This window comes from Lactuca sativa, chromosome 5, assembly GCF_002870075.4.
Source record: "Lactuca sativa cultivar Salinas chromosome 5, Lsat_Salinas_v11, whole genome shotgun sequence".
NCBI lineage: Eukaryota > Viridiplantae > Streptophyta > Magnoliopsida > Asterales > Asteraceae > Lactuca > Lactuca sativa.
This window is the reverse complement of record NC_056627.2, coordinates 190,934,819-191,006,907: the sequence shown is the minus strand read 5'-3', so window position 1 is coordinate 191,006,907 and position 72,089 is coordinate 190,934,819. Positions and strand designations below refer to the sequence as shown.

At 37.3% G+C, this 72,089-nt stretch overlaps 2 protein-coding genes across 6 annotated transcripts; one reads left to right on the top strand and one right to left on the bottom strand.

The window, feature by feature from the left end:
- The first annotated feature begins 16,804 nt into the window (after positions 1-16,804).
- LOC111900452 (nuclear transcription factor Y subunit C-3) lies at positions 16,805-20,884 on the top strand. The gene is made up of 4 exons (XM_023896341.3): positions 16,805-16,962; positions 17,043-17,124; positions 18,608-19,406; positions 20,665-20,884. Exon 3 carries the CDS (start codon positions 18,619-18,621, stop codon positions 19,393-19,395), a length of 777 nt encoding a protein of 258 aa, XP_023752109.1. The 5' UTR covers positions 16,805-16,962; positions 17,043-17,124; positions 18,608-18,618; the 3' UTR covers positions 19,396-19,406; positions 20,665-20,884.
- Positions 20,885-21,980: 1,096 nt separating this feature from the next.
- Positions 21,981-30,425, bottom strand: LOC111900451 (ATP-dependent (S)-NAD(P)H-hydrate dehydratase). Of its 5 annotated transcripts, XM_052764406.1 has the most exons (12): positions 30,203-30,425; positions 30,068-30,091; positions 25,240-25,343; positions 24,070-24,306; positions 23,904-23,980; positions 23,604-23,713; positions 23,406-23,520; positions 23,278-23,340; positions 22,723-22,886; positions 22,600-22,661; positions 22,436-22,502; positions 21,981-22,324 (listed from the first exon to the last, which is right to left on the bottom strand). In XM_052764406.1, the coding sequence occupies exons 4-12, from the start codon at positions 24,284-24,286 to the stop codon at positions 22,117-22,119; spliced, it is 1,083 nt and encodes a 360-aa protein (XP_052620366.1). In that variant the 5' UTR covers positions 24,287-24,306; positions 25,240-25,343; positions 30,068-30,091; positions 30,203-30,425; the 3' UTR covers positions 21,981-22,116. The 5 variants fall into 5 exon arrangements, with proteins under 5 accessions (XP_052620366.1, XP_023752107.1, XP_023752106.1 ...); XM_023896339.3 differs by lacking the exon at positions 25,240-25,343; XM_023896338.3 differs by lacking the exons at positions 25,240-25,343; positions 30,068-30,091; positions 30,203-30,425 and adding an exon at positions 24,916-25,072.
- Between the last annotated feature and the right edge of the window lie 41,664 nt (positions 30,426-72,089).

The following is a 72,089-nucleotide window of genomic DNA, read 5'->3' as shown; positions in this document are numbered from 1 at the left end:
CAACAATGCGAAAACTATTTATGATATCTTGCAGATTCAAGATTGGACGTCAAAAATGGAAGCCACGGTGCAACAAGCTCAAAATCTTCAAAGTGGTGCTGGTCCATCTCAGCCTCCCCCAACTGCTGAAGATCATGACTCCAATGATGATGTCACAACGATTGAGGTCAGCTCAAGTCCGATGTTTGGACTTAATGATATGGATGTTAATGAAGTTGAACATCCTACGCATTCAAATGAGTTCTTGATGATTTTTTATGAAGAAGAAGAATCAAGTAGATGCCCATCACTCCACTTCCAAGCCTAAGGAAAAGAAGAAGAAAAAAAAAGTTGGTAGTCACAAGAAAAGAATTTATGTCTTTACAATCCAAAGTCAACCAATATTGGCTGCAATCACCTCCAACCAAATTCAAAACACTAAGCTCCCTACCCTGCAGTCGTTAGTTGAAAGGTTTGAAAAGTGGGAAACCAAAGAAACGATGATTGTTGATCGAATATCCTTGAAAGTTGAAATGGGTATTCGAGCCCTAGATAACAGGCGCACTGTTGATCATAAGGAATTTAGGGCATCTGCTGAACGACTAATCCAAGTGGTCAACGCAATCAAATATGAGATCAAAACTACTCTTGCCCATCAAGAAGTTCATTCAAAAAAACTTGTTGATGAAACACATAATTCATATGAATATGCCCTTGTGGTTCTACAATCAAAAATCAATGGCCTAAGGCGTTTCCTCACGGAAAATTCAAGTGGTGATGAGATTCTACGCTTAACCAAAGAAATCTACAACCTATTGTTCAAGACCAAAATTCCCAACAATGTCCAAATCTCTGAGTTAATCAAGTCTCAGTTCGACAAGACTCTTTCAAAGATTGATGGCCTTAGAAAATGGTTTGAGGAACAACAAATTGTTTCTTCCTCAAAATGGGGAAGTCAACACTTTCATCAACATCAATCTCCCCCAAGAATCTCAACTTATGGTCCATCCCATCAAAATTTTAACTGTCTTCCAAGCAGACAACTTCGGTTCATTCTCCAAATCAACATCAATCTTCTCCACTGCAAGAACATTATCCAAGAACTTTACAAAGTAAGAAAATTCATGAACACTGACTTTGTTCAGTACACACTCACCAGGAGAGGAGATGATTATATCATAACACAAGTTGATTTTCCTTGTATGAATCCAGAAAAAGTGCTTTTGATTACAAGGTTTTTCCAACTTAAGGAAGAGAAGCACATGAAGATGAAAATTGTCGTTGATAAGGCATGCAGATTTCTTCAAGCCTTAGTCTGTGACTTTGGCAAAATTGATGCTGAAGTTTATCCTGTTCTTGTCCCGAAATTTAATTTCCCTGAGTTTGATTATGCACCAACCTTCACCGAAGGTTACCGGGAAATGTAACTTGGTGAAACAAACTATCTAGAATTAGGGGTTGTTTACAAAAGAGCCAACAACAATATCAAGTACTTCATTCCCATCACTGCAATGCACAGGCTAACTAGAAAGCAACTTGAAGTGACTTTAGCTTCGGTTCAAAGGTCTAAAAACACAACAGACGAAGTGAAGTATGAGATTACAAGAAGAATCACTTGGCTAGGAGAAGTGAGGAAGTTTTGTGGCTCCTTATCAAAATTTTAAAGCTTGATAATTGAAAAAAAAGTTGAAGAGGTCACTTAGGGGGAAAATGTTAGAACAAAAAAATAACCCTCTTAAACTTGGTGATCCGCAATCACTTTCTGTCTACCACAACTATCTCTCCGTTGTCGCAATCAACTCTCTCCCTACCGCAATGAAGTGTCTACCGTAGTTTCAAGAAGTGAACCACAATCTCTCTACCAACATGAAGATTTTGTTACGTCATCTGACTTAGTGTGATAGCCTTTCTTTATCCAATGGACCTTGCATGGCCATATTAGTCAGTAGGTTAATATTAGTTTATTCAGTATGTAACTTTTAGAAGCTCTATAAATAGAGTGCTCATTTTCTTGTATCAAACATCTCTTACCACTTCTTCACAACGATCTTTTGATCTTTCTTTCTAAAATATAAAGATCACTTTCTCATATATCTATCTTACTGATCATCATCGAAGTTCCTCTTCACTTTAAACTGACCTCACATATTAACACTTGTTTGAGTGCAAACCGTGTTACAAATCAGTTTGGTGTATACTTGATATAACTTGTCATTTACATTTCCTTTACTTTTTGGCACTTTGAATTCCGTAACTAACTATCTAACAAATCTAACTTCTTATTATTGTTGAGCTTTTATGATCCTTTAATATTAACTTATTCCGCAACCATAATCTTGTACTAACGTGTGCTCAGGTGTTTCTCCCAAAGTTTTTCTCTCAACAAGAATGGTTGACAAAGCGTTGTAACCAATTTCATAGGTACTTGCTAGAGAGCAAGTATTGGACTGACCTATTCAAGATTATTTCATGAATCGCTTTCATGAATGATACTTGATAAAGGTAATATTTGTATATCCTTAACACCCAAGACACGTGTAGGACTTTAGTGTGGAGAAGGTTATGCTTTGATGTAGTCAAATGTTGTTCTTTAAACGGGCAGTTATAAAACCTATTATCATGTATGATATGAACCATGCAAGAGGTGTATGTAGTCAAGATGGGATTTCTTCCTCTTATTCATTGAAGAGTTAGATATCTAAGGCCTGATCTAAAATTAACACTTATATGAGATTGATTGCGATATATATCTCATGTTCAACATGATGTATGCAACTAATGGAGAACTGATAAACCTACCTTACACACCAATTGTAGCCTTGGGCTTCTGGGAAATTGGACGTTGTTGGAATGGCACAAAGTCGTATGTTAATAGGGGCAGTGAAATATTGCTAGACATTCACCACTGTTTATATCAATTTAATATGAGTCCTGTGCAAGTGAGAGAATGAAAAATTTAGTATGCTCAAGAGTCATATTAAAATGATATTGCTAAATAACATATGATACTAAGGGTCACACTAGCAACAACTTGATACAATTGATTATTTATTAGAAATTGATTTTAATAAATATTCATAAACTCTTATAAGAAATTGAGAAAATATTTATTTCATGGAAATAATTATTTTACAATACATGTAACATATTGTTTCATAAGGTATGAATTAATAAGTCATGCACAACTTTTTGGACTAGTTGAAACCTTTTGACTTTTAGCAAAAGACAAAGTTTATATTTTATAAACTTAGGTCTTATAAAATATAAACTATCCATCCTTTATATATATATATATATATATATATATATATATATATATATATATATATATATATGGTCGAAAATCTTTTAGTTAAGAGAGTTATGGTCTTTTGACTTGTTTATTAAAAAGAAATGGGTAAGGTGAAAGCATGGGGAGACAAGTAGGATTAGGTGCATGGAGTGCTCAATGGGTTAAGGACTTATGGGTAAAACTTTTGCTTTATGAAGGCTTGCAAAGGCTTTCATTTAGCCTTAAGAAAACCGTAACATGCTCTTATTTTCTCTCTAGAATTGTTCTTGCAAAAGGATTAAGAGTTCTTACTTGTACTTATGCTCTCTTAGATAAAAAAAAAACTTAGGTATTTGATTCTAAGCTTAAGAGTTAAAAAGGAACTAACATTATTATCAAGTTGATCAATTGTTGGTGTCTTAAAGTTCATCCATTTTCTTCAACATCCAAGCCTACCCTAGAGGACCTAAAGTTCTTCAAATGTTTTTGCTTCTTCTTCCTTCTATGGTTGTACTTCAAATCTTTCTACTACTTGCAAGATGATCCTTGGTAGGTAATAAAATGTTTATGTTATTTATAAAACTCAAGTCTTCCGTTAGCCACTATTTGTAGTTTTGAAACTAGTTTTTTAAATAAAACCCAACAGTTCTCTGTAGGGAACGTCGATATTGTTCGTCAAGAAGAAGGATGGTTCGCACCGGATGTGCATTGATTATCGGGAGTTGAACAAGTTAATGGTGAAGAACTGTTATCCCCTCCTATGGATTGATGACCTATTTAATCAGTTGCAGAGTGTATCTTGATTCTCCAAGATAAATATGAGGTCTAGGTATTCGTGGTGATGCCATTTTGGGCTCACCAATGCGCCTTCTGTATTCATGGATTTGATGAATCAGGTGTGCAGGACGATGCTCGATTGATCTGTCATTGTATATATTTATGATAGCTTGGTGTATTCCAAGATCAGAGAGCAGCATGAGGAGCACCTTCGAGAGCTTTTGGGGGGTTTTGAGGTGAGAACGACTTTATTCTAAGTTCTTGAAGTGTGAGTTTTGGTTATGAGAGGTCCAGTTCCTGGGGCACCTCGTTAACCAGGATGGGATTTTGGTCGATCTGGCCAAGATCGAGGCTATCATGTTGTGGGAGGTTCCGAAATCTCCCTCCGATATCAGGATTTTCTTGGGTTTGGCAGGGTACTACCAAAGGTTCATTCCCGATTTCTCCAAGATTGTGGTACCCCTCACACGTCTGACGAGGAAAGGGGTGGATTTTCGATGGGGCCCTGAGCAGCAGTCAACGTCTGAGACTCTTCGGCAGAGGTTATATGAGGCCCCATTATTGACCCTCCCGAAGGGAGTTGAGGATTTTGTGGTATTCTATGATGCATCCATCACCGGTTTGAGGGCAGTCCTCATGCAGAGAGGGTGGGTGATTGCTTATGCATCGTGGCAGTTGAAGCCGCAAAGTCGTGATATCCCACTCATGACTTGGAGTTGGGGGCAGTGGTTTTTGCCCTCAAGATCTGGAGGCACTATCTATATGAGGTCTGTTGTACTATCTACATGGATCACAAGAGTTTAAGGCATATTATGGACCAACCGAACCTGAACATGAGGCAACGCATGTAGATGGACGTAATCAAGGATTATGACTGCAAGATCCTTTACCATCCGGGTAAAGCGATTGTGGTGGCGGATGCTTTAAGCCGCAAATCAGTTCGATCTTCGGATAGGGAGATGTGTACGAGGATATCAGTGGATCCTCGCTTTTAGGATTGATCAGGGAGGCTCTGGTCGAGGGAGTTCGGATGGAGAATTGGAAGCAAGAGAGGATCAGAGGTGAGATTGACAGATTTGTCACAGATAGTCGAGGGTTATTGACCTGGTGTGGTCAGGTTTAGGTTCCAGTTTCTGGTGAGATCATGTAGATTGTGTTGGAAGAGGCTCATAAATCTCGTTTTTCTATTCATCCAGAGGCCTCCAAGATACATCAGGATTTGATATTGAGCTATTGGTAAACGTGTATGAAGAGGGAAATAGTTTGGTATGTTGAGAGATACATGACTTGCAGGATGGTCAAGGTTGAGCATCAGAGGACGCATGGAAAGCTGCAACCTATGGAGGTTCCCATGTGCAAATGGGAGCATATTTCGATGGATTTTATCACCAAGTTGCCGAAATGGGAAAAGGGTTATGATGTTATATGGGTCATTGTGGATCGATTGAGCAAGAGTGCCCACTTTTTAACAATTCGGGAGAGTTCTTTGACTGAGAAGTTGGCCGATGTGTATGTTCGCAAGATTATTGTAATCCATGGGTTTCCGGTCTCTATTGTTTCAAACCGTGATGTTCGGTTTACCTCTCGATTCTAGGAGAACTTTCATGAGGAACTGGACACGAGGTTGCACTTCAACACTGCTTATCATCTGTAGAACGATGGCCAAAGTGAACGGACGATTCAGACCCTTAAGGATATGTTGTGGGTCTATGTCATTGATTTTGGTGGGAGTTGGGATTCTTACTTACCTCTTGTAGATTTGTCCAACAAAAATTGTTATCACTCCAACATCGGTGCTCTACCTTTTAAGCTCTTGTATGGTCGAAGACTTCGTACCCCGTTTTGTTGGGGGGAGGTTGGTCACATGGTTATGGGAAGGACCAAAGTAGTCCTTTAGACCATAGATCTTATTCAGCAGATCAAGCAGAGACTAGAAACTGTTCAGATTCAGTAGAAGAGTTATGTCAATCGGCGCTGATCTGAGTTTGAGTTTCAGGTCGGTGATATGGTATTACTGAATGTCTCACTCTGGAAAGATGTGATGCGCTTCAGGAAGAAGGGGAAGTCGGGTCCTTGTTATACTGGTCCTTTTCGGGTGATTGTCAGTGTTGGCAAGGTTGCATACAGGTTCGAACTACTTGAGGAGCTCAGTCAGATTCACAACACTTTCCATGTTTCGTAGTTGCGAAAGTGTGTATTGAATGAAAAGGCGGTGGTTTCCTTGGGCAATATTCAGGTTGATGAGCGTCTGAACTATGTTGAAAGACCAGTGGCTATTTTGGATAGGAAGATGAAAGTTATGCACAACAAGGAGATACCTTTGGTAAAGGTATAATGGTAGCATCAGAGGAGCTCCGAGTGGACTTGGGAGCCAGATGATGAGATGCGTGAGCATCATCCTGAGTTATTCACCACAACCGACTTCGAGGACAAAGTCTAGATCAAGTGGTAGAGAATTGTAACTGTCATTTTAGGTGAAGGATTGCTAAGTTTAAAAAATTCAAAATTTAACCCTTCTCACGATGTGAGTCTATGGATGTCATGTCGTGAGGAGGCTGGTGCAACTGCATTTCATTTTGGGCCTCACAACATGAGAATGTTTGGCTCACGATGTGAGGTTAGTCCGGGATGAAACCCTAAATTTGGGGCTTTTGCCCCGTATTTAAAGGAAGTAATGGTTAGGGTTAGCCCACCCTCAGCCCCCATTGCCTTTTTGCACCTCTTGTTGGAACCCTAGCACTCATATTTGACCTTGAGCTTATTTGGGGTGATTTTTAGCCAATGAGAAGAGAAATAAGAGCATCTAGCCTATCATTTCTTCATTCAAGTCTTCCCCATCAAGCATCCTTCCATGTTTTGGGCCTTTGTGATTTTCAAGTTCCTTGCTTTATGAGTTGTCACACCCCAAAACCAAGAATGGCGGAAACGTTCTGGGGCGGAGGACGTCATGTACAGTATCACAACAATGAAAAGTAGTAAACAAGCAACAACATCATCCATTGCATTAATAATATAATTATTATACAAGTGTGTTCTGTCAAATTTTGATAAACACTAAAACATAAATCAAAATGAAAGATGCGTCTTGATCGAGCATCATCTTCCCTGAACCTTGCATCGGTACCTGTCTATTGATGACCTGAGGATACAAGTTATTTTGAAAGAGAGTATCAGCTTTAAAGCTGGTGAGATCATAAGTATTTTAGTGTCTTAATTTGTATGTAAGAATTTGTATGTATATGAATTGTAAGTATAAAAATGTATATGAACTGTAGGTATAAAAATGTTTGTAAAACAATTGTAAACATTTGAAAACCCCTAGAAATCCCTATGATTCCTACTATTATATAAGGGTGTCTTCTACCAAGACCTAACTGTTCTCAATGTAGTCTTCTACCAAGACTTAACTGTTCTAAATGTTCGTTTCTTGTAAAAGTGTGTAATTTTCCCAAGCGTAACTATCATTAACAAAATATAGTTTGTACATTTAATGTTTAAGTGAAATGATCACTAAATATATGTAAAGGCGAAATTAATGTAGTACTATAGTGTTGTATTATAGGAACTACTGTTGTACTAACTACCTTAAACCGGATTTATATTAAGGTATCATGTGATTAATTGTACCATACTATCGACTGGTAACAACGACAAAGGTATGGTCGTAAAAAGAAATGACGTTTGGCACCCGCAAACCTGCAGGTCCGACTGTAGCTAGCAGCAAGGTGTAGGATAGTCAATCCAGTATAGATCTATACGCAAACTCACGCTCTCCCTTCAAGAGACTCTGGCTACAACTCGGGCCATGACATTGAAGTCATGCTCCGATACAGGATCACAATTGTGTCAACGTATTTATGTATATGTAATGTACTGAATTGTTCTACGTGTGCTAGCTGTAATGTGTGTTCTCTCTCTATCTAGCAAGTATAGTAATGTACTGTAATGTTCTAGCTGTAATGTATGTGCTCTCTATCTAGCAAGTATAGTAATGTACTGAAATGTTCTAGCGGTAATATATGTGCTCTCTATCTAGCAAGTATTGATTCATGAATGAACTGACTCATTGTATGACATCGCGTTCTAGTAATAGTTCTAGTATCTTCCTAAACTACCCATATGGTAGTTTACTAGTAATCTAACGGGTATGGATGGACATGAATGTATAACCTTGCTACCCAAGGGCATTGGATGAACTGGAAGGACCTTTATGATTATATATGTACACATGATATATAACTAATATTTAAACGACCTTTGGACGGGTACCCGATATCCCACCAGACCACATCCAAATCGAGGAAAAGGAAACAGGGTGGATAGCCTTCCTAAGTCCTTTCAACATTTCTTATATAACTATACATATATAGGCATGCAATTTATAATATAAAAGCATAAAATAAGTTTTGTAAAACCTTTGAACATAATTATTATCTAAGAAAAGATCGACTTGATGTCTCTATAATACGGTTTGGAAGCATGGGTTTGATAAAACAATTTAAGTATAAGGAAACATTTGTTTGAAAAACAATTGTAAATGAGTTTGAATGGAACATACAGAGTAAAATGTACAGTTTAATAAGGAGTTTTAAACATAATAAGTGTTTACGATAAACATTTGAAGGAAATTGTTTGGTAAAACGGCTAATGAGTAGCCAATCATTTGAATGTTGTTTATTAATCACAAGTGATTGATATAATAACTAGCATGATTCTACTTGTATCCCCCCCCCCATAAAACATTTAAAAATAGTTAAAACATTGATTAAGGGGTATGAACTCACTTGTGGTGAGTGGATTGGATTGAAGTGTCGGGTACGGTGCTAGGTGACAAATGAAGACTTGTACACACGCACAAGCCTAGTTATCATATAATGAACATATATATAACTTAATTAGCCAATTTGTAACTAATAAATTAAGTTGGAACACCCTAGAACATGAAAACACTTTGATTTAAGTGTTAAAGATCACAAGGGTTGCATCCAAGTGTTGGTAGGGCAAAACTAGTGTGTTTGGAGTCCAAGGGTAAAATCCCTTGGGGTATACGGTTTTGATGGTCATGACTCAAAGAGTTTACGGCATTAAACTCTAAAGTTTACGTTCGTAAACTCTAGTCCTAATGACTAGGTGTTGTTTTGTGGTTTAGCAAGCCTTTTGAACCAATTGTACTAAGTGGTTTGGCCTTTGGAAGGGACTAGGACCTCAAGAACACTCCTTGGAGGAGTTTACGGCCTCTTTGACTTTTTCCTTTGGGTTTACTACCATAAACCCTCATGGAGAAGGGTATTGTTATGTTTGCAAGCCCTTAACTCAATTAGGTAAGTGTATAAGCTAGTTTCTAAGCCTAAGGAAGGAAAATGACCCATTTAAATACTTTAGGGTGTTTACGGTTTTGGGAGATCCCTAAACCGTAAACACCTATAAATGTGGGTATTTGATGTTTTTCAAGGCTTAAACACAATAAAGGAAGGTTTAAACATGTCAAGGTAAGTTTTAAACATCAAACTAGGGTTAAACAAGGGACTTAGGCACACTTTGGTGCCATTTATGGTGTTTACGGCCCAAGAACATTCTTGGACCATGAACACCTCTAACCTTATGTTCTTGACATATTTTCTTGATGTTTAAATGTAATACTAGCTTAATAACACTCAAGGATGGAAGTACTTACTATTAGGAGGCTTGATTTACACTAATAGGCCAAGAACACTTAGTGTGTGTTCTTGGTGTTTTGGAAATCTAGAAAAAAAATACATAAATGATTGGATGAATAGATGTAAACACACTAGATTAAGTGTTTTACTAACTTGAAATGGTTAGAACACTTACAACTTTGAAGATTTGGAATTAAATCTAGGATGACACTTGAAAGAGTTCTTGGAGTTTACTCTTTTGTGAACTTGGGGAGTAAACACGAATAACTAACTTTTGGGGAGTAAACTCATACGTAGGTATGAGTTTACGGTTTTTGGGTGAATTTTCAACCCAAAAATAAAAGTTTGGTCATGAATTTCTAAGACGCGAGGTGTTTGCGGTTTCTAAAATTCAAAACCTGAGACGGCACTTTCTTTCACTCGTTTGTTTAAAAATAATATTAAAATAATCAAACGAACTTTAAATTTCTTAAAAATAAGAAATGATGACATTGACTTATGATACGAAGTGGTTGGCTTTTAGGGTTTGACCGAATGGAAATTTCGGGTTGTCACATGAGTCTACAAGCTTAGATCTAGGTTTTTATGCTTAAATCCTTCCTTCCCATGATGATATAGTGGTTGGAATCCATAAAGTTAGCAAATTAATGGACCTCTAGCGTCTCTTGAGCATTATAAGTTCTAGATCAGGATTTTGGTGGAGTTTTATGACTCTAGCATGAAGATTTGGTATTATTTTCCCATTTTGCACTTTTGTAGTGTTAGGGCATGCATTGGACATGCATGTCCAAAAATCCATGATTTTTATGAAGCTCTGGAGTGGTTAAGACCATAGGGAAGATTTGGTTACTTGGCAGTTGGCAAAAGGATTAAGAACTTCATTAAGAAATTATGTTCAGGGACGTCCTCACGACGTGAGTTCTTGGATGTCATGACGTGAGGATGGAAATCCTGACCTATTGGGGACTTATTGGGTCACGCCATGACCCTTAGAGGTCGCGACGTGACCAGTGAATCATGGACTTAACCAAGTTTGACCAAGTATGACCTTAAGGGTATTTTGTGTATTTTAGGATTTTAATTGAGATTGGTCATTTGGTTGGGATAGGTGTTGTTTAGAGCTGAGATTCGGAGACGAGACCTCATCAGCTTTTGTCCAGTTCGAGGTGATTTTTCCTCACTGTACTTGTGGGTCAAAGGCACCAATGTCGGCCCTTTGCATTCAATATCATGTTATGCATGTTATTGTACTATAGTGATCTGTTAGATCAGTATCTTGTTGTATAGGATGATGTTATGCTTAGTGATCTATAGATCTGTTTGACTAGTTGTAGACTGTTATATGAATACCTATTATATGTGCACATGTTTGGTCGGTGGTTGAGGCTTCACTGCTTTGTGCATAAGCCAACACTCCGAGGCATACCAACCCGATGGTTGAATGGGCCTGAGGGTATTCCATCTTGACGGTGATTGGGCCTATAGTGTATTGGCATTCTAACCCGATGGTTGAGGGGCCTGGGGTAATCCAACCCGATGGTTGATTGGACCCATAATATGTTGGCATTTCAACCCGATGGTTGATTGGACCCATAGTATGTTGACATTTCAACCCGATGGTTGAGGAGACTGGGGTATTCTAACCCGATAGTTAATTGGACCCATAGTATGCTGTTAATTGTATTTGTTATCTTTTTATGTATTGGTACTTTGGGGGATATCACTAAGCTTTGGGCTTACAGTTTTGGGTTATGTTTCAGGTACTCCAAATGGTCGTGGGAAGATGAATGCGTGACTGTACACATCCTCGTGTTTTGAATTATGATTTTGGGACTGATATTGAACATCTTTTGAAATCTATGTGTAAACAATTTATGATTTTGGGTTGGTTTTAAAAGTTTAAATTTTTCATGATTTTTTTATGGATGTTACATGGGTAGGAAATATTTGGTCGCTTAGAGAAGTGGAAACAACCATGGCATGTGAAAAATTGATACATTTGGAAATCACACCTGCTAGTTCCTGTCTCCCTCCTTTATATGGCACTTGGTTTAAATTATGGACAATTTTTAATAAAGCACGCTAAAAAATTGGATTTCAATATACCTATACTAACAACTCCTAACCATAGGTTCTTAGGAATTTTGGCTGGGGTGGCCGCCCAACTTTCTTTGGCCTATGGGTCGACCTGGCTACTTATTGGAAATGAGATTCGAGCTTAGAACTACAAAATGTTCAAAATGACATCATTTTGAGCATATCCTAGTTCTCTTGTCTTTTTCTTAGTAACCATGCGAAAGCTTTTGCTTACTGTCTATTTTGTGAGCCTTTACTTCCTCGTTCTGTAATCTACATTCTTTTGTTCATCAAGGGACCGAAAAATACTCAAAACAATGTCATTTTGAGCATTTATCGGTTTCTTTCACATTTCCTTGTGAAAAATTTTCGATGGCATGTGAATTGTGAAATATTAATTGAGAAAATAAAACAAAATACAGTAATAATTCATAACACCTAATTCTAATGTTGAAATTTATAAGAGAATCCACATTACTGAAATGAGTGTTAGACTTTATAGTTAATTTCTTTTGTTTTTTAAATAATTAAACTGTAAAAAATGGTCCATGTATTTAGCTGAAAATGATCACTTTGGTCCAAAAAGTTTTGGACTAGCATCATTGTTCCAAACTCAGTTGTTTATTGCGGTTTTGGTCCAAAATATTTTGAAAATGTATAAAATGGCAGGTTTTCCCTTGGTAAATTTTTTCTCATTTTTTTATTAATTTTTTAGTTTCTTGATTAAAAATTAAACAAAAAAAAAGAAAGAAAAAAAATATAACCCTACCCCACCTCACCCCATCTTCATGCTCCCCCTCTCTGTCTCTCTCTCTCTCTCTCTCTTTCTTTCTCTCTCTCTCTCTTTCTATCTATCTATCTTCAATATAATACCCACCATCGAAAAATATAAACACCACCACTATCGAAAAATATGAACACCACCACAACTAGAAAATACGAACTCCACCACCACAAGTTAACACCACCACCACCGCCATAGTTTAACACCACCACCACCACCTCCTGGAAAATCTCCGACAGGAAAACCCTAGTTTTTTCCAACGCTGACTTTGTTGGTGCCATCCATTTCTGTATCGCCTTAGAGATTTGTTGAGAATCGTTGGGGGTTTTCTTTAGCTCATAGCTCAACGTTGTCTTTAGAGAACGAGAAATATGAAGTCGACTTTGCAGCTCATTGTCGTTTTCCTGGAGATCTTTGTGACATCCCCATTTTTATCGACCAGAAAAGACCTATTTAGTTTACGCTTTTAAAATAAAATCAGAGTAGTCTTCCAAAAGATGTTGCGGAATTTGTCCCCAAAACAAAATATGATAAATTTATCAAAGCGTTTCTTAAAGAAATGTATTTTCATTATATAACAAAACCTCGGGATGTCATGTTCCGATACAGACCAAAAGCATAAACAGTATATTATAAGCCTTACAACAATTATTTACAACTACCGGCCTATAATCCAAAAATCACTCGTCATCATCCAACTATGCTCGGGGGTCCACTATCTGTAATACAGAAAACTAAGTGAGTCAGATTTGGGAGCCTGGTGAGCATATAGGGTTTTCAACCCACAAATAATAATAAATTTATTAATTTCATCGACCAACAATAAATTTATTACTTTCATCAACCAACAATAACCCTGATTACCCGTTCCCGTTATCCTCACTTTACGTCCCTAAACACCTATCATAAGGGACCTAGCCTAAGGATCATCATCGGGATGGACTTTACTACTAAGGAGATTCCTCAGCCATAGATTTCCGTAAGACAACCATGGGGGGATGGAGTACACCAGCGAACATATAGTTCACCAACACCTACAGGTTGCGAGCCTGCTAGCGTTCCATTGGACTGTCTAGAAAGGTCCGTGGTCTTCATCTATACTCCGCTAGATGACTACAACAACAACATCGAGAGCTTTCATAATTTTAACACCCATCAACTATTTCATCTACCCTTGTTTTACCCAACATATTTGTAGATAAAAATACATATACAGTTTAAAACCTGTATGAAACATCCATTCAACATTCATCTCAAATAAACAATCAATATATATATATACACATAACACGTATTTTATAGAAAATACTTCATATCTATGTGTAAGGTGAAAGTGACTACACACTCACTTGATTTAACGATAATTGGGCAACACTTCGTTTCTTAAAACGATTGTTTCCAATGAAACCAGGAGCTTTAATGAAAAAAAACGGGTCTTGCGAAGGTTGAGCTTCAAACCGAAAAGATAAATTTCTCGAGGTCTTCGGACACTTCAGAACGTTCTTCGGGTGTTAGGTATGATCACTGGGCTTCGGGGGTTGTAGAATAGCTTAAAAGAGGGTTTAGGGGTGAAAAATATGAAAAATTGTAACATTAGCCGAGAGGGTTCGCACCCTCTATATATAGTTGCGAGGCTCGGACCCGGAGGAAGGAGAGAGGGGCACACATCGGACAGCTGGAGAGGAGGGAGCACGTGGCTCGCATACAAGGGGCCAGGTGTCAGATGCGAGGGCTCGCCACCAAAGCAACACACGTCAGCAACTGGTTGGACCGAGCTTCGGACTCGAGAAGGATGCGACACGCGTCGGACATAGGGTGGGCATGCGAAATGGGGTGACGTGGCTGATTCCGAGCCATGCAAGCGAATTTTCTCGGTTTTTGTGCCCCAAACTTCAAAATTTTATAACTTTCGCATAATAGCTCAGTTTTTCGATGTTCTTTATATGCACGCGTAGGTGAGATTATACTCTACAACGTTCGTTTAGACTCCGTCGGCTAATTTTGATTTTATTTTTAATATTATTATTTTTAACAGACCGGGACAGGAAAATCCGTTAAAAATTCATAACTTCTTCATCCGATGTCCGTTTTCGTATGTATTTTTACCGTTGTACTACTATTGACGAGACCTTCGATTCTTATTTAGGTTGTGTCGGCTAAAAATCATTCGATCTAAAATTCGAGTTTTTAGCTGTTTACTGTTTAAGCTAAAACTTAGAAAAATCATAACATCCTCATACGAAGTCAGATTTGGACGTTCTTTTTATGAAAATTTATGGTTTAACGAATACTGCGTCTTTTATTTAGATCGCTAAGGCTAAAAAGCACGTTACCATAAATTCACTTTTTACGTCACACATCGCCATGCCGGTTCTGTCGCGAAACTTCAACATGTCATAACTTCTTTGTTATAACTCGGATTTCGATATTCTTTATATCTCTGGAATCCTTATTTCAACCACTACAACTTTCTTCATAGATATCGACTTTATCTAACATTTATTTTTGACGCTTATTTTTTATCATTAACTAATTAAATCATAATAATTAAGTATAAACACATAATATTCAAATAATACATATTTATTATTTCAAAACAAGCTACAATGGTTGGTCTAGACTATTACATCATCATTAGTGCCTAGCCTAGAAACACAGGAGTTACAATCTTGGGGTTCCACTACCAAAGATGACGAATGGCAATGTCGACGGAGTTACTAGAGATCTCAACGACGACGTTCCGGATCTGCGAAGTCGACAACGATCTTCTAGATCTACGACAATGACAACAACCAAATTTGTGACAATATATTCAAAAGACATCGGTAACGACTCTGATAACCCTAGTAGCGCCGACGAATTGTGGTTTTTGAAGGTAGTCGGTGATGTTCTAGATCTGACAACGATGCCTCTCTCCCTCTATCAGAAGATCATCTGAACGAAATAACGACGACGGTAAAGGTTACACTACGTTACAAATGATAACGACCTTATGGTTTTGATGCCTTCAGTTGCTCTAGGGTTTTAATGCATCTGACGACGAAAATATGGTGTGAGGATGGTGGTTGTAGTTGCGTTCTAAATGTTTGACAGGTGGTGGTGGTGTCGGTGTTTTGATTTCCGTCATGTTTGCTGGTGTCAGCGTTTTGATTTTTCCGATAGGTAGTAGTGTTGTTGGGAGGAGATAAAGGGATAAAGAAGGAAAATATGTTAAAGAAATGGTGGTCTTGTAGGATAGTAAGAGGGATGTAAGATTTTTATTTTTGATTTTCTTATAAATACATAAATGAAAAAAGAAAAAGAAAAAGATAAAAGTAAATGTATAATTGTCGTTTTAAGGATTTTCAAAAAACTTTGGACCAAAACCTCAATAAAATTTTCAATTTGGATGAATAATGCTACTCTAAAACTTTTTATACCAAAGTGACAATTTTCGACTAAACACACAGACTATTTTTGCAATTTAGTCTTTTTTTTAATAATATCTTACGGTTCAGTTTGAGTATTTCTCAGTAACTTTCTATTCCCATCTAGAAACTCACAATAAAAATAGGAGTTAAGTTTATATTTTTTTTGTTAATTAAATTACTTAATATTTCACAAATGAGCATTTTACGAGAAGAAAATTGTTATTTTGAGCATTTTTTTAGTTTCCTTCTTATTTTGTAGTCCCAACTTATAATGAGGTTCGAAATTGAGAAATGCTCAAAAGGATGTTGTTTTGATCGGTCTTAGGCGTGTTCGACACAGAGCGTTTAGTAGTGTTTGAGAGCTTTTAGCTTCTAGCGTTTGACGAAACGCTCCATTATGAACAAAAAGTCTTATTTGACACTACAAGCTTCTAACGTTTAATTTAAACAAAACGCTCCAAATCCAAAAGCTACTTCATGTATCTTTTGAATTTCGAAAGCTCCACTAAGAAATTGGTTCATACCGAGAAAAGACTCAAAACGACGTTTTTAAGCAATTTTTTTTTTGCTCGAAACCTATTCCTGTGGGGCTATGAAGATGATGATTACAAATTACAAATTTTTTTGAAAAACCGTAGAAAATTGGTTGGTACCGAAAAAAGTTTATCTTTTTTCGTATCTTTTTTTTTTGGAAAAACTATAGAAAACAAAGTTGTTTAAAAAAAATAAATCAAAAATAACATTAACTTTAAATAAATTTAATTTGTTTAGTTGTACAACAAATCAAACGATTGTATTAACGAAGCAATGAGACATTTTTAACTAATGTTTTTCTTCTTTTTCCTTTTTCTAATGCGTTTTTTCCGGTCTATAAATACGGTCAGAGAGCGTATTAGGTATTTGCGTCATTACTCACTTCCTTTTTCGATCAAGTTCGCTGTCCCACTTCCAAACCCTAGCTGATCCATCTCTCTCATACTTCGCTACGAATTAAATATCAGACAAGAGGTTTGATCTCTATTTCGTTAAGTTATTCAATTCATCACAGGAAAGTTTTCTAATTCAACTCGATCTGCTCTTGTTTTCAGAATTTTCTCTGAATTTCGTCCACTGGATTAGCTTTTTTAGGGTTTGATCCGAGTAGCTTGAAGCAACTAAATAGAACACGAGGTATGTAATAGTTTTTATCATTTGCGTCTGAGCGTGATATGTGATGAACATGTGCCTTTTTTTTATCGTCATGTATGTTTTTATAAATATTATACTGGTCAAGAGGCATATTTCAATTTTGTAGCCTCAAAGGTTAAAGAGTGCTGCTGGTATGTGGTATAGATACCAAAATTAGTTACTAGACAAATTAGGTATAGATCATTCTGTATTTGTTTCTATAAAATTTTTCTTCATTTCACTCTTTAATATGCCATTCATTCTTTACCTAGGTTAATCGTATTAAAAACGGAAAGTACAAACTTCATCCGATTTGTTACTAAAAGAACTTACTTTTCTGATGGAATTACTCTGTTTTTCCATTTCCTATTGTCTTTGATTATACCTATTTTTGTTGATGGGATTACTCTGTTTAAAGGGTGAAAGTACAGTGGTGTCTTTTGTTGATCATGTACTCCTAGACATGCCATTACAACAAGGAGAACTTAGTATAGCGAACATCACAGTTTTAGAGCATTTATACAAGCATGAGTTTTTCCATTGTTATTTTTTGTTAGAATTGCTTCTAAGGTGCTGCTTCTTTTTCTATTTTGTGTCAGCTCTCATTTTAAATAGGTAAGGGTTTGGTTTTAAGGTACATAAACTAAAAAAATGATTGAAGTTACCTTGCATTTGATTTCAATTTGATAGTTTTTAGTTTTGTGTGGTTAGATCTTCATATTTGATAGGGATTCTTGATCTTTGATTTCATAAAGTGACTTTTTGTTGATCAAAACACTTTTTTTTTTTCATAAATGTAACTTTAAGATCGCTACTCAATACTCTCACTAAATGAAAGCTTTCTTTATAACAAAATTTTTCTAAGTTTTAGCATCCTTCAAATCTTAATATTTCTCAAAGGGAGATTACCAAAGTTATACTAGCTTTACTCTACCCACCATGACTGTTCATTTCAAAGATGGAAAAACAAAAAAAAAAATGAATTTCAGCTGTGTATATCTGGGGTTTCCTGTTTTTGATTTTACACCTCTTAATTTCTTCATCATAAATATATCATGCTTACCTACAATTGTTGATTTTTTTTGTAACAATTCGATCATACTAAGCCCTAAAGGTTGATTATATTTATACCTTGACTTCTGGCAATACAAAAACCTAATAAATACTCTTTTCCACATTCTATAAGAGGCAAATTTTGTCCAACATTTATAACATTATATTGAAACATTAAAGGAAAAAAAACCCATTTGACCCAATCGAGTAAATTATTATCTGTATAACTGATGTTTAAAAGCTCTTTTAAAAAATGTCGCCACAGTTGGGGAAATTGAAGGAATAAATAACAAGGGCAAATTTACTTTTCTCATATATCATTCCTTTTCCATATATACTTTTAGTATCCAAACAATTCCATTCTTCTAATCAATCAAAATTACTTTTCTACCCCATTCTTCTAATCAATGAAAATTACTTTTCTACCCTCAAGGTATTCCGAAAATGGATCAACAAGGCCACGGGCAGGCCCAAGGGATGAACACAGTGAACACCTCTGCCCAAATGCCCTACACCATGCCCCCATACCCACCTCCAAACCAAATGATGGGCATTGTCCCCCCTGCCCCCGGGCAGCCCTCCCAAACCTCGGGTCTCCCTTCCCCCCCTGCCCAACTTGCCCAACAACAACTCGCCTACCAACACATCCATCAACAACAACAACAACAACTCCACCAACAACTCCAAAACTTTTGGGCAAATCAATACCAAGAAATCGAACAAACAACCGATTTCAAAAACCACTCTCTTCCTTTAGCCCGAATCAAGAAAATCATGAAAGCAGATGAAGATGTTCGCATGATATCTGCAGAAGCACCTGTGATTTTTGCACGTGCTTGTGAGATGTTCATTCTTGAGTTGACTTTAAGGTCATGGAATCATACTGAAGAGAATAAAAGGAGGACACTTCAGAAGAATGATATTGCTGCTGCTATTACACGAACTGATATTTTTGACTTTTTGGTTGATATTGTTCCACGTGAGGATTTGAAAGATGAGGTGATTGCTTCCACGATTCCTAGAGGTGGGCCACTTCCGGTTGGGGGGCCCACTGAGGGTCTACCGTATTACTATATGCCGCCACCACAGGTTGGTGGTTCAGGGATGTATATGGGGAAGCCGGTGGATCCTCAGGCGATGTATGGACAGCAGCCTAGGCCTTATATGGCTCAGCCTATGTGGCCTCAACAGCAACAACAGGAGCCTCCAGAAGATGCTTGAATTGAACACAGGTATTGGATCATATCATAAATTCATAATACCAATGTACTTTTGTTTATTTTTATTGGAAATTTAGAATATATTTTAATTTGAAACTTTTACAAAATTAGAATACAAGCACTTTTCACTTTTCATTTCACTGCTATAATTCGTTAGAATATTTAAAGCGTATTGTCTTGATAAGAAAAAAGTGATTAGTAAGGAAAAAAGTTTGAAGTATAGTTTTGTTATAGAAGTTACAAAAATGGTCCCTGCCTAATAGAAAATTTACAGATTATATGGGGTAATAGTAATATCACTCTAGTTATTTCTATTACAAAACTATACATGGACTGCTTCTGTAAAAAAAATCTGCATAGGGATCTTTTATGTAAATTACAGGGAATTATTTTGTAGTTTATTTTTTACAGGGACCAAACTTGGTAATCTGTAAATTTTCTATTAGGCAGGGACCAGTTTTGTATTACAAAACTATACATGGACTGTTTCTGCAAAAAACAAATCTGCATAGAGACCTTTTCTGTAAATTATAGGGAATGTTTTTGTAATTTCTTTTCTACAGGAACCAAACCTGGTAATCTGTAAGTTTTCTATTAGGCAGAGACCGTAATTGTGTTTTTGTTAAACACATGGACTTTTTCTATAAATAAAATCTGCATAGGGACTTTTGGTGTAAATTACAGGGAGTAGGGACCATTTTTGTATATTTTTAACACATGGACCTTTTCTGTAAATTTCCAGGAATAGGGACCATTTTTGTATTTTTTTAAACACTTGGACTGTTTCTATAAATAACACTTTTTCTGTAAGTTACAGGGAGTAGGGACCATTTTTGTAATTTTTTAACACATGGACCTTTCTGTAAATTAGAGGGAATAGGACCATTTTTTGTAATTTTCTATATAAGGACCAAACCTGATAATATAAAAAAGTGTTGTGGCTAAAGTTTGAAAGCTTAAAAAAGTAAAAATGTACTATAATATTAATAAAAGTATTAATGAAACAGGTATTAGCTAAACAAGTTACATTAACGATAATGTGTTCAATGCTATCGTTTTGGAATATGATGCTTATTACATGATTTAAGAATATTATTTTGCGTGTATGTATTTCAAATATATAATTACATATCAAGGTTTACCATTTTCTTGATTTAACCACTAAACCGATATTTATAAATGATATATCTATTGTTTAATTAGCATGTAAATGTAAAAAAAAAAAAAAAAAAAAAAAAAAAGATTTAATGATTTATAATTGTAATTGCAGTGAAGAAAGAGACCCTGAAGATGGTGGGTGTAGATGAAGGAAGAAGAGTTGATATCTTATCTGTTAAATTTTCTCATGTGGTAATGGTTATTAGGAAGAATGCAATGGTAATGGTAGTAATGGTTGTAGTAGTAGTAGTCAAAATATAACTTAAAAAACTATGTTATGTGTGCATGTTTGTCTACTTGTCCTTAAATGATACTACTCTTTGTTTTAAGAAGGATTAGGTTCTTGAAATCTCAAAACTCATGGCCATTGCAAGAGGAATGTTGCTTTCTCCATTGATGCATGTAAGCTGAATGATTCAAATCTCTTAATGGTTTAGAGAAGGTAGGTTTTTTTTTTTAACTGTTCATAGGATTTTGATTTGTTAAGTGGTCATTTAGAGGATGTATCAAATGGTTATTGATTTAGAGGGAGCTTTACTTGTGAATGATTCCATCAGGAGGTTTATCAGTGTCTCCTTCGATAATGAATTTAGTTAAAAAAAAAAAAAAAATTGGTAATAAGATAATCAGGCATGATTAATCTCAAGAATCCGAATGGTCCAATTCTTAGCTCTGATTCAGATTACTGATTTAGAAAAACCTTAAATTCTTTTTTTTATTAGAAAAATCTCATTAAGAAACTTGAATAATCTTCTGTTTCATTTTAAAAGAAAATAATTTTTCGTTAATCTGACAAAATATTAAATAACCATGACTTTTTAGTTAATTTCTTTAAAGACTTTATCAAAAAAATTTCCAACAAGACTTTTCTACATAAAAATCATTGTTTTAATTTTATTAATTTGAGTTGGTTGATTTAATTGTTTTATTTAAACTGTTATTTATTTTAATTTTAAGACAACTGTATTGTTAGTATTCCTAATTTGATCAAAGACTTAAATATTTATAGTACAATAACATCTATGTGACATGGTCGGATCCAAAATTAGTAAGTATTAACACAACACCATTTTTAGAATTCAAACATGAAACCGTGATTACCGTTTTCTAATTTATTAAAAACTATTATTTCTATCAAACTTTATTACTTTTTCACCAATTATTACAACTCTTTTTTAATAATATCAAAATTACGCAAACTCCCCTGAATCTTACTATACTTACAATCGCTAGATTAGTAGATTTCATTTCATTACACCAACTCACTCCACGTATTTTCATGCTAAAATATTTTGCTCATGTATAGTTTTATACATTGATTCCATTCATCAAATATGATTTTTGTCGACAAGATTTTTTCGCCATAGCATGATCAACTAAAAAACATAAATACAATAGCAAGATCTAACTACTATCGACACATCTACAAGACAACAAAAACCCAAACATACTTTATTATTTTATCGATTTACTCCAACCTTAAAACAAACCTCATCTTCCAAACTAAAATAAAGTCAAACCCCAAAGTAGACAAAAGTCAAACATGAGATTGATGTAACATGCTTTAACCAACTGGACATATAGCCTCCAAACTTCTTCCTAAGCATTCAATTATATCAGTTGTGAGAGTTGATCTCTTTTTATCTTCAAAAGCAACTGATGCAGCCTTCCTCATTAAAGTGGACCCCGCAATACAACCCAACATTGTTGGGTTCGCATCGACTTTTCCTTTACTCACAAGCTCCCGGGCCCACGCTACATACACTGCAACACTGATAAAAAATGAAAGTAGTATTTCAATATTTCATAATAAATAGTTATAATGATTATTATTAGTATTATTATTATTATTTTAAAATAATATTTTGAAATAAGGAAATTACCTTCCAGAGAGTATATCACCTTGTCCACCACAGCGTCGAGGGGAGCCATATATGCTTACTGATCTGACTGCATCAGACACAATTAATTAATATATTATTTTTTAAACAGTTAAAAGAAAATATATAAATGGATAAATAGATTAAATGAATTATAAAATAAGTACCTGCTTCACCATCACTAATGTAATCAGATTGCCCTTTACGAAGAATAGTCACGCCACCGATACTGCCAAAAGGATGGTGAGTAAAATGACCATTTTACCCTTGTGTTTAAGATAAGAAATTACCTTTTGGCAAGAGAGAGTAACTGTTGGGGCCCATCTTGATCATTTACTTCACAGTTTAAAACTTTGTTAACAAGACGTTTATACTCGTTTACATTTGGAGTCAAAACAGCTAAAGGATACCCTTTGACTAAGTCAACACAATTTGTCACAAGAAATAGCCCATCCTATATATATAATATCATCCACAAAAATCAAATCAAAATAAATAAATAAATATCTGAACAAGTATTTTTTTTGGTTGGAATGGAATGGAATAATAAAGGAATGGAATGAGTTATTACATTCCGTAAGTAAAATGTATAGTTTTTTAACTTTTGACTCTATTTTATATATTATTTAATTATAACTACCGAACTTTTTATTTATAAAAATAAAAATTGAATTATATTGTAATTCTTCTCATTCAATGATAGAAAGATGTGAAAGGTAACAAAATGGAACGAGTCACATTCCTTCAACAAAGTTTCATTCCTTTCCATTCCATTCCATTCCATTATTCCAATGGAATTCACGATTCCATTCCATCACACCAAATAACTACCTCACAATTCTTACCCCATCAATGACCATGGGAACATTGCTTCGCCTAGCATGCCTCATGATATCACTTACACAATCCTTCAAACATTATATCTTAAATCTTAAATCTTAAATAAATAATTTTAAAAAAAAAAATTACAAACCAGAAGAAATGGATCTCTTCCGAGCCCTGGACCAATCACAAGGCAGTCAAACCTTTCCATCCACTTGTCAACTTCATCAAGAACTTTTTTTGAGATTGATGTTTTTTCCTCCTCCCTGTTTATAGTATATCTTTAAATAATTAATCACATAAGAAACTTATATATAATATTATAAATTATAAAATTAAATTAACTGACCTTATATTGTAAGATTCCTCTAACAAAGGATGTACAATTAACTCAGGACTATACCCTTTTATTACTGGAGCAGCATCTTTAGTACAAAACACATGTGATAAATCTGCACCCTGAATAAATATTTACAAGAAATAGCAACCTACTTTCATTTATTTGTGTATTATAATTATAATTAGGTAATGTAATAGGAAGAAATAAAAGTGTATAATAAACAAATGAATGTAAGTAAATTGTTATTTCTTACATTTAATATTATTGTCCAAAGTAAGAGAAATGAAGTATGGAGAAAGAGAAACTAACAATTTTGAGAGCTGAAATAGCAGCAAAATATGGGGCACCAGTGTACTCACGACAACCACCTATAACAGCTATTTTGCCTGATTAAATTGAAAAGATTGTCAATATTTAAATAAGAAATATCAAAATGTATGATTTAGCATCTGATGAATTTGAAAATGAAGCTCACCAGCTTGGCCTTTATGCTTAGTTGGATCAAGGGGAGGAGAAATTGACCTCAAAATACTGAGAGCATCAACTTCTAAATGGGGTCCACCAATCATCACAGATTGCATTCTTGTGCCCTTATTTACCAAAAAAAAGGTGTCTTTATTGCAGTAATCGCCTAACAAACACCTGATCAAGTGTTGTTGTCTCCTTATTATACCACCAAATGACTGCTGCATGCATATATATATTCTTTCAACTGCACAAAGAATCCAAAATTGATGAAAGAAAACACAAAAATAGACATAGAAATGTAAATTAGGGCTAGAAAAGGGGGAATTAGCAAGAACATGAAGGGGATGAAAGAGGAAAAGTTTACATATGTGAAATTTGGTTATTTACATGCAAAAATTTGGGACAGAGGAGCATCAAATCCAAATGTTTTAGAAAATTTTGAAAATATGGTCTTCGGTGTCAGGTAGCTTTGGGAGCTACTTCCAGCCAACATGTTAGAACAAGATACGTTTGGCAAAGACGAACAGAAGTAACACATCATCTTCTCACTGTTATGCCAAAACCAAAAACAGAGAATCTTATGGAAAAACAACGAATTTTCAGGAAGACGACGAGCCCTATAAATTAGATTCGCGAAAACTTGTTTCCACCGTCGTTCTCGTTCCTACGTCGTCATCCTTCGGTCCGAGTCGAGGGTTTAAGGTTAGGGCTTGCGAAAGGGTGTGCGTTTAAGTGGCTTGTCCTCGTGGACAGGTGTTTGGGAACTTAAAAAAAAAATTGGATAAATCGAATAATTATCCAATATCAGAAGAAATCGGCATCTGATTTCAAGGAAAGAACGGATTTCTCTTACCTGTGGAAGACGGCGGCGGTTGGGGAAACCGGTGGACGGAGGTGCGGCTATGAAGGAGGAGCCGGAGGTGTGAGGATCGGTCGCTGGAAAAAAGAGAGAGAAAAAGAGTTCGTTTTTTTTATTTTATTTTATTTTTTTTTTTTTTTTTACTTAAATAATAGTCCTTGTGATATGTTTTTCTTATTCATTGTTCCCTAACAAGTAACAACTATAAAAAAGACTATTTTTCTCTTAAGAATTTATTTTTTAATTTATTGATTATTGATTATTATGGTTATTAAACAAAAAACACCCCACCCCCACCCCCCACCCCTTTCCTCTTACCTTTTTCCCTTTCTTGCTACCATTTCATGTTTCATCTTTCCCTTTAAATGTGAGCATCTCCTACACCACCACCACCCACCACATCTTCAAATAAAAAGAGATACCTATGGAAAAGCAATTGGATTTAATCATAAATACGAGTTTGGATTGGCGAGAGAGATGTGAACAAACATGGTCAAAAGGGTTTTCTTTTTTCATCGTCGATTGTTTCGTTTTCAGTGTGTGTGAAATTATATAAAAAGAATCTATAGAGGGGGAGATCTTCGGTTGTTTTTTAGGATCATTTTAAGGTCCAACAATCATGAAAAATAATATGTGAAATTTAAATAACATCTAGGTAAGCAAATAACTAAGAGTAAAACATTGAAAACATGGTATGGAGAACAAGCGTAACATCCGGGATGTTTCTTATTTCGGGATATCGGACCGTAATTAGATCAAGTAAGAGTTTTGTGCTTCAAGGGATGAACTTTAGACCTTATTTAATGTTGATAATGTTGGTTTAAGTGATTTAAGCCCTTGAAATTATGTATTGGAGCCAAGGGGTAAAATGGGAAAAGTGATATTTTGGATTTTTTTTACATGTATTAATGAATTAAGTTATGTATGCTTTAAGTCAAAAGTAATTGGATAAAATTATGGGGCTTGTTAATACTTTCGCATGTATATAAATATCAATGAAAGCGGGTTTAGTATGAAGAAGTTATGAATGTTTGAAGCTAAAAATGGAATATGTGAAATGCATCACCACGACGTGGTGAGCTATACAGCCCACGTCCATAAAATTAGGTTTCCCCTCGATCTACCTCTGTGTTTTAGGTCATTTTACAAATGCCATCACATCAAGAGCTCATAGGAAGCAAACAATAACCTCTTTTTTTCACAACTTTGAGCTTTTCTTTTATCCTCTCATCCATTAATGGTGCTTTTTGGGTAATTTTGGTGTTGTAGCTTGCAAGATTATCTATGGAGCTTGATCCCTAAAGAAACCAACCTTCATTCACACTCTAGACCCTTGTAAGTCACAAAGTTCCATGCTTTATTGAGGTTTACCTTTGGATCTATGAGTATCTTGTGTTTTGGTTCATCTTGTCATGTTTTGGTCCCAAAACCTTGTGTTCTTGGAGTTCGATGAACTCTAGAACTTCTAAGTGATATATTTAGCTTCTAGACCTTTATCGATAAAGCAATAGGGTTTGCTTTGAGTTTATGCACAAGTTATAACCTCTTAAATTGGTTTATATTGTAACGCTTAGTTTTTCACACTAGGTACACCCTAAAAATACATTTTCTCATTTAGGATTTATAAAACATTTTGGTGTACACTGACACTCTGGAGTACAAGAAGCTATCACCAGGGATTGTACTGGCCACAAGTACAAGATCCGAGTCGGGCGTCACAATTAACTACCTACAAAACAACCGCAAATAACACATCGTAAGCCTCATGACTAAGTGAAGAACAACTACAATAGAATATAACACATAAATTCACACATATGTCACACATATATCAAACAACTTGATATCATAGTTAATATTCCACCAGACAAGTGTATTCTTAATATCTCCTTAAGATATCCAACAAATAACTCATTAACTGCTATTGCCTAATGATATTCTAAGGCTCAACTAACCAAGAACCACTATATCTGTACACCTCTAGAGTATACTCTATTTTAGATCAATACACCATCACGTGGTGTGTGTGTGTGTGTAACATCCCAAAATTAAAGACCAAAAATTTCATTTTTACATAAGTAATTATAAAAACCAGATGTATGAAACATCAGTAGTTTCAACTCATTTCATAATAAAAAACCAATATTTCAAATAACTCGAAACATGTCATAGAAAAGTAATTTCAGAGTATAACTCCCAAAGATCTCATAAAGATGAAATCATAGTGTGATGCGCTGCGATCATGTCGGTTCCTTTCCTTTTGAAGAAGAAATACCTGAAACCAAAATTGAAAACCGTAAGCACGAAGCTTAGCGAGTTCCCCCATCATACCACATACCATATAATAAATATATTGCTTAGCATATTAGGGTACTGGCCTACCTATTCGGTCTCTTTCAACCGGTAACCGCCTAGCATATTAGGGTGTTGGCCTACCCCTTCGGTCTCTTTCAACAGACAACTTCCTAGCATATCTGGGTGTTGGCCTACCCCTTCGGTCTCTTTCAACCGATAACTGCCTAGCATATCTGGGTGCTGGCCTCCCCTTCGGTCTATCTGACCGGATACGAGGTTTATTTCACCCCTACCACTACCACATAATAACATACATAAACATACTGTCAGACATATGTGGGTGCCCAAACTACCCATTCGGTCTCTTTCAACCGGATATTGGGTCCATTTTACCCTTACCCCTACCACATACATTATAGGACATAAGCACATAAATCACAACTATTAATGGCATACCATAAAATTATCACAAAGATAACCATCTCTACTATAAACACCTACTAGTGGGTCATCATTGGTGCCTTAGACCCACTGCTATCGGGAAGGTAACTCACCTCACATTGTTGAAGTCCCGAGGATAAAACTAGGAATGGCAACGGGGCGGGTTCGGGGTGGGGCGGCATATCCCATCCCCAAACCCGATATCTAAATTTGTCCCCGACCCCGACCCAATACCCGACGGGATTCTTATTGGGCAGCCCCATCGGGTTTCTTATTGGGGAGCCCGTTGGGGCTGAAAATTTCCTCGAACCCAACCCTAAACCCGATAAAGACTCGAAACCCCGACCTAAAACCCAAAATTTATGCCAAAAAAATTGAAATTGGTTGGAAAAACTCCAATATAGTGAAAAATTAAAAACTTACACAAGCTCACAACACCAAATTAGACCATAACATCATACAATCAAATAAGAAAAACTAAATTCCTCGAAATATTGCATTACATTTTAAACAAACTCATAATCAAACATAACCATCCAAACTTGTTCCACAACCATTAAAGTGTAAGGTTTCTTCAAGGGTGTCCCTCCTTTACAGATAAAAAAAAACACTCCATTATGCTCTCCTAGAACTGACCACATTTTCCTACCCAACTCAAAAAGGGAAGAATAAAGTAAGCACATCTAAAGGCTGTAGAGAAAACATAAGGAAATATATGTGCTAATACAATATGACAAGCTTTATGTGCCATGAACCTCTTCTTTTCAACATATATATATATATATATATATATATATATATATATATATATATATATATATATATATTATGAAATGATTAATGACTATATTACCACCAATTAAAAGATGTAAATTCTTACTCTTTCTTCACATTTATGATGTTCTTCCTGAATTAGGAGCATACCCATTCCCTACACATTAAAAAAACTAAACCACGATAATACTATACAGAGAAAAGAGAGCTTTAGTCTAGATTTAATAGTTAACACTTGATTTAATCAAAAATCAAAAATCATAATGAGAAATCAATTCAAAGGTGGACATTATCTCATTATCACATTATCATCATATAGTATGTTGTAAATTTCATTCAAATCTTTGGATCCATTCGTTTGATTCTTTATATACTAGTTACTTCCGAATCCTACCTTCTGAGCTTGGTTTTAAAAAGCGTAAAGCGCCCTAAAGCGCTAAAGCCTTTGGGGACCGATGCGCTAAGCGCTAAGCGAAAGCGCTCGCCTAGAGCACACGATGCGCCCCAAATTGAAAAAAATATAAAAGATATGAAAATACTTATAAATACTTAAAAATCTCGTAAAATCATAGTAGTATCATATTAAATCCTAAGTACTGATACTAGAAATCGTCTAAACTATCATGCATGATAACAAATAACTTATGAATTATGTGTATGACTTAACAGTTAGGTAACACACGTTAATAGCAAACAACTTAACAGAAAACGTATAAATATAATGACCAAATTTCATACTTCAGACTGTCAGACTTTAGAGTTTTAGACTTGAGAAGAGAATAGAATATGTAGATTAGTATAATGGAATGGAAGTAGAAAACATTAGCAGAGTTGATTTCTGATTACTTGGAGAAGATGAGTTGGAGCGATGATACGATTTGCTTTGTTTGTGTAATTGTTTTTACCACCTCTAACAATATTGATTCTACATCTCTTTCCTTTATTTATATAAACCTATTCTAACTTAATTAAACCTATTGGCCCGTCTAACTTAATTAAACCTATTGGCCCGTCTAACTTAATTAAAAGCCCATTTTCTATTAATTACCCTAAGCGGTATTAAGTGCCGAAGCGCAATGCGGTAAAAAGCGGGAAAATGCGACCGACTAAGGGAATCGCATCGCATCTCATTACTTGATGTGCTTTTGGTCATCGCTTGGGCGCCTAGCGCATTAAGGCGCTTTTTTAAACCAAGCTTCTGAGTTCTGATTTTTAGTGTGCTATTCATTGTAACTTAACTTGATTTGATCGAGCAGTTATCCACACTTATTATCAATCTAGATGATTGAATTTCTTATCAATATTCATCTAACATACTTCTAGAATTATTGTCAATAAATCAAATTGTCATAATAGTTTGTGGTTCAGTATGCAGAACATTCTTTTCCTTTTTTTTCCCTATCTCTACTAACATTAATCAGATTAAAAAATCAATTCAACAAATTCGAAATTAGATTCAACAGTAAAAAAAATAATACTTAATAGGTCATAACTCACAAGGTCTGAACATGTCCCAACTCACACCTCACAAGGTCAGATGTGCTTCGAAATCAGATTTATGTGTATTTTAATAGGTAAACCTATATGTTCAATAAATGTACTTCCAATGGAATAAACAAAAAATACTTAATCTTACCTGCTTGCAATTGCTGGTGCGAGCCTGCCACAAAGGAAAAGGAATGAGGAACCGAGCGAAAGGTTAAATTATGTGTTCAGTTGTTGAACGAGGAACCAAGGCTAAACCACAAGCACAAAGAGCATAAGGGGTTACCAGTTGTCGTTGACCAGAAGATTGGTACGCCGGAGTTGAAGTCGGTGTTCAGTTGTTCACGAGATCGCCGATGGAGTGTCGTCTCTAATTCTCATCTCTCTAATCTCTATGCGACTTGAACGTATGAATATTGAAGTCTGAAGAACTGAGAATGTAATTTCGATTTGGGTCATTGGCTTTGGGAGTGTCTTGTCGGCTGGAGCTGGAGTAGATCAATAGAAATATAGAGCGAACCCTAGCCCTTTTTTTAGGGTTAATTCTTTAAGGGGGTTTAAATGTAATTATATATATATATATATATATATATATATATATATATATATATATATATATATATATATATATATATATATATATATATATATATATATATATATATATATATATATATATATATATATATATAGAGAGAGAGAGAGAGAGAGATATTTTAATGCGGGGCAGGTCGGGGCACGCATATCCCACTCCCTGCCCGAACCCGAACAAAAAACCCGATAATGACCCAATACTCGATAATAGTAACCCAAACCGACCCAAAAACTTCGGGAATCGGGTTTTCCCGTCAAGTTCGGGGTTTTTTGTCATCCTTTGATAAAACTCTAGCTGTTGGATGACAAATTCCCAAATTGTCAATATCAAAACAACACCCAATTAATAATTGGGTTCTAATACATAACCATAAGTCCATGATTGGGGTAAAAAGACTACTTTACCCCCAACCTAGCTTGATCCAAGCCCAAGGCCCACACTCACACTCCAAGGGCCCAAAGTCAAACAATGAGCCAAAGCCCAACATATGGCCTAATTTTCGAAATTGGGCCCAAACCTCTACATGTTGCCTTGGGCGAGTCTAATAATAATGTCCATTTGTTCGTGTCACCCAACACACAACACACATATTACAAAATTTTATAAAACAAAAGTGTTGTAAATTTCATCAATTAACTAAAACTCAAATCAATACATGTAAAAAGTTAGCAAAAATCACCTAAACAATTTGTACATTTGTTGAAGCAATTACATTAATTACTATATGATTGTTAATAATAAAAAAACAAAATACAGTACTCAAGATTGCTAATTTATTGGTAATATAAGCACCGACCCACGAATACGAAGGATGAACAACATCATTGGTTATGGGTTCAAATTGAATCTGCTATCCATGTACATAGATTATTAAATATGAACATTGTATAAAGAGGCAGTAAATATGACTAATTAACTATATTTGGTCCTCATATTCTTTGGGGTACTATTTTACTTCTTTGGTTATCAACTTCATGCTTCCTGTTAGCAACATTTTCCTTCCTCGAGAGTTCATTCTCGTGCTTCTTTGCTAAAGAACATTCTTTATTCTCTTTTGTTTCTTCAAAAGAGATTCATGATCCAATTGTCTTGCCTTGTTTACTTCAACCATTTCTTCACACTACAATAAGCTTATAAATTTATAGGGAGTGTGTTTACTTACATTGCTTCATCAGAAACATTAATATACTAATGATATAAATTAAAAAAAATTCATAATTTTGGAAAGGTTTCACAAAAGTTTAGACCATACTATTTCAAGTCATAGAAAACAATATGTGGAAGAAAACTAACAATAAGCATTCATTTAAAAGGCATCTAATTAGATTACTAGAGTTAGGAATAGAAAAACTTACTACTTGGCTGTTGGAACTCGAGAAAGGGAATAAATTACTTAGTTGTTGGCTACTTGAACTCCAAAAGGACATAAATCACTCAAAAAGCATTCAATAAAAGCACATCTAATAAGAATTAGGGGAATATGGGATTATGAAGTTCAATACGTAGCATATAAAGAAATTTGAAATACTAGAAAAAGCTCACTGGATTAGGATTTAGGACCTTAGGGGGACGAATTCATTCAATCATGGTATGTAGGTATCACACCTTTGAATCTTGTGACATCCCCATTTTCACGGCCAGAAAAGACTGATTATTTTTATGCTTTATAAAAATCAGAGTACCTCTTTTAATAAAAATGATGCGGAATTTGTTCCCAGTAAAGCATGATAAATACGTTATCAAGGCATTTCCGAAGAAAACTATTTTTATTCATTTTAGAACATTTGGGATGTCATCGTCAATATAGAAACATAAGCATAAACAGAACTTACATTTATTATCACTAGTGATTTATATCTCCTTAATCTCTCAGTGTAATGTGACTTCATATCAGCACCTGTGATATAAATAAACTTAGTGGGTCAGGTTGGGAAACCTAGCGAGTACATAGGGTTTTCAACCCACAATAAGATAATTATTATGTTTAATCATCAAACAGTTAACCCAATTACCCATCCCCATTATCTTCTTTACTCTTAAGGATTTATCCTAAGAATCAGCTATTCCTCGTTCATTTATTCCTAAGGATCATCCTAAGGAATATGTACGAAGTCCATCGTTACCAAGGTTTATAGATTACAACTGGTGAACACGTAGTCCAAAACATCTGGTAAACACTTAGTTAAAAAATAACTGATGAACACACTTAGTTCAAAATACCTAGCGAACACACTCAGTTCAAAATACCTAGTGAACACACTCAGTTCAAAAATACATAGTGAATAGACTCAGTTCAAAAATACCTAGTGAACACACTCAGTTCAAAAATACTTAATGAGCACCTAGTTCAAAAACACCTACAGGTTATGAGCCTGCTAGCGTTCCACTGGACTGTCTAGTATAGTCCGTGGTCGACATCTATACTCCACTAGATGACTAGATCACTGTCAACATTGATGTCTTTCATTGTGTTATCACACAGCAACTATTTCATCTATCCATGTTTTACCCAACACATTTTGTAGATATAAAATACATATACAGTTTAAATCATTTAAAACATGTATAAAAATCTTTCACCCAGCATAGACAACAAGTATTCAGAAAATATGTACACATAGCACGTAATTTATATTAAAATACTTCATATCTATGTGTAAGATGAAAGGGACTATGCACTCACCTGATAAGGTGGTGACTCGGCACTCGGACAACACTTCGTTATTATTAAAACAATTTCCCTCGAACAAAACCTAGTATCATTACTACTAGAGTTTAGTCTAATATTCACCGAGACTAATTAATAGTCTAGCTATTATTACTATTATATAAGCGTTAAAAAAATCCTTATATAACCCATAATAATAGCCCAAGTACTTATTATAAGTTCCTAATAACATTACTATATTAGAACATAAGCTATACTAAAGATATGTTAGGCGTAGCTCACTTACAGCGGGTTTTCTCGAAAACCAGGATTTGCTGGAGCAGTGTTTCCGAGCCTAAAGGCTCTTCTTCTCGGGGCCTTCGGGCACTCCGGGGCTTCCACCTCGTGCTAGGGGGGTTCCCTAGGCTTTTCAAGGGGTTTCGGGGCTTAGAGAGAGAGTATAGAGAGAGAGGAATGAAGGGTTAAGGTGTGAAGAATGAAGGAGAGGGGTGTCTCTATTTATAGGAGGCTAAAGAGGCTCCCACGTCGTGGCCATTTGATGCCCACGTCGAGGCCAGTTGGGTAGAGCCAGGCACAACCTAGTGCTGACACGTGGCATCGCACACAGGGTGGAAATCAGCTGATTTTCAAAAATTCATAACTTTCGCATACGAACTCCGTTTTTGACGTTCTTTATATCCATGCGTAGGTAAAAACAAGATCTACAATTTTCATTAAGACTCTGTTGGCTAATTCTCGACCGATCTTAAATTTAACAGTATGAGGAGTTTAGGCTGTTTAAATAACCGCGAAGAATTCGTAACTCCTTCACACGGAATCCGTTTTCGTCTGTCTTTTTACTGTTGAGTTCCCATTAATGAGATCTTCAACTCTCATTTAGGTTGCGTAAGCCGAAAACCGCTCGAACTAAAATTCGAGTTTCGGGCGGTGCACTACTAGGCCAAATTTTAGAAAAATCATAACTTCCTCATACGAAGTCAGATTTGGGCGTTCTTTTTGTTGGATTAGTGTCTAAGTCCATAACTATTTTGGTATGTACTTGACCCGATGGTGCATGGTCCTTTTGGGTTGCCTTCACCAAAGCAACTTGATTGGAGAAATAAATAAAGAGAGAGGTTATTATGATTTATTAATATGTTATAAGAATAATATATTAAAGGAGAAATCATATTTGTTTAATTAATATTGGTCAATAATTAATTAAGAATTAATTTTGTGATCAAATGTAATTAATTAAACTAGAGGGGCTGAATTGTAATTATGTGATAGTTACAAAATATGGTAATGGTTATAATAAATATGGGTTGAACGAATTCAAGGAGATAAGGATCCTTGAAATCGTCCAAAGGATAAAAGATAAGGGTTTTCAAGGCTTATCTTATGGTTGCTTGGTGGACAAGCAACTAGATAAGGATAAGGACTGAAACCTAATCTCTACACCTATATAAATAACCCTAAGGCCATAAGAATTCGTCCATGCCTTGTCTAGGGTTCCTAGAAACGAATTTTATACCTCTTCCCTCTCTCTCTTGCTTCTCCATTTGCTCTTGGTGTTTGTGAACCATTAGAGGAGTGACACTTGTGACTCTAAGCCTTCCAAAGTCAATACAAGGAGATTTGGGATTGTTATTGCTACATAACAATCAAGGTAATATTATAAACCTATTCTTATGTTAATATGATTACTTATATGCTAGAATTAGGGTTTCTTTATGTGTTCATAATGTTGTGTATCTAATAGTGAAAACATAGATCCAATTCTAGGGTTGCATGCACACATAGGATTGTTTGTACAAATCCCTTCAGTGGTATCAGAGCCTTTGGTTAACTTGTTTTCAATTAGTATTATACAATTGTATGAACTTGACATATTAGGGTTTATAGCTAATAAACCCTAGGAGGCTAGAAATTTCGAGATTAGGGTTTCTATACCCTAATTTGCGAAAAATTGAAAGGGTTTCAAATCCTTTACTTAAGCCTCAAGATTTCGAAATCTAGGGTTTGAAAAACCCCATGATTTTCGAAATTAGCCTCCTCCCCAAGATAAGATCCTAAATTTTAGGGATTTGGATTATCCCATATCTTGTAATTATTCTCTAGTTGTTATATATGGTAATTATAGATTTTGCATTATCCTAACCATAATTTCGAAATCTAGAGAGATAATTAAGGGATTAGGATATCTTAAATGTATAAATGGTAATTATCCTCATGATTTAGATAATCCCTTATGATTTAATAATTAAATTAATAGTCTAATTCAAGATAATTATTAAATCAAGAGTTTTAATATTTAAAATATTAATTTATATGGCATAAATTCGAAAATTTTAAGAGAGATTAAAACTAAATTGTTTTGAAAAGTTTCAAAACTTGCCCTCAAGTTTTGGAATTTAAAAGTTGATTAAAAGTTTAATTAGGATGTTAAATTCTAAAACCCTAGTATTGTTTTGAAAAGGTTCAAATTACACCCTTATGGTTTTATTAATTAATTAAGGTGTATAATTAAAAGAAGTTTAATAAATCCATAAAAGTTTTGGTTTACAATTAAAAATATAATTGTTATATTTCACCACCTAGTATTTTAAAGTGTAAAACACACCCTATACTATATATATATAACATTAAAAGTCTAACATTATATATATGAATGAGTAAAAGTCAGTCTTACCGTTAGTAGGCCTCATTTACGAAGCTGGTCTATAAGGGGTGTTTAAGGAAATTGCCTATAAAATGGCGATTGAATGGGTATCCACTCTTACCCACCGCACTCTTGACTAGTGGAGGGTCGTTAGCCGAACGGGTAGGATAGGACGAAACCTTCCATTATAAGTATAATGAATTATTAAAGTAACTAAATGTTTTCATAAAATTCCCAATCTTAGTTACTTAGGCAAAAGTGAATTGATGCAATTCCATGAAATTACACTTTGTACCCTTGCGAAGACGTTAGTGGAGCGTGCGTGGTTTACCAGCACACTAAATGGTTCTAAGTGAAGGTAGCAAAGGGTGACTCAATGTTTGTCATAGTTCGGTGGAGCGTGTGTGGTTTACCGGCACATCGAATAGATGACTATAACATGTGAGGGCACCATGTAAGTTTGCAGGGTTATTCACACCCACTTTGTGATCCTCGACATCCCAGTCACAAACAAGAGGGGCATATCGAGATTTAAACATGCCATTGAAAGTTCAATGAATCTCAAAGGATTTAGGAGTTTTCATAGATTTAAAACTTAAATTCTTTTTCGTTTTTCGTGGTGGAAATTAGTGAATCGTCATTCACTTACCTTCAAATATTCTGCAATTAGGGTTACGATATCCCTCTCCCGAGTTGTAGAATATTGTGTTGGGTCCTAGCCTTAGTAACTCATTTGGGTGATTTACTAAGGACTCAATCAATCAACTAACTTGAATTCGTTTTCTCCCGTTTTGTAGATGTCAAAGTTCGACAACTATGGTCTTCCTAAATCTCGTGGAACAAGCTTTCCACATGAAGATGATATTCCACGATTCGATCGAGGAACAAGAGATCATACTTCACTTCCTCCTCCTCCTCCTCCGATTATTCTCCCTAAACCACAAGTTCGAAGGCTTGAAAATTTCAAGATCACTCAAGCCCTTTTGGCAAGTAAACATAAAGAAGGAAAGTCGGTGTGTGCACACGTCATAGGGATGAAGTCACACATTGATAGGTTAAGAATGTTGGGATCCGTTGTCCGTGAGGAAATGGATGTTGATTGGGTTCTTCAGTCACTTCCTAACTCATATAGTGAGTTCGTAAGAGAGTACTATATGATGAACCACGACGTGACCCTTATAGATCTCACATATATGCTTATTGTTGCTGAATCAACAATGGTTTGGTGCAATAGAAAAGCAAAGTTGATTGGTGAATCTGCCTTCAAGACCTCTATGGATATAGATAATGGCAACGAAAGACATGCTATGATCGAAAAGTTTGATCATAAGAGAAAGGCAATGTTTGAAGTAGTTCCATGTCATGTTCCAAAAGAGTCAATTTGCTGTTATTGCCAAGAGAAAGGGCATTGGAGATGAAGCTGCCCTATTTACCTAAGAGATCTAAGAGATGGGAGAGTCAAAACGTATGGCTTTGCTTTAGGTAAAATCCATTGACTAACTCTTTTAAGCTTCTATTCTAGATTCTTAATACATAATGTGATAAGATTACAATTGATGTTTTGTAGGATCGAAGAAAAGAAAGGAAGCTTAAGGGAAAAAGTGAGCAAAATCTAACCGTGAAGGAATGAATTTCGATCGCATTTCTCGAAGATTAGATTCTTGAGCTACTACTTAGAGTTAGAATTAGATTGCTAAGAAAGATGTATTAGCATAGTTTTTCAATGAATTGCATTGTAAGGACAAAAAATTTTCCGCAATAAAATAAATTTTGATTTTATATTATTTATTTATCCTTGCAATGGCGTATATGAAAAATTGATGTTTGGATGTTTCTATTATTAGCAATAATGGATTTGGTTCTTATTATGTTATTTATGGAAAGTCGAGAATTTACCAAATAGGGAGAGTTTCTCATCGCCCAAGTTTCAATTGGACAGAAACTTGGAATCACGCAACTTGGTTGCACGATGAATGAGAAATTTCACATTTGGAAATTAGACTAATTCATTGACAAAGTATCAAGTGAAGGACTAGGAGATCGAGCACACAAAGTTGCGTGCTGATCAAGTCCACCATAAGAGTAAATGTGATTATACTTACAAGATTAAGTGTAATTCTAGATTGATTGAAAAAAGGTTTAAATCAATAGTAGAACGAATAAGAAGAATCAAGTAGGCAGAAAGATAAAAGTTTCTCCATTCTAAGAAGAACGGAGAGTACCTTTTATGCTTTATGATGGGTCTTAATGATTAAGAACCATATCTCAATTGATCCTCTAAGTGAGTCTTAGTACAATTGTATGTCTAAGAAGAGGAATCAAGAATTGAAGAAATGGTTAAATCAAGAAGTCAATCATACTTCGTTCCAAAAACAAGTCTTAGAGTTAAGATTGTGAAATTGAGTGATAAGTATTAAGAAGGTTTATAACATTCATCAAATGTGGAAAGTTGTGATGTCTTGGATAAGACAAAGACCAACTAGGACCAATTTATGAAGTGTTTGATAAAAGCTACACTAACTCTTGAATATTTGTTTGTCAAGAAATGGTTGTTGACAAGAGAATCTTATATGTCAAGAAGTCAGTGGGAGTCTTAATGGTCTTGAAAGGTTTCAAGAACAAATCAAATAAACCTTATCGATCATCACTAGCACACAAGTTGAGGTTTACAACCTATCGTGTTGACATTATTTTGTGCCAATCCAATCGAGTTAATTATGCATGTGAATCCTATGAGTTCTCATTTGAATGCATAAAAGGCAAGGACCTTGATCAATGGAAAATACATTGATAAGAAAAGGTGAGATGCTTAACGACTTGGAAGACATGGTGGGCAGCTGTGCTACCATAAGGCAAGAAATCGAGATTAAGAAAGTTCGATCCATATGAGTTTGAATTTGTCGTAAACTTTGTTTTTAACAAATTCACATGGATAGGAAAAAATACACCGTTTAAATCTAAGTGTCATAAGATTTCCTCCTTCATGAAAATGATTGTGAGGAAATGCTTTCACTAAGAAAGATTTAAGAAGATAGTGATTGTAAAATTGCATTCTCGAATTCGATTATGGTTACGGTATCCCTTTCCATGATTTGAATTATGAGATTTGGCAATTAGTCTCAATTGTTTAGACACACATATAAGCTATCTATGGCAAAGGTGTATAAGTTTAAGAAGCCTTGATAAAATATTATCAAAGCACTAAGTATGAGAAACATGAACTTAAGAAATTCAATAAGCATTGTTTTTCTGAAAGTTAAGCTGTTTCTGAATACATGTCGAAGCTAGTGGGAGCATAAGTGTTATGTTTATAATAATCATCATGATAGTGAGAGCATAAAAGTTATGATTATATGATTATTAAGGCACCTATTGCAAGTTGGCAATATTAATTATAGAAAACAAGAGTTATACCTTGCAAAGTCGTAAGGGTTGTAATGTTGTTTTGCTATAATTAAGGGAGAGAATATTATGCTTCATTTCAAATCTAAAGGATTAGGTTGAGAAATGTTAATAAATTTAGTCAAAGGTAAATAGTGTGTTATTAAATTTTCGATTATGATTACGGCATTCCTCTACACAATTTGAATTTTGAGAACATAACAAATAAAACATTATGCGTCGTGTCCCATACGCTTCGAGTATAGGATCGATTGCAAATGCTTTAATGTTTGACCATTCTAAAATTTTCCAAATGTCTAGCGCATTTAGAGGGAAAAAGGACTAGAATCGGTTTAGACTAAAATAATTAAACAACTATCAAAGGACAATCCAAGTTCAACGAGGATTGGTTGCTTGTGAGTAGTTGGAAGTATAGTATTGGAAGATATGGAAATGTTTTCATATTGGATGGACCATATCGACATTATTAGGAATAGATAAGATTCTATTAAGAATAAGTTGTCATATGGAAAATATGGAAATGTATCCACATTGGGAATTGAATATTGATAATCTATGACTAGATTAGAAACTTTTATGCAAAAGGATGTTCAAAGGAATGTACTTTGAGTGAGAGACATCATATCTAAAGAATTGTCTTGTAACAATTTCCGATAAAAGACTTTGTAATATCATTGGCAATAGTCTTTGTGACTTTTGTGCAGTGACATTACGAAAGTATAAGTTGCATAGAATGTTAGAATCTAGAATATTCTATACGTAGCAAGAATTTGATATTCTTTCACTTATGAAAAGGATTTGGAGTTGTGAAATGAGAATGATTGGAAATGTGTTCAATGTGATCTATTTCACAAAGTAAGAACCATAAGTAAACATTGGGTGCATGCTAGGAGCATGGGACAAGTGTTGTAATTCAAGTAAGAAGTTGATTACCCGAAACGACAAATAATGAGTGATCAATATGGTGATAAATAAAAGGTGTTTTATTTATACTCAAAGGTTTGAGGCCATATGGGATTAGTATTATTCTTGTGTTTCACATTTGCATGTTTTGACTTCCAGAATAATTGAGTTTATTAAGAATAATCGAATTATTCGAACGAGCCACAGTCATTCATATGTTGGAAGTAAATATGAATGAAGACTGTCGTGAATTGGTGTGTGGATTGTGTAAAGAGGATTAGACATAAGCAAATGTTTGCTGCAACGTTCATGAGTGCTTATGAATATGAATTTGAGCATTGGATTAAACCCACGCTCACTTGGATCACTCCATGAATTGTATCAAGAGTGATTGGTGAGACGATAACATCTTATATTCTTGAAACCGAGATGTGTGAGTTGTATCTTGCGAATCGGTTGCACATTGATAATATGTAAATGCACTAGTAACTTGGTGTTATAAAACATATTGTTGTGTGTGATTTGGTGAGTGAGTGCAAGCGAGCATTGTATCAAAGTTTATCCGTTCCTTTTATCCAAAGAAGGATAAAAGCGATATCTTTGGGCCCCTCGATGATTTTTTGATGACAAACATAAATGCTCGGCTGGGCTAGGGCTAATTTGATTTGTTCAATTAGTCAATCATCATAAATCGGAAATCGAGATATAGTACAAAGAGAATGATTTGAAATCATATCTCATATGATATCTAGAATGGAGGAATATATGATCCCTTATCTAAGGACACGCGTATCTGATAGGATCAGAGTTGACAGCGGCTTTGGAAAGCTACGATTGCAGATCAGGATCTGAAGTCATACGCATAATAGTTATTAGACTTATCCAAGTGGGAGACTGTTGGATTAGTGTCTAAGTCCATAACTATTTTGGTATGTACTTGACCCGATGGTGCATGGTCCTTTTGGGTTGCCTTCACCAAAGCAACTTGATTGGAGAAATAAATAAAGAGAGAGGTTATTATGATTTATTAATATGTTATAAGAATAATATATTAAAGGAGAAATCATATTTGTTTAATTAATATTGGTCAATAATTAATTAAGAATTAATTTTGTGATCAAATGTAATTAATTAAACTAGAGGGGCTGAATTGTAATTATGTGATAGTTACAAAATATGGTAATGGTTATAATAAATATGGGTTGAACGAATTCAAGGAGATAAGGATCCTTGAAATCGTCCAAAGGATAAAAGATAAGGGTTTTCAAGGCTTATCTTATGGTTGCTTGGTGGACAAGCAACTAGATAAGGATAAGGACTGAAACCTAATCTCTACACCTATATAAATAACCCTAAGGCCATAAGAATTCGTCCATGCCTTGTCTAGGGTTCCTAGAAACGAATTTTATACCTCTTCCCTCTCTCTCTTGCTTCTCCATTTGCTCTTGGTGTTTGTGAACCATTAGAGGAGTGACACTTGTGACTCTAAGCCTTCCAAAGTCAATACAAGGAGATTTGGGATTGTTATTGCTACATAACAATCAAGGTAATATTATAAACCTATTCTTATGTTAATATGATTACTTATATGCTAGAATTAGGGTTTCTTTATGTGTTCATAATGTTGTGTATCTAATAGTGAAAACATAGATCCAATTCTAGGGTTGCATGCACACATAGGATTGTTTGTACAAATCCCTTCACTTTTTATGGATGCTCTTAGGTTAACATATTCTAAGACTTCCATTTAGGTAATTAAGGCTAAAAGTTGCTCAATCGTAAATTCACTATTTACGTCTTCTTGATGTCGTGCCGGGTTTGCCGAAAAACTTCGACGGGTCATAACTTCTTCGTTATAACTCGAATTTCAGCGTTCTTTATATGTACGGAACCATTGAGACATATTCTACAACTTGGTTAAGATTATTTATTCTAAATAATCTTTTGTCAAAAATTCATTTTCGACCCCTATTATCTCTAAATTGACTAGCCCGGATCTACGGGCGTTACAAATCTTCACTCTAAGTCTTTAACACAACAGCATAACAAATTAAGAGCAATAGAAAGAAAGAAGTAGAATATAGGATTTAGAATGAAAGAAAGAAGAATATGAGAGAAGTGATCGAGAGAGAGGGAAAGAGAAGCGCTGAAGCTGTGAAGCGGATGAGACAGTAGGCGATCGATGCAACTACAAAGGACTAAATCTTAATTTTAAATTATAAGCGTCCATCTCGATTCTCTAGAAAGGACACCTCGTGTTCTTCATGTTCAATTATTAGGTGATCGAAGAGTCACCATTCACTATGCGAAATTGATTGTAGTTGCCGCTAATTAGGTCTCCAAGAAGCAAGAATCGATTGCCCTTGACGTTTAGACGGGAATGGATCTTTACTGGACTACTAGCTTTCTTAATATGGCCAAAATATACAATACTACCTATAAGAGGCTTTGAAAAACTGATGCCCCACTAGAAATTGTTGCCCTGGGCTTGGGCCGACACTGGGTCTTACCCTAAGGCCCAACCATTTATTCTAGTCCCAACACTTGACATTCCGATGGTCCAATATCTCATAACCATCAAGGCCCAATTATGGCCCATCTATGTCCTAATTTTCCAAATTTGGCACAAGCCTTGCTTATGGGCCTTATCCTAAAGCCCAATAATTTCCTTAGTCCATAAACCTATTCCCACTTGGCCCACAAAGGCCCATAGCAACTTAGCGAGAGAAATGACCCTACAAGAACCCAACCTAATTAGGGTTTTTCACATAAAATGATGATTAGGGTTAAGTGTTCTCGCTCAACCAATTAATGACTTAATCCATTAAGTCCATCACTCTATTAGGTCAACCATACAATGTGGTTGGGATTAATTCATAATTCCAATCCAATGGTCCAAACATGCGGGTCCCGACAATTCCAAATTAACACATCCAAAATTAGAGTTTTCTAAACCCTAATTAGGGTTTCCAACCCAATCGCGTTCCACTTAATCCATTTATTAAGTTTTTAGGTTAATTAATGTTGATTAATTTAGGCACCACCTACTACCACCTCGGGTAGTGGTGGTCAACGGCGGCTCACGGTGGTGGTGACGAATTTCCTTGATTATTCTGGCCAAAATACAATTATACAACATAATATCCAAATTATCACATACACAAAATAACTAACACACACACACACTTAGCCACCCTTGTGGCGGCAGGCGGTGGTTGGAGGTGACAGACACCACCTCACGGTGGTGGTGATGAATTTTCTTGCAATATTCGACCAAGAAACCAATACACACGACACACACTAACAGCAGAAACACACACACATGCAACACCCAGAAAAGGAACACAACCACCCACCTCACGGTGACGTACGACGACGACAGTAACAACAACTCTAGCAGTCAACGTTAGCGGTGACGGACTTATCTGGGACGTAGCACCAGCGAATGACGACGAAACAGAAGAAGAAGAGGTGGGCGAATCCCACTGGAAACAGCAGCAACGACACCCGTAGATGGCTTCTTCCGATCGAATGTTGCCATAACGCCCCAAGGCAGTCTTTGTCTTTAGCGAAAGTGATTGCAACGATGGTTGTTCGTGTTGGAATAGTGTCCAAGGTCATTAACTATTAGTAATATTTCTAATAATAGCAGGGTCCTTTTGGGTTGCCCTCAAGACCCAAATTGAGTAGAATAAATAAAGGAGAAATTAGTTTACTAATTATTATGGTTAATAATTAATTAGAAACTAATTGGAAATATATTTTGGAGATATATTATGGGAATTAATTAACAGTTTAATTAATTAAAGGGTTGAATGTTCATTAATCGATAGTTGGTTAATCAGGAATGTTCCAGAACCCTTATGGAATTAAGGTTGGATGAAAATCACTCCATCCCACACGGGAGAGGAGTGAAATTTCGTGGTTAGGCCTCCATCCCACATGGGAAGGAGTAACAAACCTAAGGAGGCATCCAAGGCTATAAATAGGGCCTTAGGGATTCCATTCCTCCTTGCACCTTGGCTTGAGTATTCGCCAACCCTTCTTCCTCCCCCTCTTAGGGACGATTTCTAACCCCTTTAGGTTTGTGAAATTGACCCTTCTCCTAGTTATTTTTTTATTCCACTCTTTGGTGTCATTGGGTGTGATACCATTAGAGGGATTCTGGTTTGGGTCCTTTCATCCAAGCAACTTCATGGAGGTTCAAGATCTCAACCATGGAGATCAAGGGCTACATAAGAGGTATGTTTTTCTTACTTATGTTTTATGTTTTCTAGGGTTGATGTAATTAGCATGAAGCCATAGATCCATAAGATGCATGTACACTTAGGTATATCGTTGTTTCGATTTTTCCGTTGCCTAGTTTTAGAGTGTATTTGATGCGTAGAAAACCCAACAGTGGTATCAGAGCCATTGGTTCATGGTTACTTTCACCCTAGATCCATGTTTTCTGTAGAAACTTGTTTGAAATTGAATGATAGAAGATTAATTGAAAAATTCGTAATGGTTAAAACTCTAGTCGCAGCTTACGACGTGAAAGCTATGAGCTCACGACGTGAGCTCGGCAGAATTAGGGTTTTCGGATTTTTGCCATTTTTCAAATATGAAGGCTTATTAAATATGGATAAATACCTAATTTAAATTGTTTAAATCTGGAAAAATAATGGATAAATATTATTTAAATGTGTTTATTTAAATTTGAATATTTATTTGATGATTGATATATATTATTTAAATGTGTTTATTTAAATTTGAATATTTATGGATAAATATTATTTAATCTTATTTTAAATTTGAATATTTATTATTTAAATAGTGATTTCAAATATTTAATATTATTTATAAAAGAGATTTATAAATTTGAATATTACCCCCTCCTGATTTATTAATTGTTACATTGCGTCCTCGCAATTAATTAGAATTAATAATAGACAACTAAATTTAAAGAGTTTTAAATTTACCCCTTATATTTATATATATTAGAATGGTGTCTATTATATGTATAAGAAAGTTACAACATGCGCCTTCGCGTGTTTAAATATTGACATTGTCAGTCTTACATCGACTAGGCTCACCCGTTCTAATGTAGGGGTTTAAGGAGGTCTCTTTGATTCCTAATGAGGTCGGTTTTTAATATGCTTCGCGCTTACCACCCTCACCACCCAATTGCATTTTGTGAATGGAGTTACCGAAAGGGTTTGATAGTGATAATGGTCAATCTAAAAGTATTTTAAATACAATTATAAAACAAAATCCCGTTTTATTAATAGAATGTGAGTTTATATTATCCATGAAAATTGCACATTCTCTTTATATTCTGTTGGTGGAGCTCGTGTGGTTAATCGACACATCAATCTAGGGTATAGTTGAGAATGATATGGAACTCGCGAATCTCAAGCGTAATTTGAGCCAGGGGCCATGCGATTTTGCAAGGTTAATTCTCAATCTATTTAATGTGAATCTTATGTTATCCATAAAAGTTGCACATTCTCTTTATAACTTGTTGATGGAGCTCGCGTGGTTAACCGGCACGTCAATTTGAGAGTATAGGTAGAGAATGATGTGGAACTCGCGAATCTCAAGCGTAACTTGAGCCGGGGACCATGTGGTTTTGTATGGTCGATTCACCATCTGTTCAATGATATGCGGCGACCCTGTCATTGAATTTGAGATGAACATAATTCGAGATTAACATGCCATTGATAGTCAATGAATCTCAAAGATCTAGGAATCTCGCGGTGATCGAAATTGGCAAAGGGCTTTGCCTACCTAAATAACTTTATGGTGTGTTTACGACATCCCTTTACACATCATGGAGCCAAATGTGGATCCTAGCCTTTTAAAATAATTTTATTTAGGGTGATTATTTTCTAAGGATAAGTAAAACAAATTATAATGGAATTTGTTATTAAATGATGTCTATAACCTTATCCACTAAAATCTACTGCTATAAAACCTTTGAAAGGATTAGCTATGATGATGATCAATCTTGTCAAATTCGTAGTTTGGGAGTAGTTCTCATAAACGAAAGGAAGGATCATGCCTTTGTTAAAGCTATTCCTTGGTTACTTCAAACATTGCATTCTAAAGTGTTAGAAAGAGCAATTGTCAAATGTACGTTGTAAAATGACATATTGAAGTAAAATGGAATTTCCTTGAGTTAGGAGTTGACTAGGATTAATCGACTAGCTGACATGTACATATAATAAATTCATTTTTATTTTGATATGACCAACTTGGAATGACCATGAAGGAGTTGTGTAGCATGTTAAAGTTTCCTTTTCGAATTAACATGGCAGTCATAGAAACTTAAACTTCAAACACTCCCATAAATTTACTATCATGAATAGAAGTGTCAAGAAGAACGCCAATTGCCCATGGTTTAACAGGCGATTAGTGTTGGCATACCTAATCTAGGCCCAAATACCTAGGACAAAGAAAGACTTATTATAAGACATGTTCTGATAGCTGCTCGTTTCCATAACAAGAAAAGGACTAAGAAAGCAAACTTGCCCAAATGTATATTTGAGGTGAAAGAACCGAAACATGAAGAAGTTAGATTTGATCATGGATCACGAGCCCGTGCTACTTTCCATTGGATCAAAAGATAATTTGTTCTTCAATGTTTGGTATTCAATCAAATATATGGATTTATAATGCCATCAAAACATTACTTCTAAGCCTTGAGTGTTGTGCTAAGGATTAGTACTGACATTTGCAAGAATGTGCAGTTACTAAAATGAAGTAAGAAGACTAAAACATGGAGAAGGTAATTTGATCATGAATGCCAAGCCCTTGCTACGTTCATAGGATCAAAAGACAACTCTTGTCAAAATGTTTAGTCTATGGTATTATAATTGAAATTGTTTATACTACGATTCATGAGATAGTTCTGACTTATTTGAATGTGGATCATTCTAACATGTTAAAAGAAAGTCATGAAATCTATGAAACTTGTATAGTAACAATAGTTCAAAGTTGATTCAAATATTTGAATAAGGTGTATTATTGTGAATGGATCGTCCAGATTAATCACAATATGTACTTATTTAAATACATCCGAAGGTTTGGGTGAAATGTATTTGTGGAATCATAGTCTTGGATACATAAATGAGAAATGCATTACCAAATATCCAGTTGGATCGGATTTTGGATATCATTTGGCCTTGAGTCTTATGATAAATGCAAATCTTGTTTATCAAGATAGATGATGAATGCATCACTAGGTGATGTGAGTATCTGTTGGAATTAGTTCACTCTAATAGATCGTTCAGATTAACCACGATACATGGTGAGAGCAACTTCATATGAATGTGAGTCTGTAACCTTTCAGGTGTTTAGAGCTCTCATAAAGAGAAGTTGAGAAACAATTAGGCAATAGGATGAGACACTCATAGTGAGAATCTCAGTCCAAAATTTATCGATCTTCTAAGTAGCTGTGAAAGAGTTTTCCGATCTGTCTCCACCCAAAACACTGCCACATGAAGTGTTAGTTGGATAGAGAAACAAATCATTCATTGATTTTGTACTAGATGGGTCGAATTATGCGTACTAACAGTTCATGGATTATACCATGAATAGTGTTATGAGAAGTCCTTTGGTCTTGTACCAACTAATTAGGTTCATGAAACACTCTATTGGACGTGAAGTGGGATTTAGTCCTCACTACCACATATGTAAGTCTATGATTATGAGGCTTACGCTCGTCGTGAAGCGCTCGACAATCTAGAACTTTTAATAATGATGTGTTAACTCGTTGGAGAACCCATCAAGCATTTTGGATAATTCTTTAAGAATCCTTATGAGAACAAAGTGTATGTTGCTCAAAAGAGCTGATTTCAAGAGTCAACCAACGAAGAGCCTAAAGTTGTACATAACATTCAATTTGGAATTGAAAGAGCTATTAAGGGAACTGACATATTTCCATTTTTCCTTATAGATCTGATAGAAGACATCATGAACCTAGTTATATAATAGTTTATATTATTGAGGTAAATGAGTCACTGGTATGGAGCAATTAGAGTGTACCAGCTATCGGAAGCTATGGTAGGCCCTAAAGGCTACAACATGGAAGGAAGACTTGGAAAGCGAGATTCAATCCATGTATGTTGTAATTTGGTAGATCAAGCACTTGACCTTAACCCTTAGGTGCAAGTGGATCTTCAAGAAGAGACAAGTATGGATAGGAAAAACACATAATCAAACCAAGATAGGTTTTGAAGGATGTGTAAGCTTAACAAGTTCATTTATGGACCGAAATAAGCATCTCGCAAGATGGATCATTATTTCAATGAGAAAGTTCAACGTGTATGAATTTCGAGAAATAAAGATGAGCCATACATATGTCAAAGCTAGTGGGAGTAATTAGATTCTTTGTTTCAATGAGAATGTTCAAGGAGTTTGAATTTCGAGAAACATAGGTAAGCCATATATATGTCAGTGCTAGTGGGAGCACTGTAGTCATCCTTGTATTGTACATAAATAATGTACGATTCATAGGAAATTATATTCTAACTTAGCAAGTGTAAAAGCTTGGCTTGGTATGAGAATTGTTTCGCTATGATACACATGGGAGATACAGAACACGTACATATATTAAGTTGATTCATTGGATTAAGCCAAAGTACGTGGAATGTTGAGGAAACTCAACATGCAGAACTTGGAATGATTCGTGCATAATATGGCATAACATTGAGCGATGCTAATGTCCTAAGTTCTTCTAGAGGTTATGATTCGTGTCCCACATCTTTTTCTATGGGTTCGATCATATATTCCATGACATGTACCAGATCTGATGACTCGTATGCCTTGAGCATGACAAGTTGGATTAGATCAATTTGGCAAGAATCAATGACTTAAGATCAAGAACATTCTTAAGTGTCCTTGGAGGATAGAAGAGATGATCTTGATAGTATGGAAGAGATCATTGTAAGATTTACATTGATGCTAAGTTCTGCACTAATAATGGCAATTCCGTTCGCAGTCGGAATTCGTTCTTTTACTGAATGGTGGTATATTAGCTTGAAAGAGTACCAGGTAATACACCATAGTGGATTTAACATACTTAGAGTATATTGCAGTTGATTAAATTGCAAAGAAGACTATGTGACTAAAAGAGATTCATTAGTGACATTTTTGTTGAGATTCAATCATTGATGGTCCTTATGAAGTTTCTTGTGACTTTGGGTGAACTTACCTCGAGTATGGATCCCAAGTCACACAAGCTCACATGAAACATACTCAGTAAGTACCAACACATTTGATAGCGAGTCAAATGTAAAGACATCATAGTCAATATGTCATATCGAAAGATAATCTTGTCGATCCATTCCATTAGCCGATGTCATTGACCAAGTCTGACAGTCAGACAAAGTCGAGAGGTATTAGATTTGCAAATGAATTGGCTTAAGCACTCTTAGTTTGGTTTGTTTTAAAACCCGAGAACTTTAAGAAATATAAGTTTTAATTTGATTTGGCGATTATTAAGTGGTGATCTTAATATATGATGGATTTCGGTCATTTCAATTAGCCTATCACTGCGTTCTCACTTTTGCATGTTTGGAACCCACTTCCCGAGTCTTAATTTACTCAAACGTACACAGTCGGTCATACTCTTGGAAGTAAGTAGTGATTCAAGATTGTCGTGAGTATTAGTGGATTATCCATATTGGTTGGACATAGCATAGTGATTGCGCTAACACTCATGAGTGCTTAATAGAGATTTAAGTATTGGACCAACCCACTCTTAGATATTACTTCATGGATTCAGTCATGAGTAATTCTAAGACGATAATATCTTCTATTCTTCAAACCTAGATACATGTGGGGTTTTGCTCTATGATTCTGTTATGCATTGGTCTACTCCAACGCTAACCGTAACTGGTAGTTATAAAGGGTATGTCCATGTGTGATATGATGAAATAGAAAAAAACTATGTAGTCAAAGTTTATTCATTCCTTCTGCCTTAATAGGAGAAGCGATATCTATGGGCCCCTCGATGATTTGGTGCTGACATCTAAAGTGCTTGGCCGAGCCCTGACTGGAATTGATGTGTTCAATTTAGTAGTCAGATGTAGTCATCACAAATCTATATCGGGAAACATAATCTTGAATTCTTGAGATTGACCATTATCCATGTCTCGAATTCATACAGATATCACAGAATGAAGGGATAGTTGATCACTTATCTAAGGGCTGAATCTTGATTAGATCAAGAGTTTGGTAGTTGAATTGGATGGCTGACTCTCTATTGATTGTTGGAGAAATATTAGTCCTTGTATAGTTGATGACTTGTACAAGTGGGAGACTGTTGGAATAGTGTCCAAGGTCATTAACTATTGGTAATATTTCTAATAATAGCAGGGTCCTTTTGGGTTGCCCTCAAGACCCAAATTTAGTAGAATAAGATTAGTCCTTGTATAGTTAATCAGGAATGTTCATTAATCGATAGTTGGTTAATCAGGAATGTTCCAGAACCCTTATGGAATGTTCCAGAACCCTTATGGAATTAGGGTTAATCAGGAATGTTCCAGAACCCTTATGGAATTAGGCCTCCATCCCACATGGGAAGGAGTAACAAACCTAAGGAGGCATCCAAGGCTATAAATAGGGCCTTAGGGATTCCATTCCTCCTTGCACCTTGGCTTGAGTATTCGCCAACCCTTCTTCCTCCCCCTCTTAGAGACGATTTCTAACCCCTTTAGGTTTGTGAAATTGACCCTTCTCCTAGTTATTTTTTTATTCCACTCTTTGGTGTCATTGGGTGTGATACCATTAGAGGGATTCTGGTTTGGGTCCTTTCATCCAAGCAACTTCATGGAGGTTCAAGATCTCAACCATGGAGATCAAGGGCTACATAATAGGTATGTTTTTCTTACTTATGTTTTATGTTTTCTAGGGTTGATGTAATTAGCATGAAGCCATAGATCCATAGGATGCATGTACACTTAGGTATATCGTTGTTTTGATTTTTCCGTTGCCTAGTTTTAGAGTGTATTTGGTGCGTAGAAAACCTAACAGTTCGATGGTGCAAGGAAACGACAAGGAGACTGGCGGCGACGACTGAAGGGCAATCTAACTAGCTAACGATGGCAACAACACCCATAACTTTGTTTCCCGACGGTATGATGATGGTGGTGGTTGGCTTTGGTGGTTTGGGACACCATTAACGGTGGTGGCGGCGCCGGCCGGAGGGTGGTGACCGAAGAGAGTTGAAGTAAGGGTGACGGCTGATGAATACTTCTAGGGTTAGGGCATGGCATGGGTGATGGATTATATGTCCCGTCCCATTTCAAACATCAATCCATATTGACACTTCCAGTCCCGACTCCTCCTTTTTTTTCAAATTAAATCCCAATTTAACCAAATAGCCCATCCTCTACAAAATATTTTCAACTTAAGCCCCTTAGCCTCCAAAATCCTTCAAAATCCTTCAATTTTACCATTCACCCCCTTAGCCTCCAAAATCCTTCAATTTTAAGTCCATTATTTACCAAACACTCCCTGACTTCTAAAAATCTTTACAAAACCAATCTGGACTTACACTTTTAATCCCCCAAAATCTCAATTATGACATATTCAACCCTTCCTTCTCTAATCATTGCCATCTAAATCCCCATTTTACTTTTTAGCCCTTGATTCCCACAATTTATTAGAATTCAAGTCTAAATATTACAATAAAGATCCCAATTTCCAGAAATTATGTCATTTAGCTTCTTATGACTAACACTGGTAACTTATTACAGATTTAGGGCGACTTTTTGTTTATTAATTTTATCCATTTATTTATTTATTTAATAAACGAGATGTTACAACTCTCCCCCACTTAAATTGGACTTTGTTCTCGAAATCACTCCTTTCCATTCCTGACACGCCAAACAAGTTGAGTAACTTGGCCACAACCCTTAGCATACCACAACCTTACCAAGGCAACCAGAACCAACCCTCGCAGGGCTCTACGACACAACGATGAACGAATTCCTTGCGGAATAAACGCATTTACTGTAACATCCCAAAAATCGAGACCGAAAATTTTTGTTTTAATTATAATACTTGTGAAAATGTTTGAGTAAAACATTACTGATATCACATCAAACCACAAAACCATAGTTACATGTTTCAAAAACCATCATGTCAAATAGTATAATGTCAGAGTACAATCCTAGGGTTCTCAATGTGGAATCATGTGTGTGCGATGCGCTGCTACCCTGCCGGCTCCTTCCCTTTAGATGAAGAGGTACCTGAAACCAAAACTGAAAACTGTAAGCACAAAGCTTAGTGAGTTCCCCCATCATACCACATACCATTCAACATTCATACCGCTGGGCAATTTTGGGGTGCCCGACCTACCCATGTCAAGCCATTATGGGGTGCTGACCTACCCATGTCAGGCCATTCTAGGGTGCTGACCTACCCATGTCAGGCCATTTTTGGGGTGCCTGCTTACCCTCCGGTCTATCTCACCCGGTCACGGGGACTATTTCACCCCTTACTAATATCACATAATAACATATCATAATCATGCTGTCAGACATATCTGGGGTGTCCGACCTACCCTTCGGTCCTAATGACCGAATCGGGGGACTATTCCCCTCCTACTACCACTATCACATAGAACATATCATATCGGCACATAGAACACATCAAGTAATAGCAAACCAGACAATTATCACAAAGATAATCATCTCAACTGTAATCAACTACTAATGGGTCGACCTTGGTGCCTTAGACCTACTTCTACTAGAAGGTAACTCACCTCAATTTCGTGTAGTGTCTACACTGTCCCCCATACGGAAATCAACTCTTCTTGACTCCTCGATTCCTACACAACATCCTTTCTAAGTTACCATTTCATACTCTTAACCCCTACCAGGGTCAACTCAAGTCCAAGTCAAAGTCAAGGTCAAAACCTTGATCAAAGTCAACTTTGGTCAAAGTCAACATCTGGTTGACTCGACTCACCGAGTCCCCACATCCACAAAATGCTACAATCCTGTCCCTACTCGTCAAGTCTAGCAAGAGCTCGACGATTTCTCCTTTAACAACCATCGGGACCTTCTTCAACTGACTCGCCGATTTCGTCCTTGAGCTCGTCGAGTTCATCTTCATCCGTATGAAGGTATTTAGTTTATGACTCGCCGAGTTCTCCCTGAATTTGTCGAGTCTGTCTTCATGTGGTTGGGACATTGCCTTGAACTCGTCGAGTTAGCTCATATACTGGCTGAGTTCTATGATTTCCAGGTCCCTAATGAGCCTAGACAACTGAGTGATCTTCAATCTTATCATCTGGTCCTTTAACATAAAGGATTTGATGGAAAATATGTCCCGACTTGCCGAGTCCTATGAACGACTCGCTGACTCCCTCTTTGTCCCAAACTATACAGTCGATTTTACTCGGTCTAAATGCATCCAGACCATAGATCTGACCTCCTAGGGTCCATATTATACGTAAAGCTATGTACTTGATGTCAATGCATGGGGTTTTTGGCTCACAAATCCATAAAAGGGGGTTTATATGTTGCATGGGTCTCCCATGGCCATAAAGTTGGCACCTTTATGCCATGGGAACCCTCAATGGTTCCAGATCTGAAGTACAACTCCAAATATACACACCAATCCGAGTATAACTTCACTAAAGCTTAGAAAAAGGTAGAAAATAGCCCCAAATCAAGATCTAAGTAATGAATAGCCAAGGTATTAGCTTTATACCTCAAATAAGCAGGAAATGTGCCAAGACTTGTGGATCTACTTGCTCTCTCTTGATCTACCAAGCTTCCTTCTCCTTTTCCAACTTCAAATACACAAAAAAGGCACCAAAAAGCTCAAGAACACTCAAATAAGGCTTAGGGTTTCGAGTTAGGATTTTCTCAGGGTTGGGAGGGACGATGGGGGCTGGTTGGGGCATAATAAGTCGTTTAAATAGGGTGCAAACCCTAAATATTAGGGTTTCACCCAAACAACTTATACTCGTCGAGTCAGTCTCCGACTCGTCGAGTAGATCATTAAACTTCCCGGTCAATATCGAGTCTACTCGACGAGTTGGGCCTGCAACTCGCCGTGTCCCAGAGCAAAACATGAACTTACTTGAATTTAAATACGTACCAGGAACTGGGTGTTACATTTACTCAATTTGAAATCTGTAGTCTCGAGATGGTCTGATTCCCTGATAGACCGCCCATATCGAATCATTATCGTTGAATCCAATCCACTTATCTCCCAACTAACTATTCAACTTATGATAACTGGAGGTTCCAACTAGAAAATAGTATCACAGACCAAATGTCCCTGCAGAACAATTATACTTGACAGAAGGCGCATATAATCCTTCGAGTAGAAGGTTCATCCTTGCAGCGATTAGATTTAAACAAGAGTTGCGCAACAGGGTCAAATCAATTACTCTGAGAGTATTCAATCCAAACTGCAAGTGACTTAGCATTTTTGATCCACAAGCTACTCCACCGATATGAATCCCCTGATCACTACTATTGCTTGTAACATCATGCTGCCTCCTATCTACTTTCCAAAGGTAACTGAGACCTCCCTGGTCCCCAACTTATGTGGAATACTGAATTCCTGCCCGGTTGCTGAGCCAAGAGCAACCTCACAGTCGCCTCACGTGACTTCTGAAGAGAAATTCGGCTATCAAAGTCTGCCCTAACCATATTGCCACTCATGGCTCCATTATTCCTTCTGATCTTCCAGATCATAACAGTCTGAGTACTTGTTGCCATCGAATCTAATATGAAAAGTGAACGCTACCAGAATAATGTCTTATATCATGCCCGGTCTCTAACGACTTGCCGTTTCCTGATCCCAATCATGTTGTGGTCTACCCACAATCTTATGAACCGGCTCACCCTAGCCTAATCATCTGAAAGAATCGTGAATGCTACGGGTCATCCTGTAGTGTCACAACACTTCCCACACTATCTGACCACTAGTCAATGCTACGACTACCCCCGCAGTCTTACAACACTTTCCATACTATCTGACCGCTTGTGATTGCTATGGCTACCCCCGCAGTCTTACAATGCTTTCCATACTATCTAGCCGCTTGTGAATGCTACGGCTACCCCCACAGTCTTACAACACTTTCGCCCTAACACAACTGCAACCTGATGCCTTACCCTAATCTATCAATTCGAAACGCATATAGAGTTGAGCACGCACTTGACCGAACGCCCAAAATAAACTCAATTCATGACCGGAACCCCAACCTGATTCCCCAAATTTTGCTATCAAGCACCAAGAAGACACGATTCACATGCTGGGAAGCTTTACCAAACTCCCAACTCACACAACCCTCAACCCAAATAGCCACTTGGGTCGTCCTCCTCCTGGAAGGGGGTGCGAAAGTCATCCTAGTTTCGTAACCGCTCCTACTCCTAAATACCTAAATGATTCTCCCTCACTTTGAATTGGCCAAATTCCCAAAGCACATGAGAATTGAAGGATTCCCAATCCCTCTTACCTTACAACGATCGATCCGATGACAACCATCGCTTACCAACTAGTGCTCCATCACTAGCCAATCTCAACGATTACCCAACTCCTGGGATCTAGAAGAGTACTCTTGAGACCTTAACCAGTCTGATAATCCAAATCACCTCCCATGATACCATACCAATTCCTTGAGTCCTTATGTCGACGACTAAGAACCATAACTCTTGCCATGTACTAACGAGTCTCTACTCTAATTTTATCCTCAAGGAATCATTGAAATCTAACCTACTTCAGTCCACATGAAGGTATGATTCCCTGGACACACCCAATGATCAAACAACTCACGCAACTTACACCACCATCTTCATGCTACCATTCCTTTCCTAGCAATGGTAGTGCCTGGAACTCCAAAGTTCTTCCATATGCAAATGTCGATCATACCCGAACAAATGATAAAACCATTAAACTCTGACTTCACTGGAGAATTATCCCACTAATTCCCGACCAACTCCTCCTAAGTTACTTCGACCATTCTAAGGACATGGTGCAACATTCCCTTTCGATCCCAATGACAGGAAATAATAGTAGCATCCTCCTTCCTAAAGCATTCTAGGAATCCACAGGCTTTGGGCTTTAGATGAGACCCTAACCGCCTCATGACAATTCCGGACCGAAAATCCCCGAGACAACTATCGAGAGCTCCAAAAATCTCTCCCTTGGATGACTGAAAGACCACAAAGGTCCATTCCAAAACTCTGCGGGTAATCTCCGATGAGATGAACTCCCGCGATCGCGCATCGATTGGCCCAGGTCTTGGTTTTGAGCCGGAACCAGAATCAGGATCCCATTCTTGAGGGCTCCAAATCAGTCTCCCCCTCTCGGGCTCTAGAAATCATATCATTCAGGGTCTCGCACCCTGACACACTCACCAGCTCAATCGTCCCTTGCTGAACCGCAGTAGCTGAAACAACATCTGCCCTAAACCGGGTCATAAACTCTTCCCAAGACATAGCCTCTAATCACAAAATCACAATAAATCACACAATCAATACTTGCCGCCTGATACAAGAAATCCAAGGCGAACCGAACCTTAGCCCCTATGGGGTAGGGACCAGTGCAGAAAACACTTTTCATCTCCTTAATCCAACGCGGACTTAAAACCCTGGCAGTCCTTCCACTAACTGGCTCACCACCGGAGCCGGGACCAAACCATGGTCCTTCCCCATGTGTACTCATCCTCATCTGGCAAGCAACTATCCCCACGATCAGAGCATAACCCAAAATTCTCCTTCCCATAAGCTTCTTAGATTCTCCAAGACTCTTACCGGTTCGAGTATGGATCCTGTGCTTTCAGTAGTACGAGCCCAATACTACCTTCTATACATATCCATACTTTCCTCAGTGATCCTCCCGGGTCCTCTAAATCACTTCTTCAAACTGATGCACCCAAAACTCACTAACTGCACTACTAACCCATTACAACCTATCCTAGGCTTTCCTAGGTTCCCGAACCCACCCATTCCTCAACTGCTGAAGGATTCCCCTTAATGTCAACTAGATACCTAATGAATATAGCCATATGTAACAAAGATCAAATAATCCTTCGAGTAAAATACTCAATCCTAGAACAGTTGGACTCAAGCAAGAGCTGCGCAATAGGGACAAGTCCATCACTCTGAGATTATCCAGCCTGTGCCACATGTGACTTAGCATATTCACTTAGTAGCTAGCTCACATTACTAAGAGTCCCACAAAGCACAAAGCACAAAGCAAGCAACATTCAGACAATGGAAAATCTAACCAACATACTCCATCAAGCCGTTCTATCCTCTTATTAGGAATCTTTGCTAGCATGCAATTCTAAGGCTCATACAATCAGGCATAACTTAAACATGCCATCCTATCACTGACTAACCAGTACTAGCATGCAATTCAATAAGCACATACAATAGGCGTATAAGGAATCCTTCCTAGACCCTTAGCCCTAATCTAGCATGCAGTTCACATATTCACACTTCATATCATAATATAAACATGTATGGGTATCTTGGGGAAAACTTACTTTAGCTCGGCTGATTGCACGCATCACACCCCTTATTCTTTATTAAAAACCCTTAATTTTAGTTTTAGAAAAATCATTTTTCTTTTAAAAATCTTTCAAACCCTAGATTTGAGTCCAGACACACCCGAGAGTGTGCCTGAATCCCTCAAACTAAGGCTTTGATACCAACTTGTAACATCCCAAAATTCAAGACCGAAAATTTCATTTTTACATAAGTAATTATAAAAACCAGAAGTATGAAGCATCATTAGTGTCAACTCATTTCATAATCAAAAACCAGGATTTCAAATAACTCGAAACATGTAATAGAAAAGTAATACAAGGTACAACTCATAAAGATCTCATAATGTGGAAATCAAAGTGTGATGCGTTGCGATCATGCCAACTCCTTTCCTTCTGAAGAAGAAATAGCTGAAACTAGAACTAAAAACCATAAGCACGAAGCTTAGTGAGTTCCCCCATCATACAACATACCATACAATAAACATACTGCCTAGCATATCCGAGTTCTAGCCTACCCCTTCGGTCTCTTTCAACTGGTAACCACCTAGTGTATCAGGGTGCTGGACTACCCCTTCGGTCTCTTTCAACCGGTAACTGCCTAGCATATCTGGGTGCTGGCCTACCCCTTTGGTCTCTTTCAACCGTAATTGCCTAGCATATCTGGGTGCTAGCCTCCCCTTCGGTCTATCTGACCGGATTTGGGGTCTATTTCACCTCTACCACTACCACATAACAACATACATAAACATACTGTCAGGCATATCTGGGTGCCCGACCTATCCCTTCTGTCTCTTTCAACCGGATACTGGGTCTATTTCACCCCTACCACTACCACATACATCATAGCACATAAGCACATAAATCATAAAAGATAGTGGCATACTAGAAAATTATCACAAAGAAAATCATCTCTACTATAAACACCTACTAGTGGGCCGACATTGGTGCCTTAGACACACTGTTACCGGGAAGGTAACTCACCTCACACTGTTGAGGTCCTGCAGATAAAACTCTAGCTGCTGGATGACAGATTCCCGAATCGTCAACATCAGTACAACACTCAATTAATAATTGAGTTCCAATACATAGTTATAAGTCCATGCTTGGGGTAAAAAGACTACTTTACCCCCAACCTAACTTGATCCAAGCCCAAGGCCCAAACTCACACTCCAAGGGCCTAAAAGTCAAGCAATGAGCCAAAGCCCAACATATGGCCCAATTTTCCAAATTGGGCCCGAACCTCTACATGGTCTTACCCTATGGCCCAACCATTTATTCTATTTCTAATACTTGGCATTCCGATGGTCCAATATCTCATAATCATCAAGGCCCAATTATGGCCCAATTTTCCAAATTGCGCCCAAGCCTTTCCTATGGGCCTTATCCTAAAGCCCAATAATTTCCTTAGTCCATAAACATATTCCAACTTAGCCCACGAAGGCCCATAGCAAATTAGCCAAAGAAATGGGCCAACAAGAACCCACATAATTAGGGTTTTTCACACAAAATAATGATTAGGGTTAAGTGTTCTCGCTTAACCCATTAAGGACTTAATCCATTAAGTCTATCACTCTATTAGGTCAACCACACAATGTGGTCGGGATTAATAATCCAATGGTCCAAACATACGGGTCCCGACAATTCCAAATTAACATATCCAAAATTAGGGTTTCTAAACCCTAATTAGGGTTTCCAACCCAATCGCGTTCCAATTAGTCCATTTATTAAGTTTTTAGGTTAATTAATGTTAATTAATTCGGGCACCACCCACTACCACCTCGGGTAGTGGTGGTCAACGGCGGCTCATGGCGGCGGCCACCACCTCACGGTGGTGGTTATAGATTTCCTTGATTATTCCGGCCAAAATACAGTTATACAACATAATATTCAAATGAACAAACACAAAATAACACCTACACACACTAAACCACCCTTGTGGCGACAGGCGGTGGTTGGAGGTTACAGCCATCACCTCACGGTGGTGGTGATGACTTTTCTATCAATATTAGACCAAGCAACCAATACACACGACACACACTAACAGTAGAAAGACACACACACACACTTTTTTCGGAACAAGAACACAACCACCCACCTCACGGTGGCGTACGACGACGACGACAACAACAACAACTCTAACAGCCAATGTTAGCAGCAACAGAATAATCTGGGACGTAGCACGGACGAACGACGACGAAACGGAAGAAGAAGAGGTGGGCGACTCCCATCGGAAATAGTAGCAACAACACCCGTAGATGGCTTCTTCCGATCAACTGTTTCCATAACGCCCCAAGGCGGTCTTCGTCTTTCACGGAAGTGACTGCATCAGTGGTTGTTCGGTGGTGCAAGGAAATGACGAGGAGACTGGCAACGACGGCTGAAGGGCAGTCTAACTAAAAAACGGCGGCAACAACACCCGCAACTTTGTTTCCCGACGGTAACATGATCGTAGTGGTTGGATTCGGTGGTTTAGGTCCTCAACAGCGGTGGTGGCGGCGCCGACTAGAGAGTGCGGTTGGAGAGAGTTGAAGTGAGGGTGACGGCTGATGAATACTTCTAGGGTTTAGGTTACATGGCATGGGTGATGGGTTATATGTCCCATCCCATTTCAAACATGAGTACATATTGACACTTCCAACCCTTCATTCTCCTTTTTCTTTCAAATTAAATCCCAATTTAACCAAATAGCCCCTCCTTTACAAAATATTTTCAATTTAAGCCCATATATATATATATTACCATTCAGCCCCTTAACCTCCCATATCCTTCAATTTTAAGTCCGTTATTTACCAAACACTCCCTGACTTCTAAAAATCTTTACAAAACCAATCCAGACTTATAATTTTAATCCCCCAAAATCTCAATTATGACATATTCAACCCTTCATTCTCTAATCATTGCCATCTAAATCCCTATTTCACTTTTTAACCCTTGTTTCCCACAATTTATTACAATTGAAGTCCAAATGTTACAATAAAGATCCTAATTTCTAGAAATTATGTCATTTAGCTCCTTATGATTAACACTGGTAACTTATTACATATTTAGGGCTACTTTTCATTTACTAATTTTATCCATTTATTTATTTAATAAACGGAATGTTACAGTGTGTGTGTACATCTCTATAACATCATATTGATCACCACAACATAAATCATACCATCCTATGATATGTGTATAACTCTATCATAATGATCACTACAACCTAAATCATATAACTATACTACATGAATATTAACAACAATGGATGCTAGAGTAGTGTTACTCACTTGATCAGCTGGCAGGCATTCCAACTTTGGTTCCCCACCTACGCTGCCTTTGTTGGATTAGGTGTTTAAGCCCATAACTATAATTGGTATGTACTTGACTCGAGAGTAGCATGGTCGATTTCAGGTTGCCTTCACCAAGACAATTTGATAGGATAAATATTTGAGAAAGAGGTTATTTGTGATTTATTAATATATTATAAGTATAATATATTAATTAAGGAATCATATTATTTAATTAGTATTGATCAAGAATTAATTTGGAATTAATTTAGTGATCAAAAGAGACTGATTAAATTAACGAGGACTGATTAAGTCAATGACTAATATTTATAGTTTGGGCCAATGATCCATGTTGATTAGGGATGGACTAAATCTATGTGAGAGTCCATGAAGAGTTAGTCCAAAAGGCCCATCATATGGATTATTGGATTGCTTAAAGGCTTAAGTAAATGGGCTAGGGTTTACAAGTTAAACCTTAGGAATTCCAAACTATAAAATGAACCCTTAGCTTGCTAAAATCGACCCTATGACTCCTAGGGTGTATACCTAGCCAATTTTAGAGCTCATATCCTCTCTCTCATTATTATCCAATTGTTCATGGTGTTTGTGACTTGTTTGAGGCACAACACTTGGGGTGCTAAGCTCATGAAAGGCCAAATGATCAACAAGCTACAACAAGAGGTAATCTTCTAAATTACTTTTATGATTTATATGTAAATTATATGCTCGTTGTAGGCTTCATGATTTGGAATTTTAATTGCATGTATAAATAGAGAAAACTCAGATCTAAAGCTATTAGGGTTGTATGTGCACCATATGAGTGTTATAGTACATAAAACCCAACAATGGCATCAGAGCTATGGGTAGTTTTCTATTATATTGATGCTTGCTTAATTGTTCAAAGCTGGGAAAAGTCGAAAAACTGCACTCTGAAAGAGGGACTCAACGAGTCCATACATGAACTCGACGAGTTCATGATGAACTCGACGAGTCCATAAGTTGACTCAACGAGTCAGATAACCTGTTTGCAGTTTTTCGGGTTTTTTGGCCAGAATTGGATTAGGATCATTACCTTGAACCGTTTAGTATTATAAAATCTGTTTTGGTCTAATATGGTAATGATTATCCCATCCAATTAAAAGATAAATTGTCAAATCTTGAAATTATTACTAGTTTATATGATAAGCTAATTGTTTGTAATATTTTGATTTGAAGTTATCTTGGTTTAAGAGTTGCATTAAGTCATATTTGTAAAAGATAAAATTACGATTATTTTATTGGTTTTAAAGTCTAATCTAAATGTTTTAGGAGTTACAAAACTTGCCATCAAGTTTTGGAACACAAAAGTTTTTTTTATGGAGTTACAAATATTGTTATCAAGTTTGGAACTCAAAAGGTTTTTCAAGAGTTACAAAAATACTATTAGTTAAATTGATCTAAATTTTTTTTTTGAAGAGTTTCATAACTTGTCCTCAAGTTATGGAACATGAAAAGTCACATTCATAAAAAAAACATTAACTCCATAAGTTATGAAATCTAGAAGTTTTCAAGAGTTACAAACTTGCCCTCAAGTTTTGGAATTTGAAAAGTTTTTTTATGAAACATTGAATTCTAAAACTCTTGGGTTCATAACTTAAAATAATTTAATTAAATGGTTTTAATTTTGAATTTAGTATTTGGAACCTTGATGTTTTTGTTGAATAGTTCAAATTAACTCTTATGGACTTTATTAATAGTTAATTAAATGTTTAATTAAAAGAGTATTATTAAATCCATAATCATATGGTTTAAGTTTAATTAAATTAAGAGTATAGTTTAATTAATAGATTAAACCAGCAAGTATTTTAAATGTGTAAAATACACCCTTATACTATATGAAATTAAAAGGTTAATATATTATATATGTATAAGTAAAAAGTCAGTCTTACCGTTAGTAGGCCTCATTCACGAAGACAATCTCTAAAGGGGGTATAAGGAAACTGCCTATAAAATGGCAGTTGAATAGGTGTCCACTTTCACCCACCGCTTCCTTGATTGGTGGAGGGTCGTTAGCCGATCTGGTAGGATAGGACACAAACTCCCACTTAAAGTATGATGAACATACAAAGTAATTAAACATTTATAAATTTCCAATCTTAGTTACTTAGGAAAAATGTGAATTAGATGCTAAACCATAAAATTGCACATTGCAACCTTATTAGTCGTTAGTGGAGTGTGTGTGGTTAACCGGCATACTAATATGGGACTAACGAAGGATGACAATGGGTAGCTCATGAAATTATCGTTGATAAATGGAGCGTGTGTGGCTAACCGACACATTGATTAGATGATAATTGACACCAAGAGTACCAAACTAATTTGCATGGTTATTCACACCTTGTTTGTGATCCTCGGTATCCCAGTCACAAACTTGAGAGGGTATAATCGAGATTAAACATGCCATTGAAAAGTTCAATGAATCTAAAAAGAATCTAGGAATTTCAATTCATTTAAAACCTAATATCCATTTTTGTTTTTCATGGTGGAAATTGGTAAATCGTCATTTACCTACCTTCAAATATTTTACAATTGGATTACAACATCACTCTTCCGAATTGTAAAATATTGTGTTAGGTCGTAGTCTTAATATTTCATGTTGGGTGCTATATTAAGGACTTAAATCAACTAACTTGAATTTCTCCCTTGTAGATGTCTAGTTCTGACAGCTATCGTCTTCGCAAATCCTTTCCTTATAAAGATGATATTCCACAAGACGATCAAGGTGAAAGATTAATCCTTTTTTCATGTTGTAGTGGAAATTCACTTCCTCCACCTCCTCCAATAATTCTCCCTAACCCACATGTTTAAAGACTTGAAAAGTTCCAGGTCACTCAAAAGCAAACAATAGTTTTAATTTGGAAAACTATTCTTACAAAATGTGATGATTTGTGTTGGCTGAATTTAATTTAATTATTGAACAAATATGTCCAATAGATGTTCCATGATAATTAAATAAAAGTTCTAACAATTTATTTGAAACAACCAACATAAAGTTACATAAAATTAGGTAACTATTTTACTTAATATTTTTTTTATAAATAATTGAGTAATTAATAATTGTGAATTTTAATGATCAAAATTTGTTTAATTTTATAACCGTAGTTCCCACAGGTTATAACATATATATATATATATATATATATATATATATATATATATATATATATATATATATATATTAAAAATTCTAGTTTTTAAAAATGTTGTAACACTTGTAATTCAAAGCCTTTCCTGGTGGGCGTCCCTAGCCTTGTTTGGTACGCGTCCACCATCCTCGCCTGGCACCCTCGAGTGGCCTTGCCTATCTCCATACTAGTTGGGCCTGAATTGGGCTAGCCCAAGGCCTAACCTATTTTCCATTAACATAATTGCCTCTTATAAAGTGAACAATACATCCTTCATGGAGATGGACTTTCTCCCAATTAGGGATGAGCATTTAGATTGGGAACCAGAACCGGATATAACCGATCGGGCCAGGACCGGGACAATATTCTTGTGGATTTTTAAAACCGGGAACCGGTCATTGGAACCGGCCAAAAACCGCGAACTGAACCGGACCGACTTAAATATAACCCATCGCGATGTGACTTTTTCTTAAAATGATTATAACTTACGAACTTGAAGTGGGATTGACAATATTATTTTTCCTACATATTGTTAAGGTTTTGTAGATAATTATACACTATAAAATCTCTTGATTTGGTTAAAAGTTGAATAAGTTACAAGCCCCGCAAGGAAGCATATGAAATCAAGCTCTTTTTTTTTTTTTTTTTTTTTTTTTTTTTTTTTTTTCTATTTCAGCACTAAAACGTAATCTGATTTTTTTCTTAAAATATTCATATCTCACTCATTTGAGGTGGGATTGAGATGATTCTTTTTTCTTCATGTTATTTAGGTTTTAAAGATAGTTTTAGACTATAAAACACTTGATTCGGTTAAAAATTGAATGAGTTACAAGCCCGTAAGGAAACATATGAAATTAGACTTTTTTTTTCTTTTCTGTTTCAGCACTAAAACATAATCTCATTTTTTTTACATGTTCATATCTCACTCATTTGAAGTGTGATTGAGATGATTCTTTTTTCTACATGTTATTTAGGGTTTTTAAGATAATTTTAGACTATAAAAACACTTGATTTGGTTAAAAATTGAATGAATTACAAGCCCCGCAAGGAAGCATATCAAAGCAGACTTTTTATTTTCTGTTTCGGCACTAAAACATAATCTGACTTTTTTTTTTTTGTTAAAATATGCATATCCCACTCATTTTAAGTTGTATTGACCTGATTCTTTTTCCTACATGTTGGTTAGGTTTTGTACCTAATTTTAGACTATAAAAACTCTTTATTTGGTTAAAAATTGAACGACTTACAAAGCCTGCAAGAAAGCATATCAAATCTGACTTTTCTTGTTTCAGCACCATTTAACAATGTAATATTTATATGTTTTATTTTGAGAATATAGGGTTATGGAGAAGATTCAGAAGAAGATTATATAGAAGAAACACCAGCAAAATCCGAAACCGTAACCAAAATATTTCTCAAAATATGTTGCTATTTCTCGAGGATTGGTTCCAACATTAAAGACCTGGCAAGAACCGGAGCCGGAACCGGAACCAGTAGAACCGGCAGTCCGGTTTGGTTCCTATTTTCCAACAAGTTCGGTTCCCGGGTCTGTTCCGGTTCGATCTGGTTTCGATGCTCATCCCTACTCCCAATGGCTCAGTCGCCACTTGTAGTGTCCCAAACCAAGGCTCTGATACCAACTTGTAACGTCCCAAAATTCAAGACTAAAAATTTCTTTTATAAAACATTACCTAAAACATAATTATCAATCTATAACATAATCAGAGTATTAATTTCCAAAACATATGTTCATTATCAGAGTAAAACATCCCATACTGTCTAATCTATGGTGTGTGCCATGCAATCACCCCGGGCTCTTCCTTCCGCTACCGGAAGTACCTGAACCCAAAACTGAAAACCGTAAGCACGAAGCTTAGTGAGTTCCCCAACCTACCACATACCATGCGTAACCACATACTGCACATACTGGGCCACGCCCGCTATTCTGGGCCTCGCCCCTACCTTAGGGCTCGCTCGCTACAACGGCCCCGCCGCTCCAGGCCTCGCCTGGCTTCGAGCCCCGCTCGGATACAAATCTGTTTCACTTAGGCTTCGCTTGTCACTGGGCCTCGCCCGCTAACATATAATAGCACATAAACATATCACAACACATAAGCTAAACATATACTAATGGATCCTGTCCTAAGGCCTCGCCTATCCTGGGCTTCGCCCTTGTCCTGCTACCGATGAGTCATGGAACCCCGTCCACACTCACCTCCCTACCAGGCACATACAAGTATCACATGGAAAACAAGTATAAACTATCATGTAAACCATTCCTTGGGCACCCGCCCACTATCATTGGACCTCGTCCTGAATATCATACTAGCATACTGTGCCTAGGGCTAACCCCCGGGTCTTCCTACTCATAACTACATGGGCAGGCATTGTGGCTATAGACCCATTAACACAAAGGGAAACTCACCTGAACTTGCTGATAACCCCTCTAGCTGCTGCCCGACAACTCTCTGAACTCCTGCTCCACTAGCTCCCCGAGCTACCAATATCAATGCAACACTTAGTCTAACTGTCCTCCGAAAGTCAACTAAGTCAACTCTGGTCAAAGTCAAAGTCCTATTCAAAGTCAACCTTCCAGGTCAAACCTACTCATCGAGTCTGCCTACTGACTCGCCGAGTTCATATGCTTAGAGTCCTTCCATTCACGACTCGACTTGCCGAGTCAGCCCATGACTCGCCGAGTCCACCGATTCCGAGTCCTTTCCTGACCAACTCACTAAGTCTCCACCCGACTCATTGATTCGAGTCTTAACTCGAAGGGTTCGGGGTTTCGCGACCTGACTCGCCAAGTCCAAGGCAAACTTCAACAGACTCGCCGAGTTGTTCATGCAACTCGTCGAGTTCCTCCTAATCTTCATACTACTCGCCGAGTCCACTCGAAAGACTCGTCGAGTCTATTCAGACCTTCATACATTCAGAAGATTTTTGAGTCATGTAGGGACTCCAAACTGTAGATCCACTCTTCCAAGGCCTATTCCTCACGTAAAGTTGCAAACTTTACGTGTAGCTAAGGAGATCTAGGACCAAAACACTCCATACTCGGGTTTAAGACAACCATGCTTCACCTACACCCCCCAAGACTGATACTTTATGACTCTCTAGGCCAGAATACACTTTGATCTGAAGTAGCAACTTCAGATCTAGACTTTTAACTTCAAATGGCTCTAGAACATGGCATAAAAGCCCCAAATCTCATGACAAAAAGGAAACTACGAGCAAAGGAGTGAATGTAATGACTTCTTACCTTCAAATGCTCTGAAAAGAAGGCTTCCTCTTGCACCACTATGAACTTCCTTCTCTTCCAAGCTTCAAATCACAACACCAAGGCTAGATCGTTGCTCAAAAACGGATATGGTGGCTAGGGTTCGATGTTTTGGATGAGGGGAGCTGTAAAGGAACCCTAAGGAAGAGAATGAGGTGCTTAAATAGTGCACAAAGTCCCGGATTTAGTGTTTCCCTCTTCAGACCGGACTCATCGAGTCCATTCTCCGACTCGCCGAGTCGGTCACTTACTCCTCGACCCGGATCCCGCTCGGACTCGTCGAGTTCCTCCTTGGACTCGACGAGTTGACCCCCTTGACTTAGGGTTTTATTTCCTTTCTTGGTATTTCAGATTTTGGGTGTACAACTCTCCCCCACTTAAACTAAACTTCGTCCTCGAAGTTTCTCTACGGCCAATCGCCCTGCAATCTGCTTTCTATACTCTACTTATTAATCCAACACCCGCTGCCTACCTTCGCTGGCCTTTCGCCCGATCATCCTGACAACCCTTAATCCTTTCGAATAGTATCCTCGGGTTCACCCTAACCCTGGTCATCCTGGAAACACAACTTACTCAACTGACAAATCTTCTGGTACTCCCTGAGTACTCATGTTGAACACCCTGGGGGTTCACCCCTTTCTTTCCTTGAGCGATTTCTGGACTTTCCAAGGCAACGCTCCATAACTAACTACTTCCTCTTCCACTGTGAAGGTTCTATCCTTCAACTCCATCACCCGCGCTACTTCCAGTACGGGTCATTACCGCCAGTATCGACTGGACACTTCTTAAGTCCACTGCCACTGACTGAAGATCTCTGTTGTCCCTTATTCGCCTTCCAGATGAACCGAGACCACCCTGGTCCCTACTGATCTATCGATATCTGGATTACCGGCTCCCACCGGTTGCTAGCCTCAACATAACCTCCTAGTCACTCCCAGCAACTTCCGAAGAAACTTAGGCTGTCTAATACTGCCCCCTCTATTCTGCCACTTTGGCGCTACAAATCCTGGGATCCTCGATCCCCCAACATGACCCTAAGATCCTTACCAGGTCCCACCTGTACTATTAAAACTCACGGGCCTCACCCACGGGTCTCACCCGACTATACTACTGAGCAACCCTGCTTCCTGGTCTCACTTATACTGCTACTCTCACACGGGCCTCCCCCACGGGTCTCACCCAACTACATCCTAGAGCGGCCTCTCCCAAGGTCTCACCTCTCTAGGGCTATACAGGCAAGCTCCCTACTATTCTCATCCACTACCCATTCCTGATCCCTATCTGATCACTAGGAGATAAGGGCCTCGCCCCAACTCCGCTAACGAAGCTACTATGGAATGCTACGGCTTACCCGTAGTCTTACAACACCTTCCATCTCTGACTGCTAGTGAATGCTACGGCTGCCCCGTAGTCTTACAACACTTTCCATCTCTGACTACTAGTGAATGCTATGGCTGCCCCGTAGTCTTACAACACTTTCCACCACTGACTGCTAATACGAAAGCACCCCATGCTATCAGTTCTCAAGATCCTCATTCCGACTCACTCGAGTCCTACAGGCGATCCTCCAACCTGAATTCCCAACCACGTACTAACCATCATCATTACACGCGCTAACTGATGGGGAGTTTCTCAAACTCCCAACCCTGAACTCCTCAATCCATCAAACGCTGTGCCACTCCATTTCCTTCTTAGAGACCGCGTACTTATTCTAGATCTTCGTGCTCTTACCCTTGTACACTCGGAGGATTCTCCCCCACTTCGATCCTGCTTACACCTCGCTACTCAATGCTTAAAAGAAATCCCAATCCTTGCTACCATTCCATAATCAATCTGCTGAGGAACCCCAAGCTTACCATAGCTAGGAATCTAACCAGTCCATTAGTAAAACTACATAGCTCCGAACTAGCAAGACATACCAAGTCCCTCCCAGGCTTGCTACAGTTACTGCATCCTAAGTATCCTTCTCCAATAGAGCCAATCCCTTAACTACCATTCAAATATACAAGGTATGCAGATGGCATATAACTCGATCCCAGGCAAGCCGCACAAAATTAAAATACTCATACCGATAATGATGCAGAACCATAACAATATAATCATGTACAAATAAAAGAACTGAAAATGGAAGTCGCATACCTGCAACGTCCGACGCTGCTCGCGCCTCCAAGGTAGTCATCTGAAAAGCTCTGCCTCCTACCGAAGGCGCCTCTGCACGGACCTGACGGCCGCCTGTGATCCTCAAAGTTGCAGGGGCAGGTGTCATGACTCGTCCTGCCGGAAGCAAACTGGGGCACTGGGCCTTCTTGTGGCCCCGCTGAATGCAGTGAAAACATATCAAGTCTGATCCTTGTGTGGTGGTAACAATACAATCCCTGCTAAAATGACCAGTCCGACCGCACTTGAAGTAGCCAGACTCACCACCGCTACCACTTCTGCACGCGCCTCCGTGCCCCCTGCCATACTTCCCGCACCGACTGCGGTCCTGATAATCCCTCGATCTCGAATCCGATCCCTTGGGCCTTTTTCCCGAGCCTGTGGCTACCTGAACCTCATCTGGCTTCCTCTTCTGGATCAGCTCCAAGTCAATATCCCTCTCTCTAGCCCGAGAGATCATATCTTCCAGCTTCTTACAGCCGGACCTGCTCACGAACTCCTTGATGTCAGCCCTCAACATCTCATGATATCGGGCCTTCTTCATCTCCTCATCCGCGACATACTGCGGAACAAGAAGGGCCCTCTCCCTGAACTTGGCGGTGATCTCCGCCACAGTCTCAGTGGTCTGCGTGAAATCCTGAAACTCCCGTGCCAACTGCTGCACCTCAATAATAGCCAAACACTCCGCCCTGAACCTGCCCATGAAATCGCTCCATGTCATCGCGTCCAACGCGGCATCATCACCAATGGCATGACCAACCTCCTCCCACCAATCCCTCGCTCTGTCCTTCAGAAGACATGAAGCGAGTCTGACCTTGTCCCCCTCGGGGCACCGGCTCGTACGGAACGCGTTGGCAATATCAGCCAACCACCTGCTGCTAGCAATAGGATCCCTAGCCCCATGATAATCTGGTGCCCCGCAAGCCCTGAACTCTTGGAATGTTAAAGTACGCACTCCCATCAAAGCCATCATCTCGGTACGGAAGGCTCCCAACCTCTCATCCAAGATCTCCAGTATACCCTCCTTGACCGTGCCAAAGATCACAGGAGTCTGGTCTAGTATGCTGCCTGTAACCTCAGCTGATATCAATTCACTCATCCGCTCCTCAAGCTGCTCGGCTCCTGAACCCGAGCCTGATCCCTCTCCGGCGCCTGATCCGCCCACTGGTCTCTCTTGCAACGTCACCATGCTGAAAACATAACACAATATTATTAGAATACTCATCACTGCTGAGGCATCATACGCACACACTACAAGTTTCCTGGTCTCATCTCGGCCTTTCTCGAATCGAGTACGGATCATCTGCTTTCAGTAGTATGGGCCCATACTACCTTCCACATCTATCCGTACTTTCCTCAAGAACTGCTTCGACTCCACCAGGTCCCTTTTCCTACTACCACTGCTCCCAACACTATCTCATCCTAGGCTTACCCTAGGGAAACCTCTGACTCAACTCAACTAGTCCTCAGCTGCTGAAGGACTCCTTGTGATTCCAATTAGCCATCACCTGAATACCATCACATGTGATGAGGCTCAGATAATCCTTCGAGTAAAAGACTCGTCCCTACAACGGCTAGACTCAAACGAGAGCTGTGCAATAGGACCAAATCCAGCACTCTGAGATTATTCAACCTTGATCACATGTGACGTGACGTATTCACCTAATGGCTAACTCCCATCACTCAGAATCCCACAATGCACAAAGCAAGCAACATTCAGACAAGGGGAAATCTAACCATAACATACTCAAGCAATCATAATCTCATATCAGGAATCTGTACTAGCATGCAACACAAACTCATAAACTCAGGCATAACCTAAACAGGCTATCCTACTACTGTCTAACCAGCACTATCATGCAGCTCAAAAGCACATATAACAGGCACATAAGGCATCCTCCCTAGATCCTTACTCCTAATCTAGCATGTTGTTCTATTAACTGATAATCATAACATAACTTGTATGGGTATTTTGTGGTACTTACTTGAGCTCGGCTGATTGCATGCACCACACCTCTTTCTCTTTTCAAAATTCTTTTCTTTCTGAATTCTTTTTGCTTTTCTAAAATTGTTTTCCTTCTCAAACTCTTTTTACAAAACCGTCTTTTCATTTTGAAAACTTCTATACCAATTCCTCAGTTTGAGTTCAGACACACCCGAGAGCATGTCCGAATCCCTCAAACCAAGGCTTTGATACCAACTTGTAACGTCCCAAAATTCAAGACTAAAAATTTCTTTTATAAAACATTACTTAAAACATAATTATCAATCCATAACATAATCAGAGTATTAATTTCCAAAACATATGTTCATTATCAGAGTAAAACATCCCAGGCTGTCTAATCTATGGTGTGTTCCATGCGATCACCCCGGGCTCTTCCCTCCGCTACCAGAAGTACCTGAACCCAAAACTGAAAACCGTAAGCACGAAGCTTAGTGAGTTCCCCCAACCTACCACATACCATGCATAACCACATACTGCACATACTGGGCCACGCCCGCTATTTTGGGCCTCGCCCCTACCTCGGGCCTCGCCCGCTACAACGACCCCGCCGCTCCAGGCCTCGCCTGGCTTCGAGCCCCGCTCG

Excerpts from the sequence above, each read along its gene's own strand:
- LOC111900452 (XM_023896341.3), top strand. The coding sequence starts at position 18,619 with ATGGATCAACAAGGCCACGGGCAGGCCCAAGGGATGAACACAGTGAAC.
- LOC111900451 (XM_023896334.3), bottom strand. The coding sequence starts at position 24,603 with ATGATGTGTTACTTCTGTTCGTCTTTGCCAAACGTATCTTGTTCTAAC. Across the intron at positions 24,307-24,449 it reads TCTGTCCCAAATTTTTGCAT|TTGAAAGAATATATATATGC; the intron begins GTAAATAACCAA and ends TTCTTTGTGCAG. Across the intron at positions 23,521-23,603 it reads GAGGAATCTTACAATATAAG|GGAGGAGGAAAAAACATCAA; the intron begins GTCAGTTAATTT and ends TACTATAAACAG.